Here is a 60,948-nt window from a genome sequence, read left to right as displayed (position 1 = left end):
GGATCGTCCCATTTGTTGTGGGTACTGACCCGATCGTACGAGGCTAACCAGTCCTCGACGTCGTGGTCTCCGGTACCGCTGAAGACAGCGGGATCGCGCTGGCGAAAACCTCTAGCGTAGACGAATGTCGGCGGCTGTGGGGCAGGAGTGTGTGGCATAAAGATTGGCGGCTGTTCAGAATCTTCAGGTATGGTGAAATTCGTAAGCGGACGGCCTTGAAGCGCCAAGAAGGCAGTAAATCTGCACCTCCACCAAGTCAAGGCGGCTTTCTGCACAAATGGTACAGGGCGTGGTGTTCACGGCGGGCGACACAAAACGGCGCGCAGAACGGCGGGCAGCGCAGGAGACGGCCAGTCCAACCCAAGCGATCTCGTGCAGCGCGGCGGCACTTCGTCTTTCATTGACGCTTCGAACTCGCCAGCGTTCCGGCAGCGTTCGGCCTAGGCGGTATCAGGCGCGGCCGTGTGGTTCGCTACAGATATTATAATATGCTCCAAAAGTGCTTCTTTCGTGCTGATAATCACGAAACTTTGTTGCGATTTTCGGCAGTGGTTAAAAGGTGGCCACCAAATTGGCCGCACCCTTTTCGATTGGCTGAACGTAAAGTTCAAACTTGATTCTTCTGTACTTGGGAAACGGATCTAAAATATAATGTCTGTCAGTATTGTCATTTTTTCGGTTGAGAAAAGACTACAAAAGAAAAGCAGTACAAGCGACTGAAAGCTAAGAAGGATCAAGCTAGGGGCGAAATTTTTTTTTCCGCCCAAAAGTATCCTGCAGTTGAGTGCTGCTATTCAAACTGCCGATACTGGCAGCGAAAAAGCTAGCAAAAAAAAAACCACCCGACGATCACCATAGCCAAAAATATGAGGAAAAGAGAACCGGAGGGTGGGGGGCGGGGGTGGAAAGGGATAGGCGCAGGGGTGCACAGGAGAACTTTTCATAATTAGGTCATAGGGCTTCGGCATTTGGACACTGAACTGCTCATAGAACAGGAATGGGCTGAGGATTAAGCTCCCCCACGGTCTTCCCCAGAGTACAAAAAAACCGTTTGTTTTAAGGTCGTTAAAAGGCTCCCGTCTGCATCATGTACGTGTAACGCAGGCTGCCCTGCCAAGTGAACGAATGCATACAATCTTTCGTTGCATGTGTGCGAGGCGTGTTTCTGATTTGTGGGGCCCAATTTTCGGCACTGGCGAGTGAACTGGGCGTGTGAATGAGATTATGTTTTCTCTTCACATTTTCAATATTGTAAGAAATTTTTTTTCTTTTTGCTTGCTCCTATTTCAGGAAATATGCCCCACTGATATCTGGACAGCATAAGGAATCCCTTGAAACGAATGGATTTCTTTTAAAAACTTCGATGTAGGGTTTTTCCTCAGCAACCTTCCTTTCAGAAGGGCATGGACAGCAAAATGGCTCAGAAGTTAGCTGTACACCTATTCTTCCGCGAACAACGTTTCCTCGACCAAATACGCATCAGACTACAGGAGAATATCTAGGTGTAGTTTAGCGCACTCACTATGCCTATGCAGGTCTCCGCCCGCACAGTCCTCAAGCGAGGACACCGCGCTGAATACTCAGTCCTCCGTCATACAGAGAATATGTGCTTCACAGACAACGTACTGCAATGTCCATAAGTCAGTCATACGTACCCACTCTGGCTAGACGAAGCCAGCCCTGCTCTTAACTTTGCCCCAAAGTAAGCTGATGAGGCTGTTGTAAAGTGCCTGATAACGTTCACTCCTATTCGGATCCTTTTCCCGCTGGAAAAGCCTGTATTTTGTGCCCATTCTAGCCATTTTCCTTTGCGTGAGGAACACTCGAGGTTTCAAAAATATTCTCGATTTCACACGCAGCTAGAAGTATTCATAGTCGTCGCTTGGCTCTAAGGTGTCCATGCATACTCATAGACCCGTAATTGTCAAGGAAAAACTTATTGTTTCTTGAACACTTTTCAAAAACGTGTCTAATCATGTTAGCTGCTGACGCTGAACAGGCACTTATCGCCTCAGCAGGAAGTGCGGAAACACACATGTGTAACATTGGTTCCAGAAAGATTCGTGATAAGCGAACACTTTATTCGAGCATCCAAACAGAAAATTGTCCAAAGAGACTGAATGAGCCCCGGGCGGCTCACCATGAATGGTTTGGTGAATGGTTGTGAGCGTGAGTGAGTGCTTGTCAGTGAAAGTGAGTGGTTGTGAGTGTGAGTGTCAGTGGTAATAAGTGTGAGTGAGTGGTTATGAATGCGAGTGATCATGAGTGTGAATGGTCATAAGTGTGAATGAGTGGTTGTCAGTGCGAGTGGACATTAGTGTGAATGTGAGTGAGTGGTTGCAGGTGTGAGCGGTCGTGAGTTGAGTTTGAGTGAGTGGTTGAGAGTGGAGCGACATGGGTGCGAGTGTGAGTGAGTGCTTGTGAGTGCGAGTGGACATGAATGGGAATGTTAGTGAGTGGTTGTAAATGTGAGTGGACATCAGTGTAAGTGCGAGTGGCCGTGAATTTGAGAGTGATTGAGCCAACCCTCATGGCGCCGAGATATGCCCTCGCCGCTGTGTGCCAACAAATTTTGGATACATCGCGCGAAAATGTATGCGCTTTCGAGAAGCTTGCAGGCAAAGAAACCTCTCCAGTGCACGTCACTCGTTGAAATGGTCACAATTTATTGGGCCACTAAAGTGAAAGTAACCACGTTTTCTCAATTCTAAAAAGTAATATGGATATAAATTACGGTGGGTTACACGCTTCTCGAAAAATAGGAAGCCTAACAGTAATAGTGAAAAAGTTAAGTATTAAATATTAGTTAACCGTCCTGCTGTTAGCACGCCTGTGTTCTGATGTACTACACCGCTGGTAATGCATGGCAGAGAAAGCGCTCTGGTAACTCAAAAAGCTTTTTTTTAACAGCTGCATTTCCGTACCGTCGAAAGCCTGCATCCCCTGGTAGTCAATACAATAGATCACTGAAAACCTTGTAAAATAATCAAAGCTATGACCCGTAATAATTTTATTTAATAATACTACTGGGATCTTTCGCTCACAGCCAACGCCACCGACGACGACGACGACGCCGGCTTCTCTGCGACACGGGGCCCCTAACGCTATCGCGTTAAAAACTGTGTCCAGTCCAAGGTGGAACGCCCTGTATACTGAGGCCTCCTTCAAAAGTGTCTTTGAGAGAGCGACGCCAGCAGATTTCAGGCAAGCGTGGAAGCGGTTCACATGTTGGCGTATAGCTTCCAGGTTCTTAATTGGTTGGATGCCTGAGTAGGCGGGTAGGAACTGAAATCGGAGGTCTGCACATCCCTGGCTGACGTGCATGACGCAGCCGTCAATGTATTGCTGCGCCTCGGTGCAGTGAGAAAATAAATCCATTTTCAGGAGCTTGTGTGGCAAAAAATTGCTAGTGTATAGTTGTTGCCATTGCAGTCTGTTTCTACTGTGGGATTCAGTGCACTCCACATGTCCTCAAAATATTAATCAATAACCAAGGGCTAGCGCCATATCTAAACGATACAGAGCTGCTCTCAGGAAATGTTTCCTCCAAGTGCACAAAGGACAGCAGACACACTAGGCCACTGATGTGAGCTATTGGCCACAGTGCAAGAGATATATTACAGAAAACCATCTTTTCACTATGTCCATGACATAGTTTTATGTGAATACTGGCTTCACTTACATTAAGGCTTTTGATGTTATATGCTCCAGAAATGCTTGTTTCGTGCTGATGGTCACGAAACGTTGAGGCGATTTTCGGCAGTCGTTACAAGGCGGCCACCAAATTCGCCACACCCTTTTAGACTGGTTGAACGCACTGTTCGAACGTTCTTCTGTAGCTCATGAAAACTCGATACGGTTAGTGTAAACTCTCATATATAGTTGCCGATGTCCCATCCAGCGAAATGAGAAACCATTTAGTACGGGTAAAGCTCACGCTTGAAAAGACAAGCTACCCTAGGGTCGTTTACAAAATCCCCTGAAAAGAATGCGGTGCAAAGTACATAGGCGAAACAGGGGGCTTCAAGAGACGTTTTAAAGAACACCACCATGGCGTCAGGAACGAAGAAGTGACTTCTAGCACTCCCGCTGAACACCAGAAAAACACGGGCCGCTTGATTGATTGGGATGCCGCGGGCATACTCGAAAAAGAAGTCTATCTTCTCACCTGCACAAGGGATCCCTTCACATACAAATGACAAGCCAAGCGATTAAAATGACACGGTACAATCTACCAGTGATATACATCCGCACGAAACCGAACGCTTTTCTTACTAATGCAGCAGCCCTTCTCATTTTCATCCTGTTGTGAAGAAGGAACCCGTATTGGTGCCGAAACGTGAATACTTTTATGTTTCTTTTCTTCTTTTATGACTTCGGCCAGTGTTTGCGTCTTGATAGGCCAAACTCTCATGTAGTTTTGAGTTCCCAGAGATTTGAAAGCACAAGCAATGGCGCAGAAGTAGCTGGTAATTTTTATTGAACTGTGTCTCTGATTAGCAGTTATTGTAAAATATAGTCAGTTTTATAATCGCCTCATGGCTTAGCCAGTGATGTCAGCTGGTTTGATTGCGGATGTCTTGTCAGCTAATGCTCCCTTGTAGGTTGCATTGAGGGCGCGAGCGATTTCTATCACTGTTTGGGAGACAACGTTTTCCTCAAACTGCTTGATAACGTCGCTGGCGAGATCTATGGACGGGCGGAGAGGCTTCAGCTTTGCTGTCACGTCGAACAGTAATATGGCGTCCAGCTTCGTATCTGCGTTGAAGACATGTGGAGGCACGAGTCAGAGAAAAAAGTGTACGCACGTTTTATTTCGCTTTACTCGCTGCGTAGATAACTTGTAACAGAGTCTGAAGATGGGCACGCCAAAAAAAAACACCAAAAACGGCAAGGCCGTTGTTCATTTTCTGGGGAAGGAGTATTACTCTTAGCACACATCTTCTTAGCGCTGAAGGCATTGTTCTCGCCATACATGATCTCAAGAAAGATTGAAGCAGACGTTGTTCCTCTGCATGACTTGTGCGTGCAAGAGGTAGTTGTTCGAAATTACTGTTCAGAACAGTCTAAACAGAGAGATGAAAAACCGGAGTAGCTTAGGCACATAGCACGTTATAAAGTTCCTAGGGTTTACACCTGCTATGGCAAAAGGACATGGCAGTTCCATATACCCTACTAATTAAACAAACTACTTGCAAAGGTGTTTGGTTGTTGTCCTCTGAGGGGTGTGAAATCTGGACTGAAAGCGTGGATTGAAAGTTACAGTGAAAGAAAACACTGAGTTGCCTTGTAATTTGTATCCTGTTATTGAACTTTGTATTCCGTTTATTGACTGTAGACTTCCTTTCCTTTATTTTATTATCAATCGGTAGTGTGATGGCTGAACTATATGCACTGTATCGGCTTTGTGAACTGTGTGCTTTCAGTGCTTTGTGTCGACCGCGCATTGTTGCGACTGACGTACCCGCCCACAAGCGCTAGCGCTTCTGCGGGCACACGCTATTTACTGCGGATATATCTTGCAATAATTTTCCTGTGTGTGTTTGTTTGTACGTGCGTGTCTGCGTGTGTGCGTGTGGTGTGTAGGAAACTCTGGTGCCCCGGTTGAGGCCTGTTTCTTGAGCACATCTTGCAAGGCTGGAAAGCCGGGAAAACGAGGATTGTTATTTGGCTTCGCTACTGTATTGCTGAAAACATGGATGTTGCCCTTGCATCAGCAGCTGTACCGCGATATTCTCCTATGCGTGCAGCTGAAATCATTTTAATAGTGCACTTTTTACTTTTTCAATTAACTTCGCATAATTGTTAGGCTGATATAGAAACTATGAGAGCATTTCATCGATTTTGGCCATGGGAAGTGTCGTATTGCTATTGCTGAATCTACGTTCCATGCCCAAATTGCTGAACGCTACTCCATTGATGTCCTAGCCAACTCTACTGCAGAAATGTATTCGATCTGAGTAGGGCTCTGTCACTGATGCAGCTGTTCTGCTCTCGCTGCGTGAAGGTACTGTAAATGGTCTTTAGGGGCTGCCGAGTGATGACGCGAAGGTAATGGAGAATACTATAGCAATTTTGATTTTTGCTGCTAAATCCCCACAAGGAACAGGTTGCAGAGCATGTTCGAGGAATTAAACGAAACAAGAAGAGCGGTGGGTCTCAATGGGTACATAATACCTCTTGGGTATTGTCCAACAGCATGGGATAGGAATAGATGTTTACAGTAGGGAGCGATTCATTGGATGTGGTAAGGAAACATGTGCTGACGACAAGTAGTCATCGCAGATGATTGTTATTTAACGGGTGCAATAGCTAGGACCATAAAAAGGGGACAGAATGCATTTGGCGTGTACTGTCTTTATACAGTAGCGGCAGCATATAGAGAGCACGACGGATACTGCAGATTACTTTTCGCAGGTTGTTGGATAAGCGAGACCTGGTCTGCCGGAGCACCACCAATCGTCGCTGGTTCATCGGAGCCATCAACTTGGGAAGCAGCGGAGCCGCCAGCGCTCGACACCTTGCCAGGACAACTAACTGGACCATGCGCCTGCTATACAAGCCAGTGCAGCCGTCGATCCTTGCACTGGCAGCAGCGGCAGCATAGAGAGCACGACAGATCACCGCAGATTACTTTTCGCAGGTTGGTTCATATCGTTCCTAGCACTTTCACTTGCTGCCGCTGCTGCCCAGCATTTACCCACTATGACCTGTGATGCCTTCTGTGTGTTTTGCATGCAAAAAGCCGTGCACGCAGGGAGATATTACCATTAGTTGCAACGTATGCACCAACAGTTACCACGCAGGGACTCGTTGCGATGGTAGTGAAAGAGCTGTGAGAACTAAAAAGAAGGCGGTCTGAAAAATAGGACATGCGCGAGCTGTCGCGAGGACTCGCAATCCTGCACACACACTGGAGAAGGCAGTCAAGGGATGGATGCGACCATAGCTGGAAGCCTTGTCATGATAAATGAAAAGCTAGAGCAGCTTCTGCCTTTAATTAAAGGTTACCGTGAATGACAGAACAGTCAGTGAAGCACATGCTCCAAGAATCTGACGAAGTCATGAAACGGTTGGACGAACAAGAAAAAGACATAAAATCTCACACGAAGAGGGTAGATAAGATCGACAAGGAGGAAGGTACTGAAAAACAAGAGCAACTGCAGGAGGATTCGCACCACATTCAATAGCGCAGCAGATGCCTTAATCTTGAATTTCATGGAATTCCAGATACGTCTGGAGAAGACCTACAGCAGGTAAATGAACTTGCCCCAGTTTTAGACGTGCCGGTCCTCATGCAGAATGATATATCAGCTATACACCGACTTCCAGCAAGACAAGATAAGGTAGCTGGAATAATTGTTCGCTATCTCCGCCGGGCAGATACAGACATGTGGCTGGCCAAGCGAAAGAAACTGAAGGAAAGAAACAGCCAGGCGTTCATTCTCGAGAACATGACGAAGTACAACCATGACTTTTATTGATGTGTGAAAGACTAGGCGAAGGCAAACTGCTACCGCTTTGTGTGGCATTCAAATGACAAAATCCTTCTTCGGAAAGGTGCTGGAGATACTGCCATCGTTATAAAATCGTTCGGCCAGCTGATCGAACTTGAAGCCTAGTTGATGCCATGAAAGAAGCTCTGAGAACGCGAAATGGTTGTGATACTGGAAGCTTTTGCCCAGATCTCTGATGTGCAAAAAACACAACTTTCCTTTCTACATTTGAATTGTCGGTCTGCTAGGTCAAAAGCGGATGAGTTGAATCTCATTGTGCATACCCTAAACTTCGATTTTTCAGTGCTTATGCTTACAGAAACTTGGTATGACCGAAATTCAGAAATGTTCATGAGGCCATCTTTTTCTCATGTTTTTGTTACACATGCGAGCAAACGTGGTGGAGGCGTGTCTGTTTTTGTGCGCAGGACATACGAGTGTTATATTGAACGCCAGTTTACTGCTGTCACGGATAATTATGAAACCATAGCGATCCGCCATGGTATGCACATGTTTGTGGGATTGTATAGACCACCAAACGGCTGTTTAAATACCCTGTGTGCATTTCTTGAACACATGTTTAATTTCGTGATCGAAAATATGAAATTTGTTGCACGGGGTGATTTCAATGTCAGTCTGCTCGGAACCGGTGAAAAAGAATATCAGCTTTATTCACTTGTTAGTTTAAACTGTTTCGATATGATATGCACTAGTGTTGCAAGGATAACAGAAGCATCTGTCAAACTTCTAGATGTTTTGGCAACAAACCGCCAACTATCGCTTATTAAGGCCGACACCATAGCCATTGATATAAGTGACCACTTACCGGTCTATATGCTTGTTAGCGGAATAACTCAAAACAGAAAAGAAAAACGTGTTTAGGGAGACTATTCAAAACTTTCATGGGACCAAGTTTATCATGCGTGCAACCCCGATGAAGCAAATGAAAAGTTCGTAGACGTCATTTACCAAATTATAGCACTCCTACCAAAACTGCGCAGAGGACGTGATGAAGTCGTAAGCCCCAGGACGAGCAAGGAAATATTAGAAAAGATTACCCTAAAAAATCGCCTGTATCAAACGTTCATTGAAACTAAAGACCAAGATGTTTTTCACAATTTAAAGGTATGCGAAACAAACACGTCACTATACTATACTTATACTACTACTATACTAATTACACCCTTCGCGGTTCCATGATAGCACACGAATCTTCATATTGTAGGGATGGGGGATGGGAGCTTCACACCTAAGGATAGTCGTCGTCTTTCACTACCACAGTTCATCACAGTGAGAGAGCGCGGCTGCTACACCACAATTACCTCCCGGCGAAAAAGGAGGCGTCCTGCCGACTTAGGGCACACACACGGTAGGCGGGTCGTAGCACGGCTTGAGACGGTAAACGTGCACTGTTTCACGGCCACGACGGCGCGCATCTGGAGGCGGCGAACGCGGTTCAGTAATGTAGTTGACTGGAGAGGACTGGCAGACGACACGGTACAGGCCATGGTACTTTGAGATGAGTTTAGTGGAGAGACCGGGACTGGTTGAGGGAACCCAAAGCCACACGAGCGAGTCTGGGGGTATAGGACAGAAGCGGACTGGTAGGGGCGCGAAGGTACTGCTGGCGATTCTGATCTTGCGTTGTAAAAGAGCGGGCAAGCTGGCGGCATTCTTCAGCGTAGGTCGCTGCTTGAGAAAGGGTAAGAGACTCGGAAACAGCAGGACGATACGGAAGCCCGGTATCCATGGTACAGGAAGGCTCGCGGCCGTAAAGAAGAAAGAACGGAGAGAAGCCAGTTGTGCTCTGTGTGGCAGTGTTGTAGGCATATGTCACGAATGGGAATTCCAGGCGAGCAACATTTCAAACGCGTCATCTGAGATGCCCTTCAAGATGTTACTAATTTTCTCGGCCTCCGGCATGGATGGATTGATGCGTTGGCACAGACCTAGAACATCTTCTATGTAACTGGTGAAGGTTTCAGTGGCGTGCTGAGCGCGAGCGCGGAGGCATTGTTCGGCGCGCAGTTTGCGCACAGCTGGGCGGCCGAATACCTACGAGAAGCTGGTCTTAAAGGACGACCAGGTAGGTAAGTCGGCCTCGTGGTTGCGGAACCACAAGTTGGCAACGTCGCTGAGATAGAATAGCACGTTACCAAGCTTGGTGGCATCGGCCCACTTGTTGTGGGCGCTGACGCGCTCGTAAGTCGCCAACCAGTCGTCAACATCGTGGTCGTCGGCACCGCTGAAGACGCGGGGATCTCGCTGCCGGAGCCCGCCAGAACAGAGGATGGTAGGCGACGGGATGGGGGCTGTCTGGCTGGTGGCTTCAGGTATAACGGGCGGCAAAGGTAAGGTGCGGCTACGGAGCTCCGGGGTGAGGAAGAGAGGGGGACGTTACAGCAGCCTCCACCAAATGTAGGATGGGAGTTGTGACTCAGCAGAACCTAGGTCGCTCTGCAACGTTCAGCAAAGGTTCAGCCAAACGTTCGGGCTGCGAGCGAGCTTCACAACTAAGGATCGTCGTCGTCTTTCACTACCACAGTTCATCACAGTGAGAGAGCGCGACTTCTACACTACAATATAAATATTTAGGTATTAGCCTGACACAAGATTTATCTTGCACCACCCACATAATTAACATAATCAACGAAGCTAACCGTGTTCTTGGTTATCTAGAGCGTAACTTGCGTTTGGCACCTGCTTACCTAAAACTTTCCGCCTATTCAACTCTTGACCGTCCTAAATTTCAATATTCATGCTCAATTTGGGACCCCCAACAAATTAACATAGCCAAACCCTTGAGTCCATCCAAAGGCGCGAGATAAAATTCGTATATTCTCATTATTCATATCATACGAGCGTAAAAGCATTGAAAATAAAAGCTAACCTCCCCAGCCTTGAATCCCGTCGAAAAATAGCCAAACCCTGCCTTTTCCACGGGTTTTATCATTCGCATTTGAGTCATTCCGTTATCACCCCTGCACACCGCCTTTCACTTCGCATCAGTCATCCAAAAGCTATTCATACACCTCGAGCATCCACTTCTGCGCACCTGAAATCATTCTTCGCCCAGACCGCAAGAGATTGGAACGAACTCCCCGCTGAAGCTTTCATCCATCCTGGCCTGGAATACTTCAAATCATTCATCACTGAATTTTTTCAATGATATGTATGCCCACCCCTCATGTAATGCCTCTAGTGGGCCTTTGAGGTACTAATAAATAAATAAATACTGAGGAAGGCAAGAACAGCATATTGCCATGATCTATTTTGTCGTAATATAAAGCGATCGAATATAATATGGAAAAACCTTAACTCTGTAGTTAGTCACGGACGAGAAAAAAGCGAAATGCATACAATTTCTCATGAGGTAAATTGGTAAATTGGTATTTGAGGAAATGAAATGGCGCAGTATCTGTCTCACGTATATCGGCAGACACCTGAACCGCGCTGTAAGGGAAGGGAGGAAGGTAGGAGTGAAAGAAGGAAGAGCTAAAGAGGTGCCGCAGTGGAGGTCTCCGCAATAATTTCGACTACCTGGGGATCTTTAACGGGCACTGACATCGCACAGTACACGGGCGCCTCCTGCGTTTCGCCTCCACCGAAACGCGGCCGCCGCGATCGGGTTCGAACCCGGGTACTCCGGCTCGGTAGACGAGCGCCTTACCACCACCGCGGCGGGTGAAAACGAGGGCGAAACGTTTTCCGGAGCTCGGCTGGCAAACCCCTTCAGTCACTTTTATATTGTTACGGGACGGCGGGCCCGCGCAGAGAAACGTAGGAGACCCAGACACAACCGGCCGCGGCAATTCTCTTTCGGTCTCTGTCTCGCGCTAGCACCGCGCTCTCCCCTCGCCCCACGCCTCTTTATTCCTATAGCGCAGCGCGCTCTTGGTCAGCGTAGGTCGTATGCCGTAACAATATAAATCAATTACCAGCTGTGCAGGAAACCAATCGTTCGAATGAGCCGCGAGTATTGACGAAAGCAAGCTCTCTCTTTTTATCTCCTGTTCACGAACACAAAATAGAGACCGCCCTTTTGAACTTGAACAATAGTAAAGCTTGCGACGCAGAAAACCTAAAGGTCAAACTAATAAAGTATGTCGCTGACCTTACAGCATCACCTTTGAAATGTATATTTTTAACTTGGCTTTATCAATGGGAATATTTCCAGAAAGGATGAAAGTCGCTGAAGTGACACTAATATATAAAGGTGGCGACAAAATTTGTTAAAAAACTACAGGCCCATTTCTATCCTCCTAGTCTTTTCTAAGCCGCTTGAAAAACTTATACACAATAGACTGACCAATTTTTTGTCGAAATATTCATTAGTAAATAGTTTCCGGCACAGTTTCCGGGGAAATTGTTCAACTGAATCCGCGCTATTAATTCAAAAAGAATGAATTCTCGACAGTTTTTCACAGAATTTCTTACCTTTAGGAATTTACATATATCTATCCAACTATCGAAAGGATTTGTTACTCTCTGCTAGACTACGTTGATCAAAAAACTTTTTTTTATTACGACGTACGAGGCGTTGCACACGATCCATTCAAATCTCATTATTGCGTTAGCAATACTACTGTAGGATTCGCCTCGTCGCTTAGCCCTGGACGGTAGGGACGGACAACCTTGAACAGCCGCTGCGCCGAGCAGGTGGTACGCCGTTGCTTCAGCTGCTCTCCGCCAGATGGCAGCGCCGTCGCCGCGCGGCATTTAAGTAAGCTAAGGTATTTAAATATTTATACACAAAGAGCGTTGACTCACAGTGGCGGAAAAGAACTAGAAAACTAACCAGTAAGTATGCAGGTCATGAGGACGAAGAAAGAAAGAGCATTAAACGACAGGTTAAAAACGCGGAAGTTAAAAATTGGATGAATTCAATGGAAAAGAAACATAGTGTAGAACTATATCGACACTGGAAAAGGCAGATCAGGAAAGAATTTTTTTATGATAACTCAAGAGGCGGTGCCCTACTTTTTGAAGCTAGGTCAGGGTGTCTTAGAACGCGCAGCTACAAAAAGAAATTTAACGAAGAAGATGACACATGTGCAGTGTGTGGTAGATCCGTGGAAACAATTGAACACCTCATAATCAAATGTGGTGGTATCTATCGGGATGTCGATGCAGGCGCAGCCACTTTTCCTGAGGCCCTAGGGTTTAAAGATAACAATGGTCATGTAAATAAATCTGCAGTGGAAGTTAGCAAAAAGCGATTGGAGGATTGGAGGCAATTGCCACCAACCCCGTTTCAAAGGGGGCGCTCGTATCCACCCATCCATCCATCCATCCATCGGCAGTGGCGAGAGCATTTTGCTCTGTCTACGACAGAGGCGCCGCTTTAGTTTTCCACTTCTGGCCTTCGTAGCCGGCGTTAGCATCATTGGCGCGAAATGCGAAACGCTGCTGCGCACCTTGTGTACGAACGTCAAGTGACTCTTAAACAACCCAGCTGTAACTAGCCTAATTTCTAGTCAGACCACATAAAAAAAACACCGAGTAGGAAATTGGTCGAGTTGGGAAATCGAACCAGGGCCTCCCTGACGATCACGCTAACCACTCTGCCATGCCAGCTTTTTTTATGCGAAGCATACTAAAATAGCCCAACCCAGCTCCTCGAACGCGGTGGTGTCGTTACCATTGACCTTTCGTGACCTCCATGTCATACCACGTGATGCGTGACGTCACAGCAGATGAAAAACGGGGGCCCAACTCGCGCCTTCGCGCGAGGCGTCGTGACCAAGGATGACCACGTGGTGCGTGACGTCACAGCAGATGAGCAACAAGGCCCCAGCTCGCGCCGTCGCGCGAGGCGTCGCGACCAATGTGTTTCCTGCTTCTGCCGCTAGGTGCGCTGTAGTGAACACGTGATGCTGGATTGGCGGTATACAAGGGGGTGCGATTGCCTCTGCTAGGCGTACACGGGATAGAGATGCCTCCTGGAGACAGGGCTGCTCGTTGGAATGAGAAGCAAAAGTTGCGGCGTGCTACAGAGACTGATGAAGAGCGTGAAGAACGTCTAGCCAAGCGGCGTGCTCGATATGCAACTCGGCGACAATATGCTTCGCATCTGACTAGGCTTAACCTAAGCTAAGCCTCAGCCATTTTTTTCTTAATTCCCTGGCTTTGACACATTGCATTCAACAAAACAAACAATCAACAAAACACACTAAACGCTATGTACCCCCTTTGCCAAAAGTAACCGAGCAATAGATTTTTGCTTCTCAACCGTATAACGGAGCCGTCAAGGCACCCCTAAAGACCGAGAGGTGTCAGAACGTGAGGGCAAGGGCTCATCATACTTTACAGAGAATCAGGGCTTAAGGGCTGCCATGAGTGCTTCGCTACGCGGCTGAGAAACGAACCGCCTGTGCCGAGTTACTTTTGCAAAGACTGTACATACACACGGCACTGTCGTGGTGAGCCAGCATGAATCTGGCTTCGTGAGATTAAAATTCACGCAAATTGCTCAGCGGCTCTATTCTCGAGAGCCGCCGCGGAGGCTCCGCAGCGGCTTTCTAGATGGCCAGAAACCAGTCCATGCTTTCCCGAAAGTAAGTTCGGGCAGGCCTTGCGTCTTTGTCACTATGGTAGCCTGCCATTCTGGAGCGCCGAATACAGTGGAGGCCCATCAGCATTATTAAGTCAAATGGTACCCCATCCTTATTTTCTACAGATAAGTACCGGATGCCATACGGGTGTAGCGGTAATTATTTCTTTACGGTTCGTTGCAGTACATCGCAATAATAAACCGCTTCCCAACAGTGTAAAAAACGTGGTCTGATGTTTCCGCTTTCTGCAAATAAAACTATGAGATTCCTGGGCAAAAATAATTCCAATGTAATCTAATCTAATCTAATCTATTTTAATCTAATCTAATCTAGTCTAATCCAATCCAATCCAGTCCAGTCCAATCTAATCTAATCCAATCTAACGCAATCAAGGTCAAATGAAGGTCAATGGTGGTCACCGCCGCGGCACGATGGTGGTCACCGCCGCGGCACGGCAAAGGCGTGAAAGTGCAAGTAGTATTGTTTTCGCAATAAAAACGATTGACCAGCTGCAGCTAAAACAAAAGGCCCAGTCCCAACCCACCGTCCTGTACCCGTCTGAATAGGTTGGTCCGGCTGCAGCGCTCCCATTCAAACGACCAAACGAAGACTGCGAAATTCCTGTGGAGCTTTTGAATGTTTACCCTTGAACAGTGCAACACCGTCATTCTGTACTAGAGCCTGCTGATAAAGAACAAGTTGCGAACAGTGGTTCTGGCAAAACTCGACAAGGTTGTTCCTTTCCACTTATCCGCTCTCTCCCGTATCTCTTTGACCTGTCCTTTCCAATACTGTTCACTGTCTCGGTAAGAATCATGCTTAACGCCCAAGTACTTATCTGGTGTCGTCGTCCATGGCAGACTGGCGAACCGTTCAGGCGTGGATGGCCACCTTCCATGCCAAAGCCCGAGGCACTTCGACCTATTAACCCCGCTGCCGGTGGCTTGGCTGAATTCACGCACACATTTAACAGCCTCGCTTATGTCTCCCTCGTCAACGGCAAACACAGCAATGTCATCTGCGCACGCCAAGAGCTTTACTTCGGCTGCTTGCAAACTGAATCCATTGATATTCCCGTTTTTCAGTATTTTCTAACAAAGGCTCTCGTCGTAAATACAAAATAAAAGGGGGCTAAGGGGACAGCCCTGGGGTTCCGAACGCTGCACGCGAATGGTGGCCCCCAAACTCTTGTTAACAATCAATCTCGTCATGCAGTTCAGGTATGCCAGGGCCACACCCTCACGGATAACAGAACCTACATAAACGTGGCCTAATACAGCAAACAAAAGTTCATGGGCGACGCGGTCACATCCCTTTTCAAGATCAATTTGCAGAATAGCATCCGTGCCATCACAGCATTCTTAGACACTGCGCGCTACGTGAATATTGGTAAAAATGGCCGACATTTAATCCCGCAGGTCTGATGGGGCCAACTAAGTAATGAATGACAGTCTGCAGCCTTCGCGCCAAAATCTCTATGAAAGTTTTGTACTCGACGTTTGTGAGCGCTATCGGTCGGTATGCTGTAACCAGTCGTAATCTACCTATGCCTTCTGTTTTGGGAACCGCAACTGTATGGGACGACCCATAAGACGGAAGCAGTACTTTTACTTCAAAGGCTTCATTAAAGATCACTTTCATGACCGGGGAAATAACATGTTTGAATTTTTTATGGAAAGCCGCACTGAACCCGTCCGGTACAGGCGATTTGCCGGGTTTTAAACTGTCTATTGCTTGCTCCACTTCCCCTTGCGTTATTACCAGCTCTAATCTGTCTTTTATTCGCCGTCAAGACGCGGTATGTGGGCTAGAAACACCTCCTTAAATGTGCTAGCATCAACCGGATGCGATGCGAAGAGCGCGCCATAATGCTCGAAGAAGGCTGCTTTGATGTGATCGATGTCCGTTGTTAAAACACCTTTCCATTCTATTTTGTTAATGTGGTTTCTTTCGGCACGATCTTTTTCTAACCCAAGTGCTCGTTTCGTTGGCGCTTCCCCTGCAGCTTTGTCTTCTGCCCTTGCCCTCACCAGCGCTCCCCGATAACGTTTTTCTTCAATTAGCTCTAGCTTTTGTTTGGTTGTTCTCATGTCTTCTATCAATTTACCAGGCGCTCGGCATTCCTGTTTTAGCATCTTCTCAAGCTGTGCCTTTGGCTCCGTTTCCTGTTGTTTCGCCTCATGATTTATACAGGTAGTTCTTTCTATTGCTTTCAATTTTGAAGTTGCTTTATTGAGCTCCCACTGCTGTCATATCCTCATGTTTCTACTTGGTTCTATTTTTGATACTTCCTTTACAGTTCGGTTATAAAATTTGTCCTGAAGTAGCGTGTCATTTAACTTCCACATTTCCCACGAAAAACTATCCCCCTTCCTAATGATCTCTATGCTGCATTGAACCAAACAATGGTTAGAAAATGATACCGGCACTATTCCACAACTATTGCATTTAGGCACGGTTGCCACAGATGCATAAATGCGATCTAGCCGTGCATGACTTGAGCAAAATTTTTGTATGGGGTAGTCGGTGGTTCATCTTAAGGAAGGTAATAGCAGCGCAAAAATACAGGGACACAAGAGAGACACAACCACAACAGGACTAACGCGCCTGTTGTGGTTGTGTCTCTTTTGTGCCCCATTTTTTTTTTGCGCTGCTATTACCTTCCTTAAGAAGACTTGAGCCCTCGAATCGTGTGTACTTTGCAGCACGCGCTCCTTCGAGACACTCCGCCACATCCTCTAGGTTGCAGTTCTCGATCATTCGCCACAACACTTCAGTGTTTTTATCTCGAAAACCGTGTACGCTTGTCTTATCGCTCGCGCTAAGGACACAGTTGTAATCTCCAATACCAATGAGCTGTCTGTCCGTGCGAAGCCGTTTTTCGACATTTCCAAAACACGTGGCTGTGCCATCAACAGCATTAGGCGCGTACAAGCAAACAATGCGCCAGTCAGTGTTGCTCAGCGAAAAATTGATTGACACGTATTGACCCGACATGCACGAATCATGACCGTGTACCTCTAGCCCCGGCAACTTCTTAACAGAAACAACACAACAAGCCGATGTGCCGAAAACATAGCTATCGACGGCAAAATAACTAGACGCGAAGCGTGGCACCATGCTACCGGTCTCTTCTTCACCGTCAACTTTAGTCACCTTAACAGCCAGTACATCAATATCTTGCTCCGTTATAAGTCGGTACAGCTGGCTTCGTTTTGTTTTACCTGCCAGACCTCTGAAGTTTAGGGTGGCGACTCTGAACGGAGATGCAGAAGTCATTTTTACATAGGAAGAAGAGACCTAAATCACGGTGTTTACCTCCCGCGTCTTGCATGTCGCTAGAAGTTGCCGTCGGCGCCGGTGTCATCCGGCGCGAGCACTTTCGTAACGAGCACTGGCACGTTCCTATACCTCGTAACAACTGCTCTCTACAGTCCTTGACATATACACTTCCATCAATACTAAATAATTTTGAATTGAAGAAAATCGATATTACCATTATGTCGAAGAAAGGCGTCATAAATATTTTGTTTGAATATAATTATGTTAGAAGTGCATGTTTCCTTTTGGCTTCATGATGATTTTTTTCCTTGTGCTAAACATAATGAAGAGTTCCTTTCTCAAATATTTTATATGTGATGATTCCAATTTGTCTGCTTATATCTCTCTATATACGAGTGCTAAATCTTCATTTAATTTCTGTTAACCAATGTGTATAAGGCAACTTATATGAATTTTATGCACATGATTCTTCGAGCTGCACGTCGATGTATGTACAGCTGCTGCCATCACCTACAGGGGCAGCCATCGCGTCAAGCCACCGAGGACGCTAGAATTTTGTGGCTGCTCCCTCATTGTGATAAGGGAAATAAAATTGAATTGAACTGAATTTTAGAAGAGCAGTTTCTCAGAATTCCTCTAATCGAAAGTGCGTAATAGTTGTATCCTGGAAGTTCTTACCTGTGCGGCAGAAACTTGCAGGCTAACAAAAAAGGATTGTAATTAAATTGAAAGGCCAGCGAGATATTTTAAGCGGAACAGTAGATGTAACACTTAGAGGCAGGAAGAGAGCAGAATGGGACAGAGAAGAAAGGCTAGCAAATGACATCCTAGTCGATATCAAGAAGACAAAATGGGCATGCGATGCGATGGAAAGAAAAATTGTTATCCGTTGGTTCTTTGGGGTAATGGAGCGGACTCAAAGAGAAGGGGACATTTAGGAATAGGCGGCAGAGTGTCGGATGAGGGAACGAGCTTAGCAAGTTTGCTGTAGTAATGGAGCCGCAGATGCCAGAGGACAAAGTTAATCGTGGAGCTATAAGAAGATCTTTGTATCGGAGGGGTCGTAGGGAGGCTGATAATGATGATGTTTGCTCGTCCTTCAGCTCACGAAGGCAGTATCGGAAACTGTTCCTATTCTGCAAACCTGGTAATTAAAAATTGCGGTTTAGCTCGCGGCGACAGTAAGTGAGAGCTTGAAATGATCTTGAAGCTCAGCGTATAACATTCTTTTGTATGCTCTTAGCTACACCGGGCTGCTCGCTCGTGCTGGCTAAGGCTGCCTGAAGCAGCTCAACCTCATGAGTCAAGCTCCACCGGAAGACGACGTCCAACTCGCGTTGCGGTCCGTATTTTGGAGACCGTTGACTACTCTTGAATCATCAATAAATATGAACATATTTTAACAAGGATATCAGCCTGAAAGTATTGATATTAACCTTTCGAACAGACCACTGCTGCTTTCGCGTATTGTGTATTTGTAGAAACATGCATGTACACGCAAAATATACACGCCCTTTTCGTCATATTTTATAGCAATATTTATATCGTGGCTGGCTTGGTAAAATTTAAAATCGCATTAGACTTCGAAGAGGCGCTGTAAATGTGGAAAAGAAAACAAAACCGGATAAAAAAAGAGAAGTCTGTGCTAGAGCCCAGTCTTCGTAACGAGTATTCATACTCGATATACCGGTGAAATGCAAGCAAATATTCATACTATAGCATAGGACATGTATGCATGGATAATGTACCTTCTCCAGGGTTACCAGGATAGACAAAGAATGAGTAGAATATGTCACCCTTTTCGACGAGTACTTCAGCTACCGTGCGTGTGGACCGGCCATTGGCGATCACCTCGACGTCGTACCTAGCGACCAAGCCGTGGTGGCTTAAGTCGCAGGTCGTTAAAACAGAGCGAAGTTCGGGACGATCGTGTCCATAGACGTCGCAGTCGCCTTTTCGCCGCACCTGAACAAAGAAAAGGTGATGCACATAAGAATTGTGCACATTAGAAGGCTACAAACGTTTATTAAATAAATAATTCTCAAAAATAAAAATTTTTTTAAACTCAGGTTTGTACATGGACCCGTCAACATGAATACTGCTTAAAAGTTAGCGGCTTTAGCACTGCCATAGCAGCCAATACCTTTTGTCTTGCAAAACAAAACATTTTTTTTTTCATTTCACACACTGCCTGCGTGTTATACGAGACAAAAACTCACAGGTCTGTTGTTTATTCAAAAACTTTTGGACACGATTTCCTCAAGTATACCGTAAACTTTGGACAGTACAAACTGAAATATATTGCTGAAGCCTGGCATAAAGGCTTTCGTGCCATCCCCTAGAAATACGTCACTCTCAGTGTTTATGCTCCCCCTTAACTGAAGCAACAACAGGTGTTCCCGGCATGCCATTTTTTCTTGGCCATTAGCAGTTACCTTCATTGTTGGCCGGTGACAGCGAAAAGAACGTAACCTAAATGTGATATTTTAAACTTGCGCTTTTCTGAAAACTACCCCGCAGGGGCGTCTGATTCATGCAGACGATGGTGAGTTGCGACACCAGGGGTACCTGAGCATCCGCAGGGACATCCCCGCAGGGGGATGATGGTGAGCAGTGCGCCACCACGGACCCGAGCACCCGCGCTTAGCCGTGCGTGGCATCGCCGTGTCCGGGGAAAAGGGGATCCTGGTGGTTGAGCCAATGCCGAGCGTTTGGACCCTTAAGGCTCCTCGGCGGAGGCAACATACCACTTTGGCCCCAGCTTCCTCTAGACGGCACCTCAGGCCTGACCCGACCGGGGGAAATCGGCAGTCGCCTTTTCCTATTCTCCCCTCCATCTTTCACTTTCTTATCTCTTTCTTACAACTCTCCTGTCTTCTGTTCACTTCTTAGTTTTTCCTCTTTTTCCTGGCGGCTAGGGTTAACCTTGTGTGGCCAACTACCCTGAGTTGCGTCATATTTGGTTATAGTTGAGGCGTACAGCTGGCGTGGCAGGACTTGCTTGCAAGTTCCTGTCCCGTCCCCTCGTTGGGCTCCATGATGGGTGGCTGGCACCATGACTGAAAAACCTGAATTTTTTATGGCTCCCCCCCCCTTTCAAAACCTGATCGCTCTCTGAAAAGAGGGCGGACCGATGCAGGAGACCTTTTCCAGAAAACAAAGATAACTTTCCCGAAATTCCATGTTGTACATAGCAATGCAGAATAAAAACAAGCAAGACTGATATCCCCGTTCCTTGTAGCAAAGAGCTTGACAGATACCTTGGGCCTTGGGTACAAGGTATCAAAAATGGCCAGTGGTGACTTACTGCTCGAATTGCATGACACCGTCCAGCACTCTAAACTCCCAAACCTCGTGACCATAGGGGAGATTCCTGTCTTCGTTACTTCACATCGATCTCTGAACACTGTCCGAGGTGTCATATCTCAAATCGCCTTTGTCCACCTCTCTGAAAAAGAAATGCTTCAGGGCCTTACCGATCAAGATGTCATAAATGTTCAGCGAATAAAGATCAGGAAGGACAACAAAGAAATTGACACGAAACACCTCATCCTCACTTTCAACACCAGTATACTGCCTGAAAGCATAGAAGTCGGATATCTGAAAATAAATGGAAGACCGTATATTCCCAACCCACGCAGATGTTTCAACTGCCAGAGATTTGGCCACGGCTCACAGAGTTGTGGCGACCGCAAAACAAGCGCAAAATGCTCTTCGAAGGACCACCAATCGGAAGAATGTGTTGCTAACCCACGGTGTGCAAACTGTGAAGGAGACCATGCTGCCTAGTCCAGAGCTTGTCCTTCTTGGAAAAAAGAAAAAAGAAAAAGAAATAATTACTCTCAAGACTACACAAAACATTTCTTTCAAAGAAGCAAGAAGGCAATACGCTCAGAGAAACAAATTCTCCTTCACTGCAAAAACAAACTTCGCCGATGTGGTGCGTGGGCGCGGCGCACCACACCAGGCTACGGCACCTGTCCAGGCCACACGCAGTGAGCCTGTGGCGGGGCCACCCGCGCCCCTGTGTGGAGTAGCTAGCGCTACTCCGCAAACCCCAAAGGAGGCAACGCAGACCCCCGGGTCCGCGGGCCTCAAGACCTCTTCCCATAGGTCGAGGTCAAACTCAAAAATCAACATGCCTCCTGCACGGTCGTCCAGCGCCTCCGCAGAGGCTATCGACACGACCCAGGACAGCCCCGTGCCGTCCACGTCGGACGGTCGGCGGAGCTCCCTGGATCGGTCAAAAAAAGACAGGCCCCGAGTCACGGGGCCATCGACAACTTGATCTACCTTTTCACTCTTTAGAAACACAAAATTAAGATGGCCTTCATAATACAATGGAACTGTAGAGGACTTCTAAACAACTACAGTGACATAAAAGACATACTAGGAGCGCACGCTCCTGTTGCCTTATGTCTACAAGAGACAAATTTAGGTCCCCAAAAAAATAACTTTCTTAAGAATTATACTGTTTTCCGCCGCGATCGAGAGCAGGCGAGCAGGCTGTCGGGAGGCGTAGCCATCATAGTGAAAAACGGTGTCCCAGCTCGAGAGCTTAAACTAAAAACAAGACTCGAAGCTGTCGCAGCCACTCTGCTTACATATAAAACCATTGCAGTATGCTCTCTGTATATCGATCCACACCTTAAGGTAACACTTCATGATTTAGAGGTTCTTGTAGACCAGCTACCAGACACATACCTGATAGTTGGAGACTTTAATGCGCATTCATGCTTATGGGGAAGCGAAAAAACTGACGTTAAAGGCCATCTTATTGAGGATTTTATTCTATGCAGTAGCATCTGTTTACTTAACTCGGGTAAACCCACGTACTGCTCCCCAACTTCAGGGAAAATGAGTGTTTTAGATTTCTCTTTTAGTTCGCCGTCTGTTTTTAGCGATTTTAACTGGAGTGTTTTAGACAATCCATACGGAAGCGATCATCTCCCTGTCATAATAAGTCTCTCATCGTCACCAACAGTCGTTCCCACGAAACCACGGCGTTGGAAGCTACATTTAGCTAACTGGGAATTGTTTAGGAAAATGTCCAATTTGGAGGATATAATTTTAGAAAATCATACCGTAGATGAAATAAATGAAATGGTCACAACATGCATTCTTTCTTCCGCGCACCTATCAATTCCGAAATCCTCAGGAGTGGTCCGCCAGAACCACAAATTGTGGTACACAAGAGAATGCAAAGAGGCTAAAAAACAACAAAATAAAGCATGGGGAGTATTTCGCAGATATTCCACACACGAGAACCTTATGATTTTCAAAAAGGCAAGAGCGGAAGCGCGGTGTATTCGGCGCAAGGCCGAGAATACATCATGGCAAGCTTATGTCTCTTCTATAAACAGCTCAACCACATCAAAACAAATGTGGGAGCAGGTGCGAAAACTAAGCGGCAGGTACTCACCCTTCACAATCCCCCATTTAACAACACCTGGTACACAAACAAGTATAGATGAAAAGGCTGACATACTAGGACAACATTACTTTGACGTTTCAAGCTCTTCACACTACACACAGTCATTCTTAAAACACAAAAACACAACTGAAAAGCAGAAGCCTCAAACGACTGGCAGTACAAATGAAACATACAATAGTAGTAGTAGTAGTAGTAGTAGTAAAGGACTTTTATTCGACCAAAATTTATAGGCCGAGCATTTCGACCGCCTGGGCGACCAGAAGCCGCTGTTCTTCTTCCCCTTCAGCGCCAAGCCAGTCGAGCCAGGTGGTGATGGATAGAGAGGGTGGGGGGAAGGAACCCGACTGCTGAGCAGCCGGGCAATAGAAGAGGCAATGGGCCAGGTCCGCATGGATACAGGGGCAGTTGGGACAGGAAGGGTCCGATCGATAGCGATAGAGGAAGAGGCGGGACGGGGTGATAACTGCATTCATCTGAATGTGCCGAAGAAGGCGAGACTCCGGCACCGTGAGTGATGGATGAGGGGGAGGGAAAAGGCGTTTGTCGAGGCGGAGCTCAAGGTAGACCTCTTTTATGGTGCGGCGAAGGGTGAGTCTCCCACCGTCTTCCGAGGGCTTGGGCCAGGGGATCAACGGTGCCCGGAAAAGTGTGTCGCGGGCGAGCTGATGGGCCAGCTTATTGCCGTCAATCCCTGAATGCCCAGGGACCCAGCGGAGGAAAACGATGGAAGGCTGCAGTGCGGAGACCGCTCGTTCGACCTCCTGTTGGAGAGAAGGCGTCAGGGTGCGTTTCTGTATGTGGTGTATAGCGGCTTGTGAGTCTGAATAGACTGTGTACTCTTGGAGAGAGGGAAGGAGGGCAAATGACTGGAGGGCATGCGTAATGGCGAGAACCTCGAGGGACAATGCGTCTGGAGGGTGTAGATACGGCCCGCTGGTGTGGGTTTCAGGAGCAGGGAGGTGTGGATGGTACAGGGCGTAACCGCAGGAACCTCGAGGAGCCACGAAAGAGGCATCCGTGTAAGCTACACCCTGGGTATCAAAGAGAGGGGAATGGTGCTGCGCGGCCGCATGACGACGTCCGGCGTGCAGGACGGGGGACATGTTGGTCGGGAGGGGAAGGATACGAAGATTGGGGGCGGGGGTGGGAATAGGAGAGGTAAACGGGGAGATTGGAATGGGCGAGATACCCGCTTGAGTCAATAACCACTGACCCTGACGGGTAAGGGCAAGCCGGGCAAGCTGCGAGTCACGATGGAGACTGAGAAGAGAACGAAGAGGATGGAAGAGGCCTGTGGCAAAGAGCTTAGTGGTAGAGGTAGTGATAGGGAGGTTGAGAGCTGCCTTGTAGACGCCCACAAGGGCAGTCTCGAGAGCGTTAAGTTGAGTCTGAGTGAAGGGAGCGTAGGGTGCAAAGTACAAGACCTTGTTGAGGGCCAGCGCATGGGCAACTCGGCACGCGTGAGCCTCGTGGAGACCTGAGCGTCGAGTGACCACGCGCCGCAGGAGGTGAGTTACAGAGTGGCAGGTGGTGACAGCGCGGTGGAGGGCTTGCACATTCTTAGTCGCATGCAAAGGGAAGCCAAGAACTTTGCACTGTGTGACGACAGGAATGGGAGAGCCAGAAAGGTGGAGAGAGACGAAGTGGTTGTGTGAGCGCTGGTAGGAGGAATGGTTGAGAAGGAGAAGCTCGGATTTCTCAGGAGCAGGAGAGAGGCCAGCGGTGGTGAGAAAGGAGTCGATGAGATCTAGGCCACGTTGCAGGGTGTCCTGTACGTGACCGGGAGAGCCAGATGAACACCAGAGTGTGATGTCATCGGCGTAAAATATATGATGCAGGTCGGGAATTTCAGCTAGCTGGGAGGCGAGAGGGGCCATAGCGAGATTGAAAAGGGTAGGAGAGAGAACAGCACCTTGAGGAGTGCCACGGGTGAGGTGGTGTGGGTTAGACAAGTGGGTATCTACTCGAAAGCGAGCCACACGTTTAGAGAGGAATGAGCGGATATAGGAGTGCATGCGGGAGCCACAATCCAAAGAGGCGAGTTGAGAAAGGATGTGATCGTGGCAAACACCGTCAAAGGCCTTGCGAACATCGACGGTCACAAGTGCGTAAATTTGAGTGGGTGTAGGGGACAGAAACGTTTGCTGGAGAATCAGAAACATGTCCTGTGCACAGACGCGGCGTCGGAAGCCAATGAGAGAATGGGGGAAGAACTCCCGTGCCTCAAGAAAATCAGAGAGGCGAGTCAGAGCCATTCGCTCAAGGGTCTTACCAACGCACGACGTCAGGGAGATTGGACGGAGGTTAGAGAGAGAGGGAGGTTTGCCCGGCTTTGGAATCATAGAAATAAGGGAGGATGTCCAGGAGCTCGGCAAGCAGCCGCTCTGCCAGGCCTCATTGTAGGTTTGGAGGAGGAATTCTTTGGCGCAGTCAGGAAGGTTACGAAGTGTGGTGTAAGTGATGGCACCCTCACCGGGAGCCGAGCGTGTAGCATTAGCAGCCAGAGCAGATTCGAGCTCCCGGAGAGTGAAGCATTGGTCCAGATCGGGGTTAGGTCCACCCGAGTACACCGGGTAGGAGGGTGCCAGAGGGGGCGGGAGGTAGAGAGAGGCGAGTTGATCAAAAACTTCGGAGGCAGTCCCCTGAGTGAGGGCTTTAGCTAGAGTGGGAGCAAGGGCAGGCTTAGTGCCAAGGAGGGATTTAAAGAGAGACCATGCGGATCGCGAGTGCAAAGAAGAATCAAGGCCATCACAAAGAGCACTCCAACGAGAGTGCTCGAGGGAGGCGCAGTGGGCGACGATCTCGGCCCGCAGAGCAGTGATCCGGGAGGAAAGTTGGGAATTGTGTGGTTGGGAGCGAAAGGAGCGTTGAAGACGTTTACGGCGACGCCATAAACGGAGAAGGTGAGGATCTGGGTCTTGGATTGGGTAACGAGAGCGAACGCGACGGCTACTGGACGTGAGCGCTGCAGAGATGCGCGACGTCCAGTCGTCGTAGGATTGAAAGGAGTCGGAGGCGAGATTAGTGCGAAAAGCATGCCAGTCAGTGTGAATAACCGGATGACAGCGAGGGATGTGGGAAAGAGAAGCGGTGATATGGATGAGAAAGTGGTCACTTAGAAGAGTTTCGGCTGTCACCTGCCAGTGAAAGGAAAGTGAACCCCGAGAGAAAGTGAGGTCGGGTGTCGTGGGGCGTTGTGAGGCAGTGCCCGCTCGAGTAGGAGAGCCAGGAGTATTAAGAAGGGTGAGGTGGCGTTCCTGGGACAGACAATGGAGGAGGCGGCCGGGTTTGAGGTTTTGTGGGTAGCCCCAGAATGTGTGAGGGGCATTAAAGTCACCACCAAAGAGGATATGGGAGGTAGAAGGAAGAGAGTGAAGGAATTTACCCAGAGCAGAGAATAAAGAGGAAGTGACAGGGGGGTTATAAAAAGACAAAAGGACGAGTGAGATGCGGGAAGAAGGGTGGTAATAAACCACACCAACTAAATATTTAAGGAGGGTGGAGGGGATGTCAATTTGCTCTACGAGCACGTCACTGCGTACATAAATAGACGCAAGTGGTGTGGCCGTAGTGGCATGGTAGGCGCGGTAGCCTGGGACATTGCGGGCCGTCCGGGTCTCCTGGAGAAGGAGAAAATGAGGCAGAGAGGGGCGGGTGAGTAGATACTGGTGGAGGGGGGTCTTATTGTGGCAAAGATTTCGGCAGTTCCACTGCACAATCTCGAGGTCCTCGCCAAACGCCATTATGATAGTGGAGAGGAACGCGATGGTACGCGTTCCTTCTTTTTGGCCGGGGGCAGTGACTCATGCAGGGATTGGAGCGTAGAAGTGAAGGATTCTAATTGTTTGGATTGTGCTTGGAGGGTGGTAAGGATCTGGAGAACCGAAGTTTCCAGCTGAACCAAGCGAGTGTGATGGGCCTGTGTGGTGGTTTCTACAAGGTCAGCCAAAGGGGCGACCTGGGCGCTGGAGGAAGGAGTGGTGAACGTGGCAAGGTGCTCATTTAGCTTGCTAAGCTGGGAGGTGAGAGAGGAGGTGGTTGTCTGGAGGGTTTGAGTCAAGGCATGTATCTGCTGTTGTAGATCGTGGGAAATGCGCTGCTGCTCTCGCTGCTGGCGTTCCAGCATTGCCAGCCGGAGGTCGAAGGAGCGTCTCTCGTCAGTCAAGGATGGAGAGGGTGGTTTAGTGGAAGAGAGGGACGCTGGCACCGAGGATCCTTTAACTATGGCGGCGTAGGAGCCTGGTGGTGACGTGATCGGAGCTGAAGGAGATTCATGATTAGAGAAAGAGGGGGAGGGGGTGGTGGGTTGAGTGGCCCGGCGCAAAGCTAGGCGTCGGAGGTATGCAGTTTTAGCACACTCGCGTTGTTTAGCAAGGAGAAAGGGGCAAGTGGGGTCGAGGGAGGGGTGGGTGTTCACCTTGCAATGAACGCACCAGGGCTGGGCACACACATGAGCGGAAGGGTCAGCGGGAAGAGGAGCAGCACAGCGACGGCACTTGGCCGGAACGCTGTGCTGGGGGCATTGGTGGGCGCGGTGGCCTAGAGTGAGACAACGGGTGCAGGTGGGAGGCTTAGGTTTATGAGGACGGCACCGGAAGGCAACGCGTTTGAAATAAACAAAGTGGGGGATGACGGTACCAGCGAACGTAATGAGCACTGATTGAGTGGATCCCATCATGCGAGCAGCGAGAATATCAGTTTTGAAAGACATTATTTACAATTCAGGAGATCCAAAACATACTGTCCTCCGGTAAACAGACAGCACCTGGCCCGGATGATGTACATTATGAAATGCTTTCCCACCTGTCGGAAGCTGCAGTAGGGGCACTTTCGCAATTTTTCAACGAAATATGGATGTCCGGAAAGATGCCGAAAGCTTGGAAAAAAGCAGTTATCGTACCGTTCTTAAAACCTGGAAAGCCGTCCACCTCCCCTAATAGTTATAGACCCATAGCTCTTACAATTTATTTAGCAAAATCATTTGAAAGTGTGCTCAACGTCAGGCTAATGTTCATTCTTGAATCACGTGAACTCCTTGACATCCACCAGTGCGGATTTAAAAAAGGATGTTCGACAACTGACCATCTCGTCCGCTTAGAAAACACAGTCCGAGAGGCGTTCATACACCAACAACATTGTCTGTCAGTCTTCTTTGACATGGAGAAGGCGTACGATACTACACGGAGATATGGGATTCTACGCGACTTAGCAGATCTTGGCATCCGGGGAAGGATGTTGAACTGCCTGAAGGATTTCCTGTCAGACCGGTTTTTTCAGGCGCGCTTGGGTGCAACCCTTTCGAAGAGCTTTGTCCAGGAGAATGGGGTACCGCAGGGCTGTATCCTAAGTACTACTGTTTTTGTCGTGAAAATGAATTCTATAGCGAAAATAATTCCCAGCTCCATTATATATTCCGTGTATGTCGACGACCTTCAGATTGCTTGCACGTCCTCCAGCCTGTCAACGTGTGAGAGGCAGGTACAACTCACATTAAACAAGCTAGCAATCTGGGCCGACAAAAATGGGTTCAAGTTCTCTCCACAGAAAACAGTAGCTGTTGCTTTTTTGCTTAAAAGAGGATTGCAGATCAATCCGAACTTACACCTAAATGGAGCCACACTACCGGTAAAACAAGAACATAAATTTTTAGGAATAACATTTGACAAAAAACTTACATTTCTGCCGCACATAAACAACTTGAAAGTAAAGGCCTCCCGTGCAATGAATATCCTTAAAGTACTCTCAAGGAAACGCTCGGGATCTGACAGAGCATGCCTTCTTCATATCTACCGTTCTCTAGCGCGCTCATGTCTAGATTATCGGAGGATAGTATACGGCTCCGCAAGGCCTTCATATCTAAAAAGATTTGATCCAGTTCATAATCTAGGTATTCGCCTTTCTTGTGGAGGATACAGAACGTCTCCGGTAATGAGCCTTCATGTTGAAGCAAATGAGCCATCACTAGAAGATAGAAGAAAAGCACTTACATGCTCAAACATTCTTAGAATTAGGTCGCGAACAAAACACGTGTGTTATTCAATCGTCACAACATGTCCTTCTCGAATAATATTTACAAATAAGCCCCAAGCAACCAGGCCTTTGCTAATTTGGTTTGAGGAGATCTGCCGAGAACTTGACTTATCAGAAACATTACCAAATGTTGCAGAACGTTGCGACGCATTTCCCCCTTGGTACAGTTTTCCATTGGTCTGTGATATAAGTCTTACACAGTTCAACAAGAGAAAAACTCCACCAGAACACACCATACAAGAGTTCCTTACACTACAGGAAAAATATGATAGCTACACCGCGTTCTACACAGACGGATCGAAAACTACAGGTTATGTTGGAAGTGCAGTAGTGGAAGGGAACTCGGAAAAAATAGTAAGGCTTCCTCAGTGTGCATCAGTTTTTACAGCCGAGTGTTATGCTGTGTTTCTTGTTACGGAGAAAATAATAAGCAACAACATCGAAAACAGTGTTATCTACACAGACACCCTCAGTGTACTGAAAGCACGACAGTCGAGAAATGCAGTCATGCCATCAATAGGTAAGGTGTTACATAACATAACAAGGATCGTAACACAAGGGCATAACATAAAATTATGTTGGGTTGCAAGCCATGTTGGAATTGATGGTAACGAGAGAGCGGACGCATGCGCTGCTCAAGCCCACAACAAGAAAATACAGAAAATAAGCATGCCACATAATGATTGCATGAAGCTAGTTCAGAGCAGACTGAGGAAAAAATGGCAGAGCACATGGAATAGTCAGATAAATAACAAGCTACACTTAATAAAACCAATATGAAACGAATGGAAATCATGCATACATCAGGAACGCTTTTTTCAAGTTCTTTTATGTCGTTTATGTATTGGACACACGCACCTTACCCACAAATTTCTACTAACAAAACAAGACAAACGTACCTGTGAAAAATGCGGAGATGAACTCACAGTAACTCATACTGTAATCTCATGCATAGAACTTGAAACACTCAGAAACAAGTTTTTTACGCCGTTTTACAACCAACACATCCCTTTTCATCCGTCATTGATTTTAGGTAAAGAAGCTCTTATTGATAAGTCAAGTGTTTTTAACTTTTTAAAAGAAGCCAATGTACTAGAAAAATTCTTAATTTTTACCCTGTGCTTTACAATTTATTGACGCACCTCAGCCACCCTCCCGTCGTGAGAAGACGGCTGAGGTCACCATTACGTCGGTTGGGGACCTCAAGATCCTTGCACAGCCAAGGATGGCTGCTGAGGTTGCCAACCCTTTTTAAAGCATTAACCATAAGTCTCTTCTAAAATTTTGTCATAGTTTTACTAGCTTGCACGAATTAACTTTTTAGGCCCTTTACACCGCCGTTCATTTAGACTTTTGTATGACATCTATCTAGAAGAAGTTTCTATACCCGGAGCTTGGCGCATGATAGCCTTAGACGCTTATGCGCCAATAAACTCAACTCAACTTTTCTGAAAACTACAGCGCATGGAACGATTCTGCGCGAACACGGTGACTGTCACTGCCGACTCTTGCTCCCCGCTGCAAAGTTTTAACGCTAAAAAATTGGAGGGGTTACGTAAGCTTAGGGTATGACGGGATAGCGTTGATGTGTTAACGCCCACCTATGCGGAATTGGTCATTCTTGACGCGCATACATGTCTGGGATTCCCCGAGTACCCCTGGCACAGTGGCGCAGCGGTTAAGCGGTGCGCCACTGCCCTGCGATGGCAGATGTGGTGTGCTACCTACGTTGCACTTGCGGAGCACCATTTAGCGACCAATCATTAATTTAACTGACACCTGCCACGGTGGGCAGTTTGCCCAGATTACAGTGGGCAGGTTGTAATCTCGCAACAAGGTCACGTTGCCTAGGTTGCCCGCCTGCCCCTTAGGTGGCTGGTTCTGATCTGCGATTTTCAAATTTCAAATTTTTCGGGGATTTTTCAGTCACGGTCAACGGGGTCGATGCCAACAGCAGACGGGTCAGACCAAAGTTAACATCGCTCCATCTGGTACATTTTCATACCCCCTTCAGGGAGATGCAGCGCAGGGCATGCTGTTAGAGTGGCAAATAGCCCAACCGTAAACTGCATGGCGTTGGTGTCCGAAAGAGTGTACGTATCCCTGTACAAAAACTGAGTGCGTGAGGAGTGACAAGAGTAGTACCAGACGGCTCGGTAATTGTACCGATTTCTTCAAAAAAAAAAGACGAAAAAATTGCACCGTTAAGGACACAGCATTGCTTACAGAATCATTCCTCACCCTTAATTTCACTTTTTTGGACTGTTTCACAGCCGTGTGTTTTTTAGGGTGAACATGTGCAAGATTCTTCCCTCGCCACGGAATGTCAGGATGCGTAAGGGCGCACAGGTGCTTCAAGGCGTTCCAGGCAGGTTTTCAGTTGTACATCAACTTCACATCCAACATAATGTGAGATGTTAGAGCTTCCCATTATACATAATTAAAGTTTTATGCGTGGAGCAACAGCAGATACTTGCATTGAAATTCGAAATTGACTAAATTTCCATAGCACAACAGCGAAGAACCACTAACTCGTGGCGAGTGGTCTAAATTGGGTGTATAAATGAGGACAATGTCGGCGCGCAATACGCAGCTAAGGGGAGTACGGCTCTGGCGTGTCTGCCTGTTGATATCGATCGGGGGGGAAATCTGACTGTGCTGCCTGCTCGTGCCCCCCCCCCGCGCTACCGGATACGGGCCGGTGTAGTTTCGGCTACTAGGCTTTGTTCCGGTGCAACGCCAGCAGTGGGGATGGGACGGCCGGGACCCATCCTCTGGGGATGCAAAACCCCATGGGAGTGGCAGCCACTCCCAGGCGGCTGTGAGGGCCAGGCGCCCACGTGAGGTCCGATGCCTGAGCGGAGGCAGGCCTGGGTTTATACTCAGGTTGGACCCACGAAATCTGGCCCGGAAGGCATGTCCAAAGAACGAAAGGTTTTCAAATACATGCTACTTCCCTTCACACGTGGAGGCGTGCAAGTCTGGCTACCGGCGCGTCGGTTTCTGGTTACGGAGAAACCAGGTCAGCGCGGGGGTTTATAGTAGCCAGGCTCTGAAACGGCGCCTCGGGGAAGCGACCTTACGGCCGGCCGCAGGGCTTTAATGGCCGTTGCGGGACGCCGGGGGATGGGGGCCTAGTACGACCTCGAAAGAGTCTGGTAAAAACCGTCGATGTTGTGGAGTACCGGTGGAGTAGGCCCTGGTTATCTCACGCTAGGCCATGTTCTTGGTTAGTTGCCCGGTCGCCCGGCCTTGAACACTCCCTCCTCAGTAGAAGAAGAGCAAACTAGAGGAGGAAATAAGTGCATGGTTGGTTGGTGGGCAGCACAGATGGGTCCCCGCGGAGGTGGTAAGTCACGACGCTGAGGGCCTGGGGGCCGTTAGGCTGACGACCTAAGCCTCTACTGGCTTAAAACCGCGAAAAGCACTCGACGGTAAGTAGCCGGCTGGTTGGAAAAGTCCCATAGTGGCGTGGAGGGGCCTCAGATAGCTGCTCACCCCGTGTTAGGTTTTCCTGTCTCCGACGGTCGGAGCCCGCTGTGTAAGGTGGGTGGTCAGACATCCCGTGAGTGGGGCCGCACCATTGGGCAATCTCGATGCTCTCCCTGCCCTGGCCAGGCAGGCCAGCAATGGAGTCGAGATAATCGAAGGATCTGAACAAAAACCTCCCTGTCTCCATTCCTAGCCTTTGTCCCCACCCATTCCCTACAACCATTCTTCCCATCCATTTGTCCATCCCTTCCGCTACTTCCCAGGGGAGATCAGGGGAGTCTCCCCGGGCCCGCTCCCCCGGCTGTGGGTCGCTATAGTAGCTTTTCCCTTTTCTTTTACTTTTCCACTTACGGCTGGTGAAATTACAAAATGCCTACAGGCCTATTCTTTTATTTTCGAATTGGGTTAAGCCTGTTGTACGTGTAAAGAAATAAAACAGCGCAAGGGAAGAGACGAAACACGAAACAACACGAAACAGACGAAACAACCTCTGCCCGTATACCCTGTGGGAAGAGATACATTGGCCAAACAGGCAGGTGCCTCAACATTAGGCTTCAAGAGCACAGGAACAATGAAGACAGTATTGCCATTTCTGGGCACCTTGGAAAGCACTGCAAAAAGTGCAAACGTAAGGATGTTGTTAAGAAGAACTTCTTGTTGGGCGAGTTGGTGCATACTGTTGTAGGTACGAATTGCGCAGATCGGAACTCTGGCGTCAAGTGTGCAGGTTCCAAGATCTTTTGGGAACGATTTGCTATGCCCTAGACCAGGCCTGGCTAGCTAAAATCAAGCTATGTGCTGCCAGAAGATGTGCTGCTCAGTTGATTGAATTTAGGTGGGCTCAGTGCCTGCACCAGGTCCGGGCTTATGACAGAACTTCGTCCAAGTCAATCCAGGGAAGAGGTCTTCAAGTCCTGGGAGACGTTGTGATACCTGAAGAAGTTGCATGTTTGCGCTCTTTCAGTCTCCCTCGTGTTTTTCCTGTGTGTGTCTTTTGTGCGCAATTCGTACCTACAACAGCATGCACCAACTCGCCCAACAAGAAGTTCTTCTTAACTACCTGTCTAGTACAGGGGGCCCTTTCATGAATGTTCCTCCTTCACCCCTGCAAGTCAACACCTGTGTGAACCTCATCGTCAGCTCAACTTGCCGCGCCAGGTAACTTGCCTTTTGCCTGCGCAAGGGACTCATACACGAAGATGTAAGTTCTATGTTCGGCATCCTAAAACCGCGAGCGAGCCTTTTAAAACGCATATGCAGGTACCTCAGATCGGAACTCTGGCGTCAAGTGCGCAGGTTCCAAGATCTTTTGGGAACGATTTGCTATGCCCTAGACCAGGCCTGGCTAGCTGAAATCAAGCTATGTGCTGCCAGAAGATTTGCTGCTCAGTTGATTGAATTTAGTTGGGCTCAGTGCCTGCACCAGGTCCAGGCTTATGATAGATCTTCGTCCAAGTCAATCCAGGGAAGAGGTCTTCAAGTCCTGGGAGACGTTGCGATACCTGAAGAAGTTTCATGTTTGCGCTCTTTCAGTCTCCCTCGTGTTTTTCCTGTGTGTGTCTTTTGTGCGCAATTCGTACCTACAACAGTAAGGATGTTGATCCGGACAAAACCTGTTCTCCAGATTTAAATCGCTGCACAATTCTTGCTAGAGGACGGGATAGGATATCCAGGGTAATCGCAGAAGCGTTCGAAATCCACAACGCAAAGGAACAATGTGTGAATACACCCTCCCTGTGCTTGTCGCAAAAAGAATTGGATTTTCTTAGAGGCAGGGTAAATGTTTAATCCTTTTCTTAAATGCCCCTCTCTGTCTTTTTTGTTAATCACCTTGTGCCGCGATTTTAGTTCCGTTTTTTCACCGTTTTTTTGCCTTTTGGCTATGTGTATATCTGTTTTCATCGGTTTCACTTTCCGTCCCGGCCTCTTACACCGTGATTTTTTTATCGCTTTTTGTCTTTTTCGGCCTTTCATCGTTTTTACCCTTGGACGGGACTACACTGTTTCGGTGATTGTGCAGGATCGCCTTGGACACACCCCCCTCTTTGTACCTTACATATGTGTCCTGCATCGTAATAAAATTTCAGTTGTCAGTCAGCGCCCGTGTCTGTGTTTTGCTCCTTCGTGTTTCGTCTCGTCCCTTGCGCTGTTTTATTTCATTATGCAATACCAACTAGCCCGGCATCTTGCACTTCTGTTGTACGTATGTGGTGCAGGCAGGGGCTTATTATTTTTATTTCCTTTTCGGTTGCCACAACCTATTCTTTGTTGATCTCGATCGCTTCAGAATTGTTGTACCAGTTATTTCAACGACGACTTTAGCTGTTTTATCTGGCTTCTATGGCGCATCTAATTTCGTGTGCTGTGCGAGAGCGTTTCGAGGAGGTTGGTTTCCAAGCAGGACATTTTCTTCATTTTTGCAGAAGGTAGCCCGAAAAACGCTCTTTGAACATATTTCTACTGGTTATTATTACCGGGAATCGGAACATTTACTCACGGCATTTCCAGCTTCCCTTTCGTAGTGGGCGCATCACAAAATTAGCAGGGTATTAAACAGAAGTCACTACTAGTGCAGTTGTAAGCAAACAAGACCTGCGACACTGAACTAATCGGCACGAAGGTGTCATTGCCATCGTCCTATCCCATCGTTCGGGCGTTGTGAAAACACTCTACAGAGTGCGAATTTGTCCACGATGTACACCATGTAGCGGAGGAATTTTTTAAACCTAGTGCACGTGGGGTAAGTACGCACCCTTCGGTGCAAATTGAGCAGGGTTCCTTTTTCCGGGTAAAACTCTACGTATCCAGAGAAGGCGCCCGCATGCTGCACGTTGAACGAGATGTCGTGCAGCGGAATTTGGTCCAAGCCGACGCTGGGCAGCAACCGGTCCACGTCGAAGTTGGCGCGCCAGACACTGGCCCAGGCACAAACTGACACACAAAAGAAAGGAGTTATAGGGGTGTGGAAGGACGTAAAGTGGGGTGCTAGGGAAAATAAACTTCATGTTAGGTCGTCTTGTAGTAGTGTTCAACGTCACAACGAACACGTACTCTGTCATGTAGCAAGTTCCTCATACAAAGATAGAACGAAGTGAGCAGATGTGGCCAATGTTTAGCTCCCCGTTAAGCAGTCGGTTGGTTCCGCTGTTTGGACTACGCAAGTTATTCTGCGCAAAACGTTTGAAAATGGAATCAAAGCTGCGTGATCATCGAGTCAGGAATGTCCTCTATCCCCACGGCTGCCTCTATACTTACGCGAAGTAATCCTAGTAGCTGTATTTGAAGATAATTCCTCCAGCGGATTTTGCATCCACAAGCGCTGAAGTTCGCTTCCTTACGCATAGCTCCTCAAGTATAGCGTTTCGTTTTTCGCTCAGATTAAGGCAGCACTTTTTAAAGTCGTAAAAGCACGGAAGGTAGTGATTGCGCAATGCACTGGGCTTCGGTGCCACTGGAGCTTTGGGGCACTTATTGGCCGATTGTCCCGATGCCTTTCACCAGCATACCGTCGGCACCCCAGCTAACTAGGCATACTTCTTTAATTTATTGTAAGATCGAGCCCACAAGGCGGAGTTAAGCTGCTTAGTTGCGCGAGAAATGTAGATTTGATAAGCTCAAACTTTCTCGTTTTGTTCTCGGCAAAGTGCGTACGCAACGGAAGTTTTTAATTGTCTCCTTTTGAATGCGTGAAACGGCTGACGTGTTTTTCGGATGTTCCTATCGTTGGCGCTCCAGCTGGACCCAACGGTCTCAGCGAGTGCGCGACGGGAGATTTAGTTTGTTTATTTCTTTTTGACGGCTACTGATTAGCAGTTTTCTCTCATATTAAAGTATCAATGACCTGTTTCTATCTACTCGTATTCCGATGGTGTTAAGTAGAGTCTGTATTTTTCATTACTTCGGACTGCACCCAAACAAATACTTGGGTATGCTGCAAACAAGATGTGCTCTCTTGCGAAGTTCGGGAAACGTGATTTTGCGGTGATTGCTTCAGCGAAGAGAATGAAAAAAAGGACTTAGAAAGACTAAGATTACTTGTTCTCAGGCTAATTAGTGGGTAGTCAGGCTTGTTTCTACCAGTGCCGCTGTTCATGCAGTAGTTCAGTAAATTGACAACAGTACTGAAGGATCAATACTCTAAACGGTAAGCGCTTGCTGCAGTTTTCCGTTCGCAGCGTACGTAGCCTTCCTCACGCTCACACCAGGCGTCACTTGAGTAATTTTTGACTATTAGTACCTCGTGGTACCTGAAGGAAACTGCAGACTGTCTGTTCGTCGGGAGTGAAGCATGAAATACTTTACAGGACTGTACTATTGCATTGTAAGGTGGCTGGATGGCGCTAGCGAAACTTTTCAAGTGGACCTCGGCCAGTTCGTTTGGGCGCTGCACAAGCCACTCTGTTGCCCACCGTTCTTCTCCAAGCTGTGCACCGTGCTCGGTGCCCGTGTCTGCTTATTTCGACCCCTTGTTTTTGACCGCATAAAGCTACCATTGCTCACGTAAGCCATGCTTTGTTTCCACGTCCGATCCCCATCGTGTTGCCTGTCTGTACAAAAGGCGCTTCTTGCCGTAAACTCATCTGCTTGTGTTATTGGGAAATACCTCTACGCGGGAATTTTGCTTTGTGAGTGCCGTAGGCTAGGCAGACTGCTATTACACAGCATTTACTGCGCACGCAGATTGGAGCCATATGAATCAAGTGGTGTCGTACAGTTTAGTTGGTAGTGGGCGGCTAGAATGGCAATTCAGTTCAAAGCAGTTGTTCAATGATAGACTTCTTTCATGCCTTGTTGTGTTACACGGCAGCATATATTACTAGAAGACACCGATAACTTCGTTCACTTTACTAATCAGTTCTATAGACTCATTCACAGCGGCCCAGAGAGCTAGTGCTGTTTTGCCGTTACATTCATGCATATATTTCACAGGGCACCCGCGTTTCCACCAAACAATAGCCTTATGCATCACATGACCCATTCATGTATGTTTGACTGGTGTGAAGTTAATGGCGCTCGTAACATCCTGGCCAGCGTTTTGACAGGAAAAGAATGTTGCGTATCTCTAAACGCAGCTTTTGTTTAAGCCTGTTTCTGTATATTAGCATCTATTGACTGCATGCCATGTAGAACTGAAACTTACCTGCAAGTAGCAGCACGGCTGCTACATGTAAGAACATTCTTGCTGTCTGAAATAACTAGAATAAGGATTTCCTTCAGTGATGACATTATATACCTAGTTGGCTGCATTACGCTCAGAAATCACCTAGAGAAGAACAAGCGTCAGCCTGCAGACAGTGTAAAACAAAAACTGCGTCATATGGGGCGAGCTACTCTCCAGATCCATGGGGATCCATCCCCAACGTGTGGGGCGTTCACTCCAGCGCCATGCGATGCGATCCGTCCAGCGATTGGTTAGTTATTCTAAAATTTTTCATTCGCCACCGCAGCTCAGTGTTCACTACAACGCTCGTAGCGAACGCAATGAGGTATATAACATCACCGCCTCTTATCATGCAGTAGGGTTTTATTTATTTATTTATTTATTTATGTCCTCAAAGCTCTCGGTTGAGACATTACATGAGGGAGTGGACGGTATGTGGCAAACAATGGTAAAAAAATGTTAAGATGAAAGGTTGGCGATGCTCCGCTTGAATTCTTGTGGGTTACTTTGGGGCAAAGACGATTTAATAGAACCGAAAGAAGACCATTAGACATTTCCGAAATACAGGATATATACAGCATAATTTTTTTTTTGAACAGTTAGTGCGTTCTTCCTAAATCTACTTACAACCGAACAATAGACGATATGAGAAGTTGACTGGCACTATAGGAACACCGCGCCCACAGCTTCTGGCTTCCATCTCGGTACGGTTGAGCTTGTCAAGCTTGCGCATCGTTTTCTATGCGTACTTTCTTGATACCGGTATAGCTGCCATGAATCTTGAGAGTGGGATTTCAAAAGGCGAGCTTCAGCTGCTGCGTTGCTTGCACTGCTCATCTTGTACCAATGTAGATACTTTCAGTAAGCGCCAGCTTACTTCTGCCGCGTCATCAGCTTCGCTGGAAGTCTGGTGCTGATGATAGCAAGAATCGGCGCTTAAAAATTGGTAGGAAAGTCGAACACTGTTTCGTTGTCGTTTTAGCGCGCGCATTAAACCACCGGTTCAAGCATCGTGCATTATCATGGCTATTTTATTTTCAGGTGGACGCGAATTCATCTGGTAGGGTAGGGAGCGATTATTTCGCGCTGAGTGCACAGATGTGTTGACAAACTTCTGTGTCAATGCGAATTTTCTTTCGCGCCGATGCCAAGAGCTTTGTGCATTTCAGTACAATTGCACAAGACCCTCGATCAGCTGCGCAATGGTATTCCTTTACTGCAATGTGCAATGTACATCCGCGGTTTTCAACGAACACTGTTTGAGAGCCCGGCGCCGGTTGATTTTCGCCACAATTCGTTCAAACCGCGGCTTGCTTAAGACGCAGTTGAAGCCAGTATTTGCAATGTTATCAGTCGGTATTAACAAGAGGAAATTAGGCACACGTAATTGACAATATTGTAAGCGAAGACGTAGTTTCTTTTTTTTTCGTACTTGCGATATTGAATCCAACTATATCCTTATTTTGCGAGAAGATGTTGCGAGAAAAGCCAGGAAAACAGTTGCGTAAAGAAGAAATGACGATCTCTCAACCGGTCTAAATAACAGCACTGAAGGTAGCGCGGATCTTTATTCCCCGCTGCCATGAAGCGCGCGCTTGATTATGTGGTTTGGTTTATGGGATTAACGTTCCAAAGCGACTCAGGCTATGAGGGTCGCCTTTATGAAAGGCTCCCTAAATTTCGACCGCCTGGGGTTCTTTAACGTGCTCTGGCATCACACAGTACACGGCCATCCGACACTTAATTGTCGGAGGAGTCGGTTGCTTCCGACACTTAATTCGCTTGCTCTCAAAGCTGGACAAATGGCTTTGCTGCGAAGCAAGCTGTTGGAGCTTGACTCAACAATAATAAGATCAGACGGCCTGAAGCGTTTTCAGAACACTGTCGCACGTACTTACTGGTTTGGAAAGACGTCCGTCCTTCACAATAAAGTTGCTCATTATCCAATTTTTTTTTTTTCGCAGACTTTCATCGCCGCAGATCTCCAATGTAGGAATCTTCAAAAAATAAAGCATTAGCACCTCATTTTTATACGTACGGTGTATTGCTTCACAAAGCCGAATAAACGTACACAGGATATGAGCGGGCGCGATCGCACAACATAAACAGTGCTTGGGATCTTGTAACAACTGCACCATCCAGAGAGCTTGCTAGCCCTTCTATAACTAATTGAACACAGGAAAAACTTAAAGGCCTACTTGACCGAAAGTTTACTTCGGCTAATTTTGTGCCTGATATAGTGCGCATGTTATAAACAATATTTATATTGAATATTAGGGCTGTGAAGCGTCTAGAATTTCAGTTAAAAGCGCTCAAATACCTCTGTAGCAGACGACGCAGTCCCCTAGCGGTGTGCTGGACAACTAAAAAACATGACCGGAAATGACGCACAATTGAGACACCGGCATCGTCGGCTCGCCAGTTTCAGGTGTTCTGAAGTGAATGCGCACCCCTTGTAAGCTCCTTCTGGCGCGTTTCTGGCTGTTTTCAGCCCGACGCTCGATGGTCTCCGAGAAAAATTAACTGCTGGCATCATGTCGACGAAGTGCGTGGCCGCGGAAAGGAATACGAGGAATGCAGAAAGCACCATGTACGAGGGGGTACCCAAAAGAAACCGGACTTATTTTTGTTTGAACTTATTTGTTCACATTTTAAGCACAGACCTTCAATCTCCTTCAAAGTATTTCCCACTTGCAATGATACGCTTGTCGAATCTTTCATTCCATTTTTCAAAACATTCTTTAAATTCATCTTTTGTGATGCTTGACAGTGCCTCCGTCGTTTTTTTCTTCACCTCAGCAACATCAGCGAAACGCTTTTCATTCACCTATTTTTTCATTCCAGAAAACAAAGAAAGTAGCACGGGGCAAGATCGGGAGAGTATGAGGGTTGAGGAATAGGGGTCGTGCCATTTTTGGTCCAAAATTGTCGTAGAGACAGGACTGTGTGAGCAGGGCCATTGCCACGATGGAAAAACCAGTCACCCGACCGCTGCAAATCTGGCAGCTTCCACCGCACACTGTTGCCCAATCATTTCAAAACATCCAAGTAGAAAGCCTGGCTAACTGTCTCACCCTGCGGAACAAATTCTCAATGGACGACTCCTCTCACGTCGACAAAACAAATCAGCATTGTTTTGAGGTTTGGTTTCACCTGACGAGCTTTCTTGAGGCGAGGTGAATTTGAAGTTTTCCATTGGCATGATTGTTGCTTTGATTCAGGATTCGATACAGGAACACTTGAGTTGTCCCCATAGCATCGTCCTTGTACGTCTTTCTTAATATTTCAGGAGTTTCCATTCAACTTTTTCCGAGCAAAAATCAAAATTTCACCGGCGCACGCTGTTCACGAAAATCAGCCATTGCAAAAACGACATTCACACAAAACAGTCGTCACTCTAAAACTCTGCCTAAACTAGTCTGACCTCCTTCAATGACGGCACTCGGCTTACTGACTTTGGAATGTTCGTTCTATGCGCTCCTAGTGGCAAAACGCGGTACCCTAGAAGCTTTGCCGACCAAAAAATTTAGTCCGGTTTCTTTTGGGTACCCCCTCGTATACCTCTCGGCCACTGCCCTTCATCCCCGATCTCGAAAGATGGTGTCAGCTGTCTGGAGCTCAGGCTTTAACTTGAATTCCCCTCTCTTCTTCAAGTAAGATAATGGTGGGTGACTGACGCTCCTGCCTCGCGCTAACCCCTTTTGTGGGTTGGGCTTTCCCGGTCTACATCATGCAGCAAAGCACGTACGCGTTTCTGGCCCTATCGGCAAAGCAGGCCACGAACCGCGAGGGTTATAATTCGGAGAACGCTTCGAGGCGTTTCTAATGGGGAGAATAAAAAGGACGGCGGACCACTCGCACAAGCTAGCTTAGCCGGTTCGGAAGCTAAAGTGGACGGCTTTGCACATCGGGCAACGCCCTTTTGACGGCACGTTGTTTACACCAGGCAGAAGTCTAAGGAGGTCTGCTCGTCTGAAAAGGAATCCACATATGCACGCGTTTATTGCAGGTACAACTCTGCCCAGTGCGCAATAATGCCGTCGTTCGCCGAGTGTATCTGCTGCCTCGAAGATTCGCAGGCCGGGCTGAGAATCCTGGAAGGCCACATGAGCGTTACTGAAAACGTCGAATTTCTTACTGCCTCACGCCATTCATACTTGACGTCGATTACAGGAAGCTTCAACGCTACCATTCAAGGCGCGTCTGCAAGACCTCATAAAAATGAACGCATGTTATTTTAATGATAATATTTTCAAAGGAAGACAACACGTTTTTGATTATATGTTCTGCGTTCTTACTCAATCGATACAGACACACTGCGTACGGTAATTTGCGTGGTGGGCGTATACGGTCGACCGGGGTCCGGCAATCACGCCGTTCTGCCCAGCTGTGTGGTTTGAAAAGATTAGAAAAAACTTTTCCGCCGTACTTTTGCGCTCTACACGGGCTTTAAGTGGTTCTAGGTAAATACAGTAATGAACCCACCGCATAATTTTTGTTAATTTGAATCGGCATGTATTTCGCAACGCGCAGTGGCTTGCCCGACCGAGGCGCGCAAACCAGCCCACCATCGGCACCGCATTGATGCCACGGTCCTAGAAGAAAAAAAATATATATGTATTTATTTTGCAGCACAAATTTTGCTTCTCGCCCATTCTTGCGCTTAACGCAACGCTTAATTTTCCTGAGCTCTCTTTGTAGACGTCCAGCTGTTTTTATTGATTTACCTCGCGTTCACGGCACTTGTTCCAAATTTCTATACACAGGCAGGAATACCTTTCGACGGGGGAGGAAAATGAGAAAGAAAAGGAGAAGGCAGGTCATTTTTTTTTATCAAGACAACAACCGTATTGCACGCAGAGCAGAGCGCACATGTGCTGTTGGCACGCGCGTGCCCGCTCAAAAAAGCCGACTTGATAATACAAGCACATCTACTTGGCCTCCATTTGAATGTGCTTCCTTCCTCCGCTATGTCCGAACTATGCACAAGCTCTAATCGAATACTGCCAGGCAAAAAACGCTCATTAGCATTGGGGCGCGATCAACTTCGCTGAGGTTGAGCCAGGAGTTTTCTAGTCTACTACAGCAAATAAAACACGTTTAAAACTTTTTCTATGGCGCTTCATCTGTTTTAAGCTGTGTGTTTTCACATATAACCAGTATTTATTGCACAAAGCGCTGCACACGCTACCGGTACCAGCGCTTTGCTCGAGCCGCAACTAGCAGACGGTCCGAACCTATCCGGACTCTAGCCTCAAACACGCGTCACTTCCGGCGGGCGGCAATGGCGCCCGTTTTTCCAGTTTTGGTATTCAAAACTCCGATTTTTGCGTGCCTTTGGCACCGTAACTGCTTGGAACTGGAGCGTAATGTTTTGTGGGTAGCATAATAGGGGGGGTGTATTATGAAAAAACCACCTTTTTACGGTTTGAAAAATTTCGGTCAAGTAGGCCTTTAACTGAACACGTAGCAAACTAAGCAGTAATCGGCGTGTGGTTCTTCGAGTGCACTCCGCCACGGCACGAGATACCGAGGTTTGTAGATGGAGCGTACGGCCCGTGACCACGATTCCACGTTTTGCCTGCACATTAAAGAACGCGCTTTTTCGCGACTGGAATACACGCTTGATGATAGGCGCATAGGCCTGCTAAAAAGTTTGTTTTTCGATTACGTTGTTCAAGTATGCGCCTATATAAATTCTCGTCCGACCAACCATGCGCCATCGGAGAGTTAATAAAAGCACGAAATCGGCTTCTAATTTTGATCAGAGACAACAAAGGCTGTGGTCCCTATTTTAATTTAAATGCAGATCACCTAGAAAGCTTTCTGAAAAACCAGCGCAGAAAGCGAAACCTGTGCACCGATCGGCGTGCTGACTCACGATACCTCGATCGCATGGCATTTTGTGAACTTGAGGACCGAGTAAAAAAAATAGAAAAGGAGCTGGAACGCACCTGGTTCTGGAACGCATCGCAGTCTTTGCATAGTGGACCGCGTAGCGCAAGAGTGCATCGGCATTTAACTTTTGAAACGAAGAGCAGCCGCTTTAACCCAGCCCTGGGTCACGGTTTCATTTTCGGTCCCGAACCAACATGGAGGACTTGGTTCCCGGAGCGCCGAGAGATGCCGCTTCGCATTTCGCATATCGTCTATTGCTTGCGCAAGGCAAGACCCTGGAAGGCGGCCTGCTCGTGTTATCCACCACACTCATCCCCTTCAGTTGTAGGTACGAATTTCGCACAAAAGACACACACAGGAAAAAAACACACGAGGGAGGCCCGCCGCGGTGGCTCAGTGGTAAGGCGCTCGTCTACCGAGCCGGAGTACCCGGGTTCGAACCCGACCGCGGCGGCCGCGTTTCGATGGAGGCGAAACGCAAGAGGCGCCCGTGTGCTGTGCGATGTCAGTGCACGTTAAAGATGCCCAGGTGGTCGAAATCATTCCGGAGACCTCCACTACGGCACCTCTTTCTCTCTTCTTTCACTCCTACCTTCCTCCCTTCCCTTACGGCGCGGTCCAGGTGTCCGCCGATATATGCGAGACAGACACTGCGCCATTTCCTTTCCTCAAAAAACCAATTTACCAATTTACAATTTACAATTATTGAAAGAGCGCAATTTTGCGCTCTTTCAGCCTCCCTCGTGTGTTTTTTTTTTCCTGTGTGTGTCTTTTGTGCGCAATTCGTACCTACAACAGTAGGCATCAACTCCCCCAGCAAGAAGTTCTTCTTAATCATCCCCTTCATTCCGTCGTTGTTTACACAGATGCTCCACGAGCGTGTGACAGCCTGACTGTGACATATGCCCTCTGTCCTTACATTGACCCGCCACCTAAAGCTACCCTATAGACCCTCCCGATAATTCCCGGTATTAAAGACGTCTTCCCGCCAGCGCGGTGGCTCAGTGGTTATGGTGTTTGGCTGCTGCTTGACTGCTGAAGACCCGGGTTTGATTACGGCCTCCGCGGTCGCATTTCGATGGAAGCGAAATGCTGGAGACCCGTGGGCTGTGCGATGTCAAGGCACGTTAAAGAACCCCAGGTGATCGAAATTATCCGGAGCCCTTCATTACGGCGTCCCTCATAGCCTGAGTCGCTTCGGGACGTCAAACCCCATAAAACCAGAAGCAATGAAGATATGTTCCAAGCATCCCTCAACCCGTCCGTCTTAACGATATACATCGATTCGATGCAAGGTATACGCGTAAATTACATGGTGACGGCCGCTTTTGATGGCCTCTGAGTTGTGCTGGAATGTTACCCAAACTTCATCCCCGCAAAGTCACATTTAGCTCGATTCCTGGTCACACTGGGATCCCAGGCCACAAGGCGGTGCATTGGCTCACCTGCAAACTTCAACACCGGGACCTGGGATCCCTCGGCCTTTCGCACCAATGTGGGACACCACTCTCTATTGCAAACATGAAATAAATTTTCACTGTGACAACATAAGAGCTCTTGCTAGTCTCCAGTTCCTGACAAGTTTCACCCCACCCCTTAACCACCAGTTTTTTGTAGCATTAACTAAATTACACTCCTCGCTCCTGTCCGTTCTTTCCTTCACAGTCTCTGACCCTCCGCTGCATGCCCAAGTCGCTCCGAACTCTAAGTGAATCTGTAACCTTCCCCGTTGTCCTGTCCCATTGCCGTTGAATCCAACATGGCGGGCCTGGCTACCATTGGACCACCTAATGCATCAGCTGGTCTTGGTGACTGCGGCAAAATACGTTCTCGACGCATAATTCTTTGCCGAAAAATGTGGTAGGGCTTTAACACAGTTAAACCAAGCACGCGGGCGAAAGCATCCCTTAATTCTTCGCCTCTTTTTTTTTCCTCCCGCTGGCTACAGCTGGCCCTACGCTCCTCCGAACTTTCCCGAGCTTCCTCTCATTGGGTACAGCTTCCGCAACGCTAACTCGAGCTGAACCCTTCTTCTCCTCAAATTGGCTACAGCTGTCGCGATGCTCCTCCAAACTTTCCTAGCTTCCTCTCATTGGCTGCACATTCGCAACGCCCCTCCGAACTAACTCGAGCTTCCTCCCATTGTCTACAGCTGGCACGACGTTCCTCCGAACTTTCCAGAGCTTCCTCCCATTGGCTAAAGCTGGTGCGGCGCTCCTCCGAACTTTCCCGAGCTTCCTCCCATTGGCTACAGCTGGCGCGACGCTGCTCCGAACTTTCCCGATCTTCCTCCTATCGGCTACAGCTGGCGCGACGTTCCTCCGAACTTTTCCGAGCTTCCTCTCATTGGCTACAGCTGGCGCGACGCTGCTCCGAACTAACCCGAGCTTCCTCCCATTCGCTACAGCTGGCGCGACATCCCTCTGAACTTTTCCGAGCTTGTCTGAGTGACTCCATCACACAAGACATGATTCTCACTCGGGTTTAGTACGTCTGCAGTAGTGCTTTCGCGCTATAAAGCTTTTTCTCCGTGTCCCTCATTTTCATTTACCTTTGTAGTACTTATGAACTCCGCCTGATTATCCGTTAGTCTCATTACATTCCGAGAAATATCTTATGCAATCTCAGGCTCACAGAACTGAGGTTTAAAAGGAAGTTATGTGCAAAAAATGTGCACGCCATACTTATTTCTTTGATTACAAACACTTTGAGAGCAGATTCTCTTATAAAAGCGTGTATTCTACACAAGAAAAGAATGAGCGGCCGTTATATCATAGATTAATGCATGGATTTATCGGCATTGCTTCTGAGTGAGGGCGATAGCAGTTGTCACCTTGTCTTTTAAATTTAACTGCTGCTGAATTACGCACTCAACGCCAACGTGCACGGGGCATGCTAGACAACACGGGAGACTCTATCCGATCCCGAGTCATTTTTGCTACTTGTAGAGGGATGTGCTCTGTGAATAAGGGAAAGTCAGAAGCTGGATGAGTCATGTCTTTAATGCCTCAGTGTTCGGTGCAAACTCGACTTCGCAAAATGAAACTCTGAGCCTAAATGCTGATAAGAGTGTGCGGTTGGTTTAGAGTGTTTATATGCTGTAACCATCCACTGTGAATCATACCCCAGAGAAGCTCTCGCACTGAAAACTGCAGTATGATAGCGTTCATTTCATAGAACTGGCTTTCATTAGTACATTGCAAACTGCCCCTCAACGCTGTGCGGGCAAATGCGCTTAGGGCAGGAAGCTTGGGTACAAGTGCGTGAATTCTGAAAAAGATATGCATTGTCAGGCTGTTTTATCCCATTTCTACAAACTGTTTGATACAGTTAATCGCTAGAAAAAAAAATAAGCTGAATATGCACAAGGGAGATTTAGAACCACTCGTAAAATTGTTAACAAAGCCAGGTGCAGTGCAATCAATATAAAGGCCATGCAATATGCTTACGAAAGCGATAAATTCAGTGGCATCTTACCTGATGGTTACGGTAGACTGGCAGAGCGGCATTCACTGGCAGCTTGCTTACTCTAGGCACTTATATTTGGCCCTAGAGACTGGTATCCACTGGTACTGAGAAGCCCACAATGCGTTCAGGAGACGTCACCAAGCTGATAGCATTAGCGTTGTGTGTGTCTACTCGTTCTTGGTCCCTTGTCGCGTTTGCGCTATTGCTCCGAAGCATTATATTTGGTACCCGTACAAATATGGCAACGGGTGACTGAAAATAACTTTATTAGCACTGTTAAGCGATTTATGTGCGCTCCGCCTCTGGAGGACCTATTGTGCCCAGTGATGTGTGATCGGGCCTGATTTCTTGCAGCTCGGAGAAAAAACTGACCCATATTGATAGCGGCGTTTGAGCGTTTTTTTCTTGTCATTGTCGCAATACACGGCGTTATCAGACATCCGTTCCCGGGAAAAATAACGAACTTGCAGGTTTATTAATGTTCAGAAAAGGTATCTTTCTCAAATCAGATTGATTTTTGTCACATTGCCCATAGAATTTTCCGGGTTGTACGTGCTAACCATTGGTCTGCCCTGTGAGCAATAGTGCAATGAATTTTTCGGGCTAAAAGCATTGCACTCGGTGAAGGAAGAGCTATATTGTCAGCGACAATATAGCTATAGTCCGGTGTACTAGGTGCCATTGTTTCATTCGCTGAACTTGCTATGCCTTCAGGCGATGTCACCACAGAGTATCCGGGATTCAAGTTTAGCCGCCCCTAAAGCAAAAAAAGGTTTTCGCTGCTCGCATCTCTTGCCTGAAGGTAGTGGCGAAAGTGGCCCGGTAGTGAAGTAGCGTCAAAGCTGGACTGGTGCACTCCCCTTTTGGCGCCGACGGCACACATCAGCTGTGGGCTTCAGCTATAAAAAATGCGTAAGTTGTGATTATCCATCTGTTCCTACAAGCAATAACCAACTAAAAGCCCTCTGTACCCGGCGAAAGATGGCGAGGATAGAATTTTTGCACTTCTAAATTAATGGAAAGCTCAACATCTACACAGCACCTTATGTCACACCACCATTAACTGGCAAAATACGACACGCATAACTCTATAGCTTGACTTCTCACTTTCACAGAAATAAACTCCCACTAAACCAAATTTTTTTTCCAAACACAGTCTGTCACTGGACCATACTGCCTGAAGAATTTTTCCCGTGTCAAAGCTTCAAGCATAGCATTAGAGCTACTTTTTATTTGATTTATTGTTATCGTTTTGACAGTACACAGACTGAAAATCGAGGGTGAGCAAGGTAAAGGCGTCTAGAAGCGCCTGACAGAGGCCTGCCCTCCCAATGTAAAATAAAAGAAACTTGCACTTTGCAATGGAACTAAACTTCTTTAAGTAACACAAAGTACAATGCAGCGGACATAGGGAATAAGAAACGATGAGATCAATCATGCATATTGCAAAGCACCACACAACTAAGCTGGATTAGGTGGAGAAGACACCACAATTATCTATAACAAAAATATTCGGTGGCAGTTTTCCTATATCTGGCCTATTTTGTAGCGACAATTCAGTTAAATAAGGTTAGGTGTTTAGTGTATTAGGAATTACGTTATTTTTTGGGTCAGTAGTTTGTACTAGGTTTCGAAGCATGGTATGGAGGGTACCCAAGACTGCATGCTGTTTGGGCAATTAAAAATGTGGTTTCCAAAGTCGGTCTGTTTTCATTCATGGCGTTTCTGGAATAAATATCAAGTTTATTAGGGTAAGCGGCTATGATGGCAAGCAATCTATGATTGAGAAAGGATGGTCCCGTGGCCTCACTGTAATGTAAATTATCAATCAACTTTAATTCAATGTAATTCTTTCTTAATACCCCACAACCCGCGAGAATCCACCTTAGTCCTACGTAATCCACCATTAATCCATTGCAAGCCGCCAGAATGCGCAAATAATCCACCACAATCTACCGTAATCCAACAGATTCCTATTTAATCCACCGTTTTTCTACAGAAATACAGCATAATACACTGTAATCTAACTTTAGTTTCATGATAGTGTATTCATTGCCGATGATGGCACCCTCTGTTTGCATTATCTCCGTACACATACAGACGCCACCGTCTTTGCTCGTAGTGGGGCAAGGAAGGCATTAAAAAGGAACGAAAAAAACTTAAAGCTCAGTTTCGGCAAAACTATACATGCGAAGCGCAATTAGAGCAGACAGACAAATTTTATTAGCTGAGTGGGAGGGGCAGATCACCTGATAACGCACCCGGTCAAATCCGCCCTGATGCCCATGAGCTTACACGCACCTCGTCAACGGAGTCAGCCTTTCGGACAAGCCAAGTCTGAAGCCTGGGCCACGAGATCCGCAGTGCGGTTTCCCTCTGCTCTTCGGTAGTGATTAAGCCGAAGGGGACGTTAAGGCAGCCCACGTGGTGTGCACAGGGATAGGGTAGCATGCCCAGCGCAAAATCTGCAGTTTAAAGAAGAGAAACAAGGCCTCGCCACTGCAATGCGTCGTATCTTATCACTCCGCGACCCTAGACTTGGTGCAACGGCACGGCAAGAGAGCATGGCAAAGCTGAAGCACCTTGCCATGAAAGTAGTTTTTCGCGGTGCGATGCACGCACGTCGAGCTCCCGAAACGGCGCACGGAGACCCGCGAACATCCACGTGCCTTCGTTAGCAGCGAGTACCAGCGGCAAAACCGAGGAACGCTGCACATTAGAGTTGGATGCATAGATAGAAGCAGAAAAACTTTACTTGCCACTTATTTCAGATCTTCGTGACCCTTACAGGTCACTGGAGCCGTGGTCGACTCTTGGTGCAGGATACCGCATTTGTGTGGTGTCATCGTGGCTCGGCGTGCGAAAAATCGTTGCCCTTCTTCGTCCTCGCTGGCCAGCAAGTGCACCCACTGCGTCCCACTTTGGTTGTCTACGCTTGGGTCTAAGTCTGCCTATTGCTGGTCCATGTAGCATGCTCTAAGGTCGGTTTACCCTTACACCACGGACATTCGTCCAATTATTGTGTAGGGACAATCTGTAGAGCTCATCAGGCGTGTTACAAGACAGCGCGAGAGCGAAGGAGAAAGCATTCGTAACAGGAGGCGCACGAGCCACTCTCGCAGCGAGCGCCCGACGCAGATGGCAGCGCCACGGTGCAGAAAAGCAGCCGCTCGGCGCTTTAAAACGATAGGCCATGTATTTTAGCGCGAAAGCCTTTAATGGTTGGCGTCCGTCCGTTAACAAAGCGTGTCACACGCGTCTAACTCGGGAACTGAAAAGATAGAAGAAAACCAATGGTTGCTTCAGATAGAGGAAAAGATGAACCTAGAAGCCAAGTTTGATGACTGTAAAGTAATTAGTTAATTATAGGCAAAAATCTCAAATAGCGCGGACGTCGATATAGCCACGGGAGGGATGTGACGTCGCATCCACCTGAAGTTATCACGGCGTAGTGAATATTGTCACAGAATATCCGGAAAAACGTAGGATTTGTGGCAAATTAGATGGAAAATTAGCATTTAAGAGTAAAAAACACTTAAGATCCCAGAATGATGTATAATTTGTGTATCGATATAGCCACGGGAACGGTGTGACGTCACATCCACCGGAAGTCGTCAAGGCATAGTGTCCTCAGCTTTCGCCTCTGAACACTTTAGTTGTCAAAGTGTCCTCGCAATGTTTTGAAAATGACTACGTCCGTACGTATGCCTGAATTCGGAAAATGCGCCTAGAAGTGCTACTGCGCAAAAAAAAAAAAGGAATTGCTCTGAACTTACGCCAACCGAGAAGATTTGAACGTAGGGATTGCACACGTTCCAGCTCGTATCACCCCCACCGCTCAGGGAATATCACATGTGTGCACATCTTTACATAATGCGCACTCAAGAAGCACCGTGCAGTGCGTTGCCACTGTGCCACACACACTGGACGCTAGCCGCCCGGCTGCTTCCCTGCGGATCGACCTGACACGGCACGGCTACCGTGGGACGAGCAAACTGGAGTTCAAGCTCGTCTGCTCGGTGCAGGCTCCTTGTTGTTTGTTCCCAGGAGGGCGCACTGCTACACGCCGAAAGAAACACCGTAGGGTAGTCCGGGATAAGCTTCATCCGCCAGTATGCGTACAGTATGTCGCGACACCGCTTGGTAAAACTAGTGGAGGGAACTAAATAGTGTTGTGATGTCTCAACTAGAGAGCAATAACTACTTTCGTTTGACGAGTTGGTTCATTTTGCATTAAAGGATTACACTTATGCAAAACAAAGGCAGGGAGAAAAAGACGTAACGACAGGACAGAGTACTAACATCCATATTGTTTTATTTCTTAAACAGCTGGTTTTATCTCCAAGAAAAATCATCGTCATTGATGGTATCCGGAATACATACATGCCTACTCAGTCAGAAAAACCGCCGCCTATTAAGAAATGAAAGGGCCACGTTTCAACTTATGTAAGAAGATAAAAACAAAGGTTTCTTACGGCTCTCAAGAAGGTCGCAGGTGAGGATGATGCACTTGCGAAGTGATGTGCAGCAAGCCTGCATATCACTGAGTGAAAGTGAGACGTTACGTTGTCACTAGTCAGCCCTAGTCAACGGCCCAATGATACGTCGTCTGAATCCATCTTTACCGCTCTCCACCGGTGTGCATGCGTAGACAGTACCGACGCGGTATACGTGTCCCTACAGGTGGCTGACAGGGTCCGTCTGGCGCCCTCAGAGCCAATTGTCCAAATACAGTGCAAAAGTTATTTACCTATCAATTTATTTATTTGTATGTTCAGTCATTTATTTATTGTTTACGGTTAATGGGGCTTGACGTTCCAAAGCGACTCAGGCTAAGAGGGACGCCGTAGTGGAGGGCTGCGGATAATTTCGACCACCTGGAGTTCTTTCATGTGCAGCGAAATCGCAAAGTACACGAGCCTCTAGCACTAAGCCTCCATCGAAACCGCGTATTTCGGGTCAGCATCTGAGTACCATAAAAGCTGAGCCACCGCACCGGCTGGTGGGCAGGGTGTGATGACGCCACAAGGTTACGTGACCTAGGTGGCTCACCTGAGTTTCTTCTCCGGCGGACGGCCACCTCTGCCACCCGACGCCACTGGACTTTGCACGCGCAACGTCGACTTTCTTTGTAACGCTGAGTTTAACGCTCTCGCGTTAAAAGTATCTCTGTGAATGCAACTGAATATCCTAGGCAGAAGCCGCGTCAATCATAAAAACATGCACAATCATGGTGCGCAATACATGCAAGAATTAAAAGCAGCAGATCGTGCATGTCCAACTAAAAGGGTTAATTATTTGTTCAGGCAAGCACACGATTTTTCGCTTGTCTTAAGCCCGTAACGGCACGGCACAACTCTGGGCTACACACAACAAATGCGCACTCGGAAACCGGCGCTCATTGCGAAATGGCGGCGCGTCAGGGGGGGGGGGGGGGGGGGGGGGTGCGCCGACAATGAACACACGCTATTTTTTTGTGATGCCTATGTTCAGGCGTCTACCGAGGCGAGGAACTAGAGGGAGGATTAGTACGCGCACTTCCTGCAGTGCAAGTGGAGGTCCCTTGGAGGTAGGTGATCTGAAGCGCAGACCCGTTCGTTGCTGGCCACACCGCAGTGACCGGGCAGCCCCTTCGAGCGAACAAAACGTCAGCGTTGCGCGAAGCGCTCGATGTGCTCGCAGACAACATACAAAAGCTCGAAACCACGTTCACTGCTCTCTGGGCTTGTGAGGTCGTCCAGAGCGGCGCAATGGAGGTTCACATATGGGCGGTTGCAACGTGCGCCGTGTTCCCTAGGGGGAAAAAAAGTACTTACTGCTGGCCTAAATAGAGAAAATAAAGTCTTCATCCCCCGCACCGCCAAACGACGTTCCGTCCGAGGCGCCCAGTTAGCTTGGCACGCAACACCAATCCCGCGATTAAGATGGCCGTGATATGATAGTGCTGATCTCGTTTCTAATGACTTTTGGTAAGCCGCCTAAATCGAGACCTGCATCAATGACAGCAAGCATACACAAGTTCTGAAGCGTCGGTGCTAAGTGCAACACGTGCTGGTCCGTCATCTCCTCTTCCTCCTCAGAAATGTCCTCGATATGCTCTCCGTCCTCGAGAATTCTTTGAGGCCCGAAGCCACCGAAGACCAGCACCCTCTCTCCAAGCACACAGCAGCCGAGCGAGTGCCTCGCAGAGGGGCCTGATCCACTTGGCATCACTTTAGTCCAGCACGACTTCTCAATATCATACTTCTGCATGTCTGCAAAGTAGGTGTCCAGCAGTTCGTTGTAGATATACAGCTCTCCATCGTACACGAACGCAGTGACACTCGCGTCCCTCCGGGGCCAAGCCTTGCACTTGTGGGCGCACCCACGTCGCAGTGGTCGTTTCCAGATAGTATAAGGAATTGTCATAACGCTCGTCGGGTCGTGAGCCTTCTAGGTTGCCACCCAAAATGTACATGCGGGTTCCAATGGCGGTCGCCGTGTGGCAGTGGCGCCCGAGGGGGGCCTCTCCGCTGGTCGGGACACGATGCCACTCTAAGGTTTCGAGGTCCAGAAAACGTACAAAGTTCGATGAATCTGTGAGCAATCCCCCAAAAATGTACATCCGGTGACCAAGCACGCACGCTGAGTGGCCGATGTTCGCTTCCGGGATTTCACCGCTGACGTCCGGACAGCTCCATGTCATGGCTTGGGTATCGAAGCGGCACGGACCGTTAATTTCTGGGCTGATGTGCCACCCGCCCCAAACGTAGGCGCAGTGGCCGTAGGCTACAACGCTGCGGCCCATGATGTTAATCGGCTCATCTTCGGGAAGAGACCGAGTCTGTATCCTATGCCACCGGTACGCGACAGGGTCCAAGGTGTACACGTCGTTGAGGCACCCTAAGATTTCATCACCACCCGGGAACCAGGTGTCGTAATAGTCGAACGAGTAGATCTTGCCTTCGATAGTCACAGCCTTGTCTTTGAGGCGTCCTGGAATGCCATTCAACCTCGCCGCCCACATTTTCCAATGGCAATCAGTTCTTAAGAAAGATGAATCGGACCTGCTTTCTTTACAGCTATCGGGAGCACGCTGAAATCAAACCGGGTAGGCGTTGTTCGTTTTTTTTTTCAGGTCTTCGTTTCACAGAGCGAGCTGCTCGGGCGCCGTCTGCCGGAATCACGGTGTGGTCGGCTGTGTTCATACCTGCACGGGGAAAAAGTGAGGAGGAAGACGTGATAGGAGGCTGTCTTCGGGAGAGTGCTAGGCGAGGGGAAACGGTCTGCACACTGGGTGGTGCATGCGCATGCGCGTGCGAGCGCGACGCTTATCGTATTCCTGTCCACCTCTCTTGAGCGCATGGTTCGGCGTGATGACGTGACGCGTGAGAAATATTTAGCCACTTGACTAATGAACATCTTGTCTGATTGATTTGCATGCAACAGGTATTCGGGCCCTGTGCACGTGCAATATTTCAGGCGGGCAGGACATTTCGAACGGAAGAGAGCAGAGTCCGCGACGACCAATAGCTGTACGTGGGACTAAGGCCAGAAGAAAATACAAACACCACAGCTACGCTACCATAGCTGGAACCGTGAAGTTGCGTGAAAAATGTATGCGAAAATCTAGCTGCAAACTCAAAGCGCACCGAAGTCGACCATATCACGTGATTCAAGGGCACGCATCGCCGCTATCTTAGAAAAAACACGAGCCTTAAGCCATACGTGCCGCGAATTTGGTCGCTGCAGTTTCCGTTACAAAGGTGGTAACCATGCTGTCCGTTTGAGTGCAGAATGTAAAGATTTATACTAGACTAAAAGGAGCACAAACAAGATGTTAGAAGAAGAAGGGCCGATTTAATGTTAATGTTTCTTTTTATCCCAAATAAACACTGAAAAATGGTTTATGGATTTATTGGGGTTTAATGTCCCAAAGCGACTCTAGCTACGAGGGACATGGTAGTGAAGGGCTCGGGAAATCTTCCGCAGGCTCCGAAGGCTTTTCTGTAAAGTGCTTCACCCGGCAGTTGAAAGCAGCGGGGCATCTGATTTATTTAAAGCATTGGGGTTTAAGGACAATGAAAGAAAAAAAAATGGATTTTAAGGGAGCAGAAATAACCAAGCGAAGGTTACCTGATTGGCGGCTATAATCGGGACAAAAGTGAGATTTCGCGAGCCATGATTAGGTGGCGTGAGCCACCACCCCATTTAAAGAATTCAGCCTTATCCAGCCATCCATTCGGAAGGGAAGGAAATAATCGCGGGGCTATCGGCCCGGGTGGGAGCGCTTTAGTATTCGCCAGCACCCAGCAGATAGCACACCGCGTCTGCCATCGAATTCGTTTTTCTTTGCGGCGATAGCGACCAAGTCTGCCTGTCGCTGCCTTCGCTACCAGCGCCGTCAACGGGTCGGCTCGATGCCCGACCCAGCAAACGGAAGGCTGCTGCGGCTGAGCTCTGGACGCGTTGGCGGTGTCATCACGGGCAGCTAGTCGTGCACACCAGCTCGGGCGGCCAATATCAGACCCGGCTGTGCTACGACACGTACGCGCAGGCACGGCAGAGGAATTAGCTCCCGCTACTGTGCCTTTCGTGACACTCCCAGACGGCACCCAAAGCAAAACCGCGTCCGATATCTGCACGATCTTTGCAAGTCACTTCTCGAACCTCTTCTCTACGGACAGTTGGCTAAATCTTCAAGATGGTTATGACGGGCTTCTACAAAGCTTTTTTCGAAACTTGCCACGAGTAGCTGAAGAGCTGCATGAAAACCTTTGCGCACCAGCCACAAGCCAAGAGCTGCACGCCATCCTGCAGAGTATGAATGCAGCCTCAGCCCCCGGTCCAGACGGCATTCCAACAAGTTTTTATTCAAACTTTTTTTTACGAGATCCAAGGAGCGCTCCTGAAGATGGTCAACGGCTTCCTCGCGGATGGGTTACGTCCAAACTCTTTCCGCGAATGTCGCATCATACTCATTCCGAAAGCGGGCGGTGACCCCACCGACCCGCAAGCATGGCGGCCCATAAGCCTCTTAAACGCAGACTACAAAATAGTCACATCTTTACTGAACACAAGAATGCGGACGATCCTACCTCACCTAATCCACCGGGCTCAAACCAGCAGCGTGCCTGACCGCTCTGTGTTTGATTCATTGGCACTCACTAGAGACCTGTTCACATTTGCCAGCAGGACGAGCTTCAGCGGGTGCTTTGTTTCGCTTGATCAGGCGAAAGCATTCGATCGGGTGGAACACTCGTATCTGTTCGGAGTCCTTGAAGCCTTCGGATTCCCTCCGCAAATTGTCAGCAGGCTGCGCTTACTTTACGCAGACCTGAATGCTCGTCTCTCCGTAAACGGCCACCAGAGCGCTCCCTTCTCAGTCACCAGGGGCATAAGGCAAGGATGCCCTCTCTCCCCAACATTCTTCGTGTTATGCCTGGATCCACTCATCCGGCGCATTAACGACAGCCCATCCATACGCGGCTTCCCTCTGCCTGGCCAGGGCCAAATCAAGGTATCGGCCTACGCCGATGACGTGTCGCTTTTCCTCAAGGACGAGGATAGCTACGCCGCTTTTTCGCGGCTGTTTCTCGAGTACAGCGAGATATCTGGGGCCCTATTGAACAGGGTAAAAGCAAGGCACTAAGGTTTGGCACCTTCACACCGAACCTTGCGGGTGAGGTGGAGTGGGTGCAGGGAGTGAAAGTCCTGGGAGTAGTATTCCTCGCCAGCGGAGAAGTAGCCCGCGAAACCTGGACTAACCTCCGCACGAACGCTGAGAAACGCCTCTCGGTGGCGTCAACTTTCCGCCTTTCAATAGGAGAGCGCTGCTATATAGTTAAGTCTACAATCCTAGCCGCGTGTTTTTTTGTCGCCCGCGTCGCAAACCCACCGCGCACGTTTGCTCGCAGGCTAACCTCGGCCTGTGGCTCTTTCGTTTGGGCGGGCAAAACCGAACTTGTGTCACGAATGTTCATGCGCCTTCCATCGTACATGGGTGGGTTTGGTATACCTTGTATCCGCACCATGTGCAATGTGCTCGCCTTGCGAGGAGTACGAGATCTTGTACGCAACCCAGACTATCCCGAGAGAACACTCCTCACATACTTTCTGGGTACAGCGCGTAAGGTGTTTTTTTCACAACACGTGGTTGGCCCTACAGCCGAGCAGCCGCCGGCATTTTTCGTTAACGTGCGTCGCACACTGACGTCGTTGACTTCCAGCGTGCCCGATCTGGATGTTGATGAAACCCCGCCCTCCAGGATGTGTGAAGCACTAACGGTCGCTGCGCTGACCCGCGAACAACTCCAGAAAACATGACGGGCACGCTGGCGCCAACTGACCTCAGCTACGCTTCCTGCAGATGTCAGGGACTTCGGCTGGCTGCGAGGCTGGCGGGTCCTGCCCACAAGAGACCGCCTTGCGGCGTGGGGCGTGGCGCCCTCCGCCCGATGCCCGCAGTGCGGTCTGCTTGAAACTTTGCAGCACGCAATGTTTGAGTGTGTAGTGGCGCGCACCTTTTGGACATTAGTGTCACGCATGTTTTTAACCCGCCTGGAAGCGCGCACTAGTTCTCCCGAAGTGTTTCAAAATATGCTGTTGTGTGTCGGCATGTTCGTTTTGTGGCGGCAGCGTGGAGTGGCATCCTTAAATGGGCGTCCGCAAAGAACAATGTTCCCAATGTTGCAGCGCCTGCGCACGCGCCTCTTTGAACAAGCATGCGTGGACGCTCTGTCAATGAGCGAGGCTGAGTTCTTGCGCAAATGGTCGACATACTTTATCGTCCTGCGCGGCGGTCGAGTATCGGCATTTTTACTGCATTACTGACGTGCTCAGTGCTGCGTCACTGCGCATGTGCTTGACTCATCAGAGCATTAAGTTCATCTGTTTTGTTTTGTATTTTCTATGTTAAAACAGAAAAAAATAAACTTCTCTTTCTACACCGCGTCTGCCATCGAATTCGTTTTTCTTTGCGGCGATAGCGACCAAGTCTGCCTGTCGCGGCCTTCGCTACCGGCGCCGTCAACGGGTCGGCTCGATGCCCGACCCAGCAAATGGAAGGCTGCTGCGGCTGGGCGCTGGATGCATTGGCGGTGTCAAATGGCGGAAGACCCGGTTTGTACAGGACCCCATTCATCGGAACGCGTTGTTCGCTGTGCAGGGTGACTTCCTGAAGCACACTGCTGCTGCATTGCACGCACGCGTTGTGCGTGACCTGCAAGACCGCCATCTGTGAAGATGACGTAGGAGGCGTTTGTCCTCTGGACCGGAAAGCCTTCGACGGTGAAGAGTATTCCTTTCAACGAAAAGAAGATTGGGAGTCTTCAAGTAAGTGTGCTGTGCCTCATTAGCAGTTTCATTAACTGTTAGTTTACCAAAGCTGTCGTGAAGCGGAAAAATTTTGGCGCACACGCGCCTATATTCTTTTAGCATTTATGCCCGTAGCTTGAAGCCATAACACAAGATACCTATGAAGCGATATCTCATTAATTTTTTTACACCCCGCCGCGGTGGATGAGTGGTTGCGGAGCTCGGCTGCTGGCCCGAAAGACGCGGGTTCGATGCCGGCCGCAGCCGCTGAATTTCGATGCAGGCGGAATTCCAGAGGCCCGTGTACTGCACGATGTCAGTGCACGTTAAAGAATCCCTTGGTGGTCGAAATTTCCGGAACCCTTCACTGCGGCGTCCCTGATAGCCTGAGTTGCTTTGGGGCGATAAACCCCATTAAACAAAACAAAACTTAATTCTAAAGGGTTAGCGCTACTGGTCGCGTTTCGAGCCTCCCAGTTATGCTGATTCCACGGATAGAACGCAAGATGGCGGCCTCAGCAACGACACTGTATAGGAGCTTCAAGCTCTACTTCTCGCGTTTCTGGTTTCATCGTTATGCGTTATAAGGCAAATCGTAACCCAGTGGTTGCCATGGTCACTGAGGCGGTTACATCATAGAATAAAATATTAACAGGCGGCAGCTTAATGTCCGAGCACCACAACCGGAAAGTTAAGTATGTAAATCCGGTTTATATATATATATATATATATATATATATATATATATATATATCCCTCACGAGGGTGCGTTTGCGGGCTAGTTAGTTAAACATTGCTAAAAGAGCTCCCTCTAATTTTATAGCTCTTATAGCTTTTAATATTTTGTCACTTTTATCCGGCCCTGTAAACCGACCTTGACGTCGACTCAGCTAACAGCTTGCCTCGTGTCTAATGTGCGGCACCTTTCGAATCAACATCAGTTGTAAGTCAGCGCCGGTCTTGTACGTTCCTCTGCCCTATATTTGCGCTCTTCCCCTTTGGCAATATAATATCCGTGTGTGGCGGGCATCAAATTTTGTCCACTAAGCCCCGACATTCGTGCAAAAGCTGTGGGCCAACTTTTTGCCGCAGATTGTTCCGGATGGGGCCATACACTACAGCGTTTTGTGCAGCATAGCGTTACTAGTTAAGTTAGAGCCTAGCTCCCGGCAGGGATTCGAACCGGCACAATACGTACCCCAATTCCGCGTCTTTACGAATCTTCACATGAACATTGAGGCTTAACCGTTCGCCACAGTGTTCAGGGTGGTGGCATACGATTTCGCGTTTCGTGCAGCATAAACTTACTATTTATTTTAGTCTAGCTCATGGTAGGGGCTCGAACCGGCTACCTATGTTAGGTGTGTTAAATCTCCATTTTCGATCGCTGCCTGAGCGTCGGCTCATTTTTTTTTCATTCCAATCGGTCAGATGGAGAAAAAGGCGCTAGCTTTGGGTTGCAGCAGTGTTCCTACAAGTGGGTGGCTTTGCACCGATGTTATTCGGGCCAGCATCTAAGCGAATAGGATCACAGTGAAAGGCAGCGCGCTCACCTCGTTCGCTTATCGCCGGGGCTTCAATGTTCACTTCTGAAGCTCAGCGTGTTCAGCAGCATTGCACACGTGACATCTAGTGCAGTCTATCTGTGCATCGGTTTATTAATTTACTCTAATTTTCTGTCTGCAGGCCCCACCCGGTGTATAGACCATAGGCACCAATTCTGGCTGGGAAAAAAAATGTTTACTTGATTGCCTACCCCTGGTAGATAAAACAGTTCAGCTTTTTGGGCTATCGTGAGCAATATTGAAAAAAATGTAAAGCTGCATAGTGCGCAATTTATATCGCACCTAAAAACGCAAATTTGCATTTGCGTTAAAGCAGCCAACGTGCTGTATAGCGGAATTGCCTGTAATGTGTTGACTAACGCCTAAGGTCTCTGGTGCGCCACACGCAGCTGATTAATTCACGGAATCCTCGTTGCTACCGCTTTTATCTTGCTTTTAGTTCCACACCCACTTTTGAGCACGTTTTTAAAACTTATACCTTTACATTTATGTTTTTACGTTTTTTATATTTTTATGCATAATTTTCATCTGTACATTTTTCACCTGTATAATTTAAATCTGTGTCCGTCATAGTTTTTACCTTTCCCCGCCCTTTTGGGTACTTTTTCACAACTTTTGTTAATGTTACCTACCTAAACACCGTTACGCGGCCCTTTACACCATCTTTTTATCGCTTATAACTTTCTCTTGTTCCCTGTTGTGTTTTTGTGTCATATTGTGACGCGACCGCGCTGATTGCCGGTTATCGCTGGAGCAGCCCTGTTAACAACCCCCTCATGTTTTCTATTTAAGGGTCTTTCCCCCAGAATAAACTTTCAGTTGTGAGTCAGCGCTCGTGTGTGTGTCGTTTCTTCGTGTGTCCATGTTTGGTGGCGCTGTTCCTTTTTTTAAACGTTTTAATCAATGTGGACACAACTACCATGTTTTTAAGTAATACATTCTGCAATCAGCCTTCTAATCTGGGCGGGATAGAAAATACAAGTAAGCATTCCTTATGCACAAACTTAAAAGCTCACGCGGCAGAAAGCAACATATGTAGAGCATGTACCAGAGAATATCTCTGGTAAATGCTGCCACTGTCTTAATTCTTTAAAAAAGTCTTGCGTGTGTTCTGAGAAAAATGACGGGTTTTTTCATTGCTGCATATCTCTTGCTTATCGGTTCTTCCACCTTACTGCCCTCCATTTTCTTATCGGTTATTCTTATCTATTCTCGCCTTTAGCTCGGCACCACCTGCTACATTTCTCAGGAACCCTGTGCTTTCGCACTCCCT

At 48.0% G+C, this 60,948-nt stretch overlaps 1 protein-coding gene across 1 annotated transcript; it reads right to left on the bottom strand.

Annotated features, from left to right (window-relative positions):
* Window positions 1–4,543: 4,543 nt before the first annotated feature.
* Window positions 4,544–37,465, bottom strand: LOC149337389 (uncharacterized). Its single transcript, XM_089554415.1, has 4 exons — window positions 37,429–37,465; window positions 35,041–35,219; window positions 19,081–19,297; window positions 4,544–4,758 (listed from the first exon to the last, which is right to left on the bottom strand). The coding sequence occupies exons 1-4, from the start codon at window positions 37,463–37,465 to the stop codon at window positions 4,544–4,546; spliced, it is 648 nt and encodes a 215-aa protein (XP_089410541.1).
* Window positions 37,466–60,948: the final 23,483 nt, after the last annotated feature.

This window comes from Amblyomma mixtum, chromosome 7 (assembly GCF_055824585.1).
Source record: "Amblyomma mixtum isolate Tamu chromosome 7, ASM5582458v1, whole genome shotgun sequence".
Lineage (NCBI taxonomy): Eukaryota > Metazoa > Arthropoda > Arachnida > Ixodida > Ixodidae > Amblyomma > Amblyomma mixtum.
The sequence above is the reverse complement of the archived record's forward strand: the minus strand, read 5'-3'. Positions and strand labels throughout refer to the sequence as shown.

Coding starts and splice junctions, on each gene's coding strand:
- LOC149337389 (XM_089554415.1), bottom strand. CDS start 37,465: ATGTTCTTACATGTAGCAGCCGTGCTGCTACTTGCAG. Junction 19,298..35,040: donor TGCTCAATTTGCACCGAAGG/GTGCGTACTTAC, acceptor TTCTTTGTTCAG/GTGCGGCGAAAAGGCGACTG. Junction 4,759..19,080: donor TCCTGGTAACCCTGGAGAAG/GTACATTATCCA, acceptor TCTTCAACGCAG/ATACGAAGCTGGACGCCATA.